General features: G+C 45.2%; 1 protein-coding gene across 1 annotated transcript; it reads right to left on the bottom strand.

Annotated features, from left to right (window-relative positions):
- Positions 1–20,628: 20,628 nt before the first annotated feature.
- LOC130202987 (myelin transcription factor 1-like protein) lies at positions 20,629–45,128 on the bottom strand. The gene is given in 8 exon segments (XM_056428885.1): positions 20,629–20,663; positions 21,299–21,430; positions 24,363–24,806; positions 25,621–26,322; positions 29,990–30,453; positions 35,580–35,642; positions 44,979–45,050; positions 45,118–45,128. Coding segments are annotated over 8 exon segments (1,923 nt in total).
- Positions 45,129–69,983: the final 24,855 nt, after the last annotated feature.

Raw genomic sequence — 69,983 nt, 5'->3', positions numbered from 1 at the left:
GTCACATGACATCTATTGTTCACCTGGTCACATGACATCTATTGTTCATCTGGTCTCATGACATCTATTGTTCATCTAGTCACATGGCATCTATTGTTCATCTGGTCACATGACATCTATTGTTCATCAGGTCACATGACATCTATTGTTCATCTGGTCACATGACATCTATTGTTCATCTGGTCACATGACATCTATTGTTCATCTGGTCACATGACATCTATTGATCATCTGGTCACATGACATCTATTGTTCATCTAGTCACATGACATCTATTGTTCATCTGGTCTCATGACATCTATTGTTCATCTGGTCACATGACATATATTGTTCATCTAGTCACATGACATCTATTGTTCATCTGGTCTCATGACATCTATTGTTCACCTGGTCACATGACATCTATTGTTCATCTGGTCTCATGACATCTATTGTTCACCTGGTCACATGACATCTATTGTTCATCTGGTCACATGACATATATTGTTCATCTGGTCACATGACATCTATTGTTCATCTAGTCACATGACATCTATTGTTCATCTGGTCACATGACATATATTGTTCATCTAGTCACATGACATCTATTGTTCATCTGGTCTCATGACATCTATTGTTCACCTGGTCACATGACATCTATTGTTCATCTGGTCTCATGACATCTATTGTTCACCTGGTCACATGACATCTATTGTTCATCTGGTCACATGACATCTATTGTTCATCTGGTCACATGACATCTATTGTTCATCTGGTCACATGACATCTATTGTTCATCTGGTCACATGACATCTATTGTTCATCTGGTCACATGACATCTATTGTTCACCTGGTCACATGACATCTATTGTTCATCTGGTCACATGACATATATTGTTCATCTGGTCACATGACATCTATTGTTCACCTGGTCACATGACATCTATTGTTCATCTGGTCTCATGACATATATTGTTCATCTGGTCACATGACATCTATTGTTCACCTGGTCACATGACATCTATTGTTCATCTGGTCTCATGACATCTATTGTTCATCTGGTCACATGACATCTATTGTTCACCTGGTCACATGACATCTATTGTTCATCTGGTCTCATGACATCTATTGTTCATCTGGTCACATGACATCTATTGTTCATCTGGTCACATGACATCTATTGTTCATCTAGTCACATGACATCTATTGTTCATCTGGTCTCATGACATCTATTGTTCATCTGGTCACATGACATCTATTGTTCATCTGGTCTCATGACATCTATTGTTCATCTGGTCACATGACATCTATTGTTCATCTGGTCACATGACATCTATTGTTCATCTGGTCACATGACATCTATTGTTCTTCTGGTCACATGACATCTATTGTTCATCTAGTCACATGACATCTATTGTTCATCTGGTCACATGACATCTATTGTTCATCTAGTCACATGACATCTATTGTTCACCATCACGACATCTATTGTTCATCTAGTCACATGACATCTATTGTTCATCTGGTCACATGACATCTATTGTTCTTCTGGTCACATTACATCTATTGTTCATCTAGTCACATGACATCTATTGTTCATCTGGTCACATGACATCTATTGTTCATCTGGTCACATGACATCTATTGTTCTTCTGGTCTCATGACATCTATTGTTCATCTGGTCACATGACATCTATTGTTCATCTGGTCACATGACATCTTTTGTTCATCTGGTCTCATGACATCTATTGTTCATCTGGTCACATTGTCTATTGTTCACCTGGTCACATGACATCTATTGTTCATCTTGTCATATGACATCTATTGTTCGCCTGGTCACATGACACCTATTGTACATCTGGTCACAAGATATCATTGTTGATCTGGTCACATGACATCTGTAGTTCACCTGGTCACATGACATCCAAAGCTCATCTGGTGACATGACATATTGATCATCTAGTCACATGACATCCATTATTCATCTGGTCACATGACATCTATTGTTCATCTGGTCACATGACATCTATTGTTCATCAGGTCACATGACATCTATTGTTCATCTGGTCACATGACATCTATTGTTCACCTGGTCACATGACATCTATTGTTCACCTGGTCACATGACATCTATTGTTCATCTAGTCACATGACATCTATTGTTCATCTGGTCATGCAGCATCTCATCTGTCACATGACATCTATTGTTCACCTGGTCACATGACATCTATTGTTCACCTGGTCACATGACATCTATTGTTCATCTGGTCACATGACATCTATTATTCAGCTGGTCACATGACATCGCTGTCTACCTGGTCCCAAGGACATCTATTGTTCATCTGTCACATGACATCTATTGTTCATCTGGTCACATGACATCTATTGTTCATCTGTCACATGACATCTATTGTTCATCTGGTCACATGGACATCTATTGTTCATCTGGTCACACATATCTATTGTTCATCTGGTCACATGACACTATTGTTCATCTAGTCACATGACATCTATTGTCTATCTGGTCACATGGACATCTATTGTCTATCTAGTCACATGACATCTATTGTTCCTGGTCACATGACATCTACTGTTCATCTGGTCAGATGACATCTATTGTTCATCTAGTAACATGACTTCTATTGTCTATCTGGTCACATGACATCTATTGTACACCTGGTCCCATGACATCTATTGTTCATCTAGTCACATGACATCTATTGTTCATCTGGTCACATGACATCTATTGTTCATCTGGTCACATGACATCTAGTGTTCATCTAGTCACATGACATCTATTGTTCACCTGGTCACATGACATCTATTGTTCATCTGGTCACATGACATCTATTGTTCATCTAGTCACATGACATCTATTGTTCATCTGGTCACATGACATCTATTGTTCATCTAGTCACATGAAATCTATTGTTCATCTGGTCACATGACATCTATTGTTCATCTGGTCTCATGACATCTATTGTTCATCTGGTCACATGACATCTATTGTTCATCTGGTCACATGTCATCTATTGTTCATCTGGTCACATGACATCTATTGTTCTTCTGGTCAAATTACATCTATTGTTCATCTAGTCACATGACATCTATTGTTCATCTGGTCACATGACATCTATTGTTCTTCTGGTCACATTACATCTATTGTTCATCTAGTCACATGACATCTATTGTTCATCTGGTCACATGACATCTATTGTTCATCTGGTCACATGACATCTATTGTTCATCTGGTCACATTGACATCTGGCTGTTCATCTAGTCACATGACATCGGTTGGTTCATCTGGTCACATGACATCTATTGTTCATCCAGATCTGCAGGCATCCTGTTTATTCATCTGGTCATGACATCTATTTGCCTCTGGTCTGCAGCATATTGTTCATCTAGATCGCAACATCTATTATTCATCTGGTCACACCAGCATCTATTATTCATCTGGTCACATGACATCTATTGTTCATCTGGTCACATGACATCTATTGTTCATCTGGTCACATGACACTCCATGTTCATCTGGTCTCATGACGTGATATCTATTGTTCATCTGTCACATGACATCTATTGATCATCTGGTCACATGACTCCTGCCAAGTTCATCTGGTCACATGACATCTATTGTTCATCTAGTCGCTACGAGTCTATTGTTCATCTGGTCAGCATGACACTATTGTTCATTCAGTCACATGACATCTGGCTGTTCATCTGGTCACATGACACTATTAGTTCACCTGGTCACATGACATCTATTGTTCATCTGGTCACATGACATCTATTGTTCACTTGGTCAGCGATGATATCTATTGTTCATCTAGTCACATGACATCTGTCGTTCATCTAGTCACATGACATCTATTGTTCATCTGGTCACATGACATCTATTGTTCACCTAGTCACATGTCATCTATTGGTTCATCTGGTCACATGGACATTTGTTGTTCATCTAGTCACAAGGACATCTATTGTTCATCTAGTCACATGACATCTATTGTTCATTCAGTCACATGACACTACGCCCATCAGGGTCATACATGACATCTATTGTTCATCTGTCACATGAGATCTGTTGTTCATCTAGTCACATGACATCTATTGTTCATCAGGTCACATGACATCTATTGTTCATCTGGTCACATGACATCTATTCATCTTGTCACATTACATCTATTGTTCATCTGGTCACACATTAATTCATTGCTCATCTGTCACATGACATCTATTGTTCATCTAGTCACATGACATCTATTGTTCACCGGTCACATGACATCTATTGATCATCTGGTCACATGACATCTATTGTTCATCTGGGTCACATGACATCTATTGTTCATCTGGTCACATGACATCTATTGTCCATCTGGTCACATTACATCTATTGTTCACCTGGCTACATGACACATCTATTGTTCATCTGTCACATGACATTCATTATTCATCTGTCATGACATATATTGTCTACCTGGTCACATGACCTCTATTATTCATCTGGTCACATGACATCTATTGGTTCATCTGGTCACATGACATCTGTTCATCTGGTCACATGTCATCTATTGTTCATCTGGTCACATGACATATACTGTTCTTCTGGTCACATGACATTTGGCTGTTCATCAGGTCACATGGGACATCTATTGTTCATCTGGTCTCATGACATCTATTGTTCATCTGGTCTCAAGGGACATCCATTGTTCACCTGGTCACATGACATCTATTGTTCATCTAGTCACATGACATCTATTGATCATCTGGTCACATGACCCTAATATCATCTGGTCACATGACATCTATTGTTCATCTGGTCACATGAATCTATTGTTCATCTAGTCATGACATCTATTGTTCATCTGGTCACCTGACATCGGCTGTTCATCTAGTCATGACATCTATTGTTCATCTGGTCACATGACATCTATGTTCACCTGGTCACATGACACTATTGGTTCATCCAATAAGCATTATCTATTGTTCACCTGGTTCATGACATCTATTGTTCATCTAGTCACATGACATCTATTATTCATCTAGTCACATGACATCTATTGTTCATCTGGTCACATGACATCTATTGTTCACCTAGTCACATGACATCTATTGGTTCATCTGGTCAAGGCCAGACATCTATTGTTCATCTGGTCACATTACATCTATTGTTCACCTGGTCACATGACATCTATTGTTCATCTGGTCACATGACATCTATTGTTCACCTGGTCACATGACATCTATTGTTCATCTGGTCACGTGATATTTTATTGTTGATCTGTCACATGACATCTATTGTTCACCTGGTCACATGACATCTATTGTTCATCCGTCATATGACATATATTGTTCATCTGCTCACATGACATCTATTGTTCATTCCACGTTATTGACATCTATTGTTCATCTGGTCACATGACATCTATTGTTCACCCAATAAGCGGACACTATTGTTCATCTGGTCACATGACATCTATTGTTCACCTGGTCACATGACATCTATTGATCATCTGTCACATGACATCTATTGTTCACCTGGTCACATGACATTCTTATTAGAAATTATCTGGCTCGCTGACATCTATTGTTCATCTGGTCAAGCTACGGACACTATTGTTCATCTGGTCTCATGACATCTATTGTTCATCTGGTCACATGACATCTATTAACTATTCAGTCTCACACATCTATTGTTCATCTGTCACATGACATCTATTGTTCATCTGGTCTCATGACACCATGTTCATCTGGTCACATGACATATATTGTTCATCTAGTCACATGACACCTATTGTTCATCTGGTGACCAGACATCTATTGTTCATCTGTCTCATGACATCTATTGTTCATCTGGTCAGTTATGACATCTATTGTTCATCTGGTCACAGCGGACATCTATTGTTCATCTGGTCACATGACATCTATTGTCTATCTGGTCACATGACATCTATTGTTCTGGTCTCATGACATCTATTGTTCACCTGGTCACATGACATCTATTGTCTACTCAAGCCATGACATCTTTTTGTTCATCTTTGGTCTCATGACATCTATTGTTCATCTGGTCAGCATGACATCTTTTTGTTCATCTGGTCCTCTGCTATGACATCTATTGTTCATCTGGTCACATGACATCTATTGTTTATCTGATCATATGACATATATTGTTTATCTTTTCACATGTCATTTATTGTTCATCTAGTCACATGACATCTATTGTTCATCTGGTCACATGACATCTATTGTTCATCTGGCCTACGACATCTTTTGTTCATCTGGTCTCATGACATCTATTGTCTATCTGTCACATGACATCTATTGTTTATCTGGTCTCATGACATTCCATTATGTCCATCTGGTCACATGACATCATTGTTCAGCTCAGTCACATGACATCTATTAATTCATTCGGTTCCACATCTATTGTTCACCTGGTCATGACATCTTTATTGTTCATCTGGTCACATGACACTATTGTTCATCTGTCACACACATCTATTGTTCATCTGGTCTCTTGACATCTATTGTTCATCTAGTCACATGACATCTATTATCTGGTCACATGACCCTATTGTTCATCCATCACACGATCTATTGTTCATCTGGTCACATGACATCTATTGTTCATTCAGTCACATGACATCTATTGTTCATCTGGGTCACATTAGACATCTATTGTTCATCTAGTCACATGACATCTATTGTTCATCTGGTCACATTACATCGCCACATCTGGTCGCTACGACATCTATTGTTCACCTGGTCACATGACATCTATTGTTCATCTAGTCACATGACATCTATTGTCTATCTGTCACATGACATCTATTGTTCTCTGGTCACATTACATCTATTGTTCATCTAGTCACATGGGACATACATTGTTCATCTGTCACATGACATATATTGTTCATCTGGCTGCTACGTCATCTATTGTTCATCTGGTCACATTACACTACGTTCTTCTGTCACATGACATTCTATTGTTCATTCAGTCACATGACATCTATTGTTCATCTGGTCACATGACATCTATTGTTCATTCCAGTCACATGAAATCTATTTCATCTGGTCAGTTACGCTGATGTCTATTGTTCATCTGGTCTCATGACATCTATTGTTCATCTGGTCACATGACATCTGTATTGTTCATTCGGTCAGCATGTCACCCATTGTCTATCTGGTCACATGACATCTACACAGTTCATCTGGTCACATGACATCATTATTCATCTGGTCACATGACATCTTGGTTGTTCTTTCAATACATTACATCTATTGTTCATCTAGTCACATGACATCTATTATTCATCTGGTCACATGACATCTATTGTTCTTCTGGTCACATTACATATTGCTCATCTAGTCACATGACATATGACATCTATTATTCATCTGGTCACGGCATCTATTGTTCATCTGGTCTGTGACATCTATTGTTCATCTGGATACATGACATCTATTGTTCATCAGGTGCATCCATTGTTCATCTGGTCACATGACATCTATTGTTCATCTGGTCACATGACATCTATTGTTCATCTGGTCACAGCGTCATCTATTGTTCATCTGGTCACATGACATCTATTGTTCATCTGGTCACATGACATCTATTGTTCATCTGGTCACATGACATCTATTGTTCATCTGGTCACATGACATCTATTGTCTATCTGGCTACATGACATCTATTATGTTCATCTGGTCACATGACATCTATTGTTCATCTGGCCGCTACGACATCTATTGTCTATCTAACGCATGACATCTATTGTTCATCTAGTCACATGACATCTATTGTCTATCTGGTCACATGACATCTATTGTTCATCCAGTAACATGACATCTATTGTTCCTCTATCATATTAGACATCTATTGTTCATCTGGTCACATGACATCTATTGTCTATCTGGTCATGACATCTATTGTTCATCTGGTCACATGACATCTATTGTTCACCTGTCCCACGACATCTATTGTTCATCTTACTACATGACATCTATTAATTCATCTTGGTCATTGACATCTATTGTTCATCTGGGTCACATGACACTCCATTGTTCATCTGGTCACATGACATCTATTGTTCATCTGGTCACATGACATCTATTGTTCATCTGGCTCACGATATCTATTGTTCATCTGGTCGCTACGACATCATTATTGTTCATCTAATACATGACATCTATTGTTCATCTGTCACATGACATCTATTGGTTCATCTGGTCACATGACATCTATTAGTTCATTCCAGTCATGACATCTATTGTTCATTCAGTCACATGACATCTATTGTTCACCTGTCACATGACACGGTATTGTCCATCTGGTCTCATGACACCTATTGTTCATCTGGTCACATGACATCTATTGTTCATCTTGTCACATGACATCTATTGTTCATCTGGTCACATGACATCTATTATTCACCTGTCGCATGACATCTATTGTTCATCTGGTCACATTACATCATCTAATTCATCTAGTCTCATGACATCCTATTTATGTTCATCTGGTCACATGACATCCTAATGTTGTCTTGTCATGACATCTGTTCATCAATTTTATGAGCATCCTATTGTTCACCTAGTCATGACATCTATTATTCCGTAGATACATTACATCTATTATTCATCTGGTCACATGACATCTATTGTTCATCTGATACATGACATCTATTGTTATCTAGATGCATGACATCTATTATTTCATCTAATTTTGTAAATCTGTGTTCATCTGGTCCTGACATCTATTGTTCTGTCTGGTCTCATGACATCTATTGTTCATCTGGTCACGCAGCATATAATGTTCATCTGGTCATGTCATCTATTGTTCATCTGGTCTGACATCTATTGTTCTTCTGGTCCAAATTACATCTATTACCATCGGTCACACGGCATCTATTGTTCATCTGGTCATGACATCTATTGTTCTTCTGATTACATTACATCTGTTGTTCATCTGGTCACATGACATCTATTGTCTAGTCATGACATCTATTGTTCATCTGGTCACGCAGCATCTATTGTTCACCTGGTCCACATGACATCTATTGTTCATCTGGTCATGACATCTATTGTTCATCAGTGCATGACATCTGTTCATCTGGTCGCAGCATCTATTATTGTTCATCTGGTCTCGCGGCATCCCATTCATCTGGTACGCAGCATATATTGTTCATCTGATACATGTCATCTATTATTAAAAATCTGGTCCATGACATCTATTGTTCTTCTGGTCACGCAGCATCTATTGTTCATCTAGTCACATGACATCTATTGTTCATCTGGTCACATTGTCTATTATTCATCTAGTCCTGACATCTATTGTTCACCTGGTCACATGACATCTATTTCATCTAGTCACATGACATCTATTATTAATCTGGTCACACCCAGCATCTATTGTTCTTCTGGTCACATTACATCTATTGTTCATCTAGTCACATGACATCTATTGTTCATCTGGTCCATGACATATATTGTTCATCTGGTCACATGATTCATTGCTCACCTGGTCACATGACATTCATTGTTCATCTAGTCACACACATCTATTGTTCATCTGGTCACATGACATCTATTGTTCTTCTGGTCACATTACATCTATTGTTCATCTAGTCACACACATCTATTGTTCACCACCATTGACATATATTGTTCATCTGGTCACATGACATCTATTGTTCATCTGGTCACATGACATATATGTTCATCTGGTCACATGTCATCTATTGTTCATCTGGTCACATGACATCTATTGTTCTTCGGTCACATGACATCTATTGTCTATCTGATCATGACATCTATTGTTCATCTGGTCACATGTATATATTTTGATGGTTTACGGACGGTCGCCGGTGTGCTGGTGCGCCGGCGTTTTGTTGTGTTCGTTTTAGTACTGTTTTCTGTTAGATTCCATTTCTTCACCAGAGAAGAGCTCTTAACACTAGAACAACTCCAGCGGATTTACTTCCAACGCTTTTTAACTTGTGGAGTTACTGACATTTTGTAAAAGCAAACACCGACGGTGAGACGCCGGGCGGAGAGGGAACGCTTCAGGGGCGCGTACTGCTACGAAACGGGATCTCGTGACAGCGCTGCTCGGGCATATTTCTTCCAACGCTCCGCCACTGTGCAACAAACTGACGAACTCCAGCTGCTGGTGGAGACAGACTTCCTCAATCCTCCGCTCTGTGCTTCACGAATCATGGCTAAGTGGATCGACACTATTCCTGCGTGCTCCAGCTCTCGCTGGCTTCCAGCTGTTCCGAGCGGACTGGGTCACGGAGCTTCCTCCGGAAAAAAAGGTGGAGGAATCTGCTTCTACCTCAACAAAGGCTGGCGCCACGACGTAACGGTCATTCTACAGCACTGTTCGGCCGGACTAAATCTTTATCATTCACTGCAAAACCCTTCTACTCCCCACGCGGAGTTCGCTTTCATTCATCCTGGCTGATTATGTCACTGCAGGGAACGAACGAGGCATCTATTGTTCATCTAGTCACATGACATCTGTTCATTCACATGACACATCTATTGTTCATCTAGTCAGCATGAAATTATTGTCTGGTCTGAATACATGACATCTATTATTGTTCATCTGTCTCATGACATTCATTGTTCATCTGGTCACATGACATATGTTCATCTGGTCGCTACGTCTATTGTCTATCTGGTCACATGGACATCTATTGTTCTCTGGTCAAATTACATCTATGTTCATCTAGTCACATGACATCTATTGTTCATTCATCACATGACATCTATTGTCTTTCTGGTCACATTACACTCATTGTTCATCTAGTCACATGACATCTATTGTTCATCTAAATACATGACATCTATTGTTCATCTGGTCACATGACATCTATTGTTCACCTGGTCACATGACATCTATTGTTCATTCGTCACATGACATCTGGTTGTTCATCTGGTCATATGACATCTATTGTTCATTCATCACATGACATCTATTGTTCATCTGGTCTCATGACATCTATTGTTCATCTGGTCACATGACAGCATATTGTTCAACTGGTCACATGTCATCTATTGTTCATCTGGTCACATGACATCTATTGTTCTTCTGGTCAGCATGACATCTATTGTTCATTCTAGTCACATGACATCTATTGTTCATCTGGCTGCCATTATATCTATTGTTCATCTGGTCACATGACACTATTAAGTTCACCTGGTCACATGACATCTATTGTTCATTCTGGGTCACATGACATCTATTGTCTTTCACCTGGTCACATGACATCTATTGTCTTTCTGGTCACATTACATCTATTGTTCATCTAGTCACATGACATCTATTGTTCATCTGGTCACATGACATATATTGTTCATCTGGTCAGCTACGGACATCTATTGTTCATCTGGTCACATGACTTGTATCTGGTCACATGACATATATATTGTTCATCTGAGTCACATATCATCTTGTTCATCTGATTTTATGACATCCTTGTTCTTCACGGGTCACATAACATCTATTGTTCTGTCAGTCTCATGACATCTATTATTCATGGTCACATGTATATATTTGATGAGACGGTCGCCTCGGTATTGTTAGTCGCGCGATGTTTTTATTTGTGTTCGTTTTAAATTTTGTTTTCTGCTGATTCCCAGAGCTCTTTCACCAGAAGAGCTCTTGAACATCGAGGAACAACTCCAGCGGATTTACTTCCAACGTTTTAACTTCTGGGTTACTGGACATTTTTTGTAAAGGTGTATACATAGCCTGGTGAACGCCGGCCCGGAGAAACGCTCAGGGCGCTTATGCGGCTGAGCGGGATCTCGTACAGCGCTGCGGGCACATTTCTCTCAACGTCATTTCACTGTGCAACAAACTGGGTTGAACTCCAGCTGCTGAGTGGGAGAGACGAGACTTCTCTCATCACTCCGTTCGCCTTCCCGGAATCATGGCTAGAGTGGATCACGATACCAGATTCTGCGCTCCAGCTCGCTATTTCCAGCTGTTCCGGCGGACCCGGGTCACGGGCTCTCGGGAAAAAAAAAAGGGTGGAGATCTGCTTCTACCTCAACAACGGCTGGTGCAGGCGTACGGTGATTCTACAGCACTGTTATGGGACCTGGAATCTTTTATCATTCACTGCAAACCCTTCCTCCCCGCGTGGGTTCGCTTCCATTCATCCTGGCGGGTTTGGCCGCGCGAAGAGCGTGAGCGAGGCACGCAGCGGACCGCCGAACAGATACGGTGTGTGGAGCGGACCTTCCGGACTTCTTTAGTTATTGGCTTTACGGGGATTTTAACAAAGGAAACCTCAGCCACTTAACTCCCTAAATATAGACAGTAAATTAAATGCCCTACCAGAGAGAAGAGCATTCTGGACCACTCACACAACAATCAGCAGGGGCCCATCACGCCCGTCCTATCACGCCGCCCCCGAGCTGCACTGGGAAACTCCTGACCCACGCCATGGTTCATCTGATTCCCTCATACAGGCAGAGACTAGCCTGCAAAGCTCTACCAAACCTGTGGTGAGGAAGTTCGCTGAACAAGAAGTGGACCAGTGAGGCTCTGGAGATCTATCTACAGCGGTTTTTGGACGGCGGCTTGGACTGACTGGGATGGCTGACGGGATGTTCTTCCAGGACTACTACCAACAGCCTGGATGAGTACACTATTGGTGAGGCTGGCAAACTTCCTACATCAGCTTCTGTGAGGACAGCTGTATTCCATCCAGCTCCCAGGGTGAGTTATAACAACGACAAACCCTGGGTCTCACAAAGCGAGCTTCAGGAAGCTGGGACTGCAGAAGGACCAGGCATTCAGGAGTGGGGGGACAAGGACCTGTACACAGAGTCCAAATACAGGTTTAGCACGAGGCGGTGAGAGAGATGCTAACGATTGTACTCTTGAGAAACTGCACAGCAGCTCTCAGCAAACGACTCTGCTTCTGTCTGAGAGGGAGAGGGGCTCAGGCAGATCACCAACTACAAGCCCAAATCACCCCACTCCATGAACACAATGTGCTTCTGGACGAGCGGGCGAATCAGAGTTCACTGCTGCTTTGAAAGACAATGGGAGCAGTCCTGAGACAACTCCCCACAGCCCCGCAACCAACAGACCATCAGCCACAGACCATCAGCCCACCCTCCCCAGCCCATCAGGGGGCTCACACCTCTGGGCTTCCATCACCGAGCACCCTCCATCGTCTCCAGCGACGCCGCTGGTCTCTTGAGAGAGCCGCCAACAGGCCACTTCGTCATCGCCAGAGAGCCGTCAACAGGCTGTTCGCCATCCTGAGAGCCAACAGGTTAAAGCAGAACCCCTCCTGGCTTAAAAGAAGCAGCGCGGTGAGCCCCTGACTGCCTCTCTCCCTCCACCCTGAAGAAGCACTGTGCTGACCAGCTGTCTCGGTGTTCACCGACATCTTCAACACCTCCTGGAGACATGCCATACGTTCCAGCCTGCTTCAAGGCCTCCACCATCATCCCCCGTCCCCAAAACCCAAGATCACAGGACTCAATGACCACACTGAGGCCCTGCTGCTCACGCCTGACCTCTGTGGTCATGAAGTCCTTTCAACGCTTGGTCCTGTCACACCTCAAGACCATCACCGACCCACTCCTGGGACCCCTGCAGTTGCCTAGCCTACAGAGCCAACAATAGGTCTGCAGACGATGCAGCCAACATGGCCCCTTCACTACATCCCAGCATCTGGACTCCCGAGGAACCTACGCCAGGATCCTGTTTGTGACCCCAGCTTGCTTTTCAATACTTAATTTCTATCCTGGCCCTGCAAAGACGATCCGTCCTGCTGCAGTGTCTGACTCCACCTGCCCAGTGGATCACAGACTTCCTGACCGACAGGAAGCAGCACGGGAGGCTGGGGAAACATGCGTGAGGCTGGGGGACCACCAAAGCACAGGTTCCCAAGGCTGTACCTTCCTGCTGTTCTCCTGCATCAACAGCTGCACCTCCAGTCACTCAGGTCCGTCAAGCCCTAAAACCGCGGATGACACCACCTCATTGACCATCTCTGGTGGGGACGAGACCGCCACAGGTGGAGACTGACAGGGCCGTGACCTGGTGCAGAACAACCTGGAGCTCAACGCCTGAAGACAGTGTGGAGATGGTTGTGATTTCAGGAGAATGGAGCCCCACCCGCCCTCTCATCTGTGACTCCCGACGCTGTGGAGTCCTACCGCTCCCTGGGCTCCATCATCCCCAGGACCTCAAGTGGGAGCCGAACATCGCTCCATCTCCAAGAACCTCCAGCAGAGGATGTTCTTCCTGAGGCAGCTGAGGAAATTAACCTGCCAGGGAAGATGAGGGTACAGTTCTACACGGGCCATCGCTGAGTCCATATCATCTGCTCCTCCATCACTGCCTGGCACCCTGCAGCCACAGCTAAAGACAAGCGAGGCTGCAGAGCCTCCGCCGCCGAGAGGGTTATCGGCGAGCTGCTGCGGCATGTCCAGGTCCTGTTCACTTCCAGGTCACTGAAGGGCCAAAGATTTGTCGCCACCCTCCCACCCTGGACACTCCCTGTTCGAGTCCCTCCTCGGGAGGAGGCTGCGTCCATCCTCCTGGTCCTCACCCGGCCATAACTGCAGTTTTTTCCCGCCGGCGGCTCGCCTATGAGGGACCCCGGACCGACTGACTGTCACCCCCAGGACTACGGGACTGACTTCCACCTTCCTCTCTCCTCCTTCTTCCCTTCCTTCCTCTTCCTCCTCCTCCTCTTCCTCCCACCTCCTCCTCTCCTTCTTCTTCCCCTCCCTCCTCCGTCACTTTAACATGCACTTCGTCACTCAAAACACACCTTCAACTAAGCACACACCCAAACACTCTCACATTTATTGTTTGTTTTCCGCCGCATTGATTGTTTGTTGTTTGTCATGTCCAAATGTTGCACCTTCCACCAAAAAAAATCGTTGTTGTTTGAAACAACATTCGGCAATAAACCTGTTTCTGATTCTGATTCTGATTCTGATGACATATATTATTCATCTGGTCACATGACATCTATTGTTCATCTGGTCACATGACATCTATTGTTCACCTGGTCACATGACATCTATTGTTCATCTGGTCACATGACATCTATTGTTCATCTGGTCACATGACATCTATTGATCATCTGGTCACATGACATCTATTGTTCATCTGGTCACATGACATCTATTGTTCATCTGGTCTCATGACATCTATTGTTCATCTGGTCACATGGCATCTATTGTTCATCTGGTCACATGACATCTATTGTTCATCTGGTCACATGACATCTATTGTTCACCTGGTCACATGGCATCTATTGTTCATCTGGTCACATGACATCTATTGTTCACCTGGTCTCATGACATCTATTGTTCACCTGGTCTCATGACATCTATTGTTCATCTGGTCACATGACATCTATTGTTCATCTAGTCTCATGACATCTATTGTTCATCTGGTCACATGACATCTATTCTTCATCTAGTCACATGACATCTATTGTTCATCTGGTCACATGACATCTATTGTTCATCTGGTCACATGACATCTATTGTTCATCTGGTCACATGACATCTATTGTTCATCTGGTCACATGACATCTATTGTTCACCTGGTCACATGACATCTATTGTTCATCTGGTCACATGACATCTATTGTTCATCTGGTCACATGACATCTATTGTTCATCTGGTCACATGACCTTGGCTCTCCTGAAGGGTTATTGAGGTCAAGGGTCAGATAAATGTAATTGAATCTCTTCTAAATATGAAATAAAGTCTCAATATTAGTAAAACGTATCTGTTTGTTTATCTCCTGAATCATGAATGGAGTTGTTTACGAATCTCTGATATTGTTTGTTTTTTCTACTGGGAATTCTTCACAGAAGAAGAAGACAAATTGCCTCAAAAGAAAATCCCGTTTGTATGAAAGTGAAACGAGCTGCTTCTCCTCCGTCTGCCACTCGGGGCGATTCCTCCTCCTCCTCCTCCTCCTCCTCCCACACGGGAGGAAGGTGTTAAACACACACACACACACACCGAGAGGAGCGTGTGAGCGCGGTGTGACAGATCACAGTGCTGTGAAGGCGTTTCCATGGCGACTGCTAGACATGAAAGCTGCGCGAGCGGGTAGCTAACGGTTAGCCGCGTTAGCTCGCTAGTGCTTTGTTTCCTCTCCCAGCGGAGCTGTGCTACATAACACGCCCTGCAGCCACGTCGGAGAGAGAGAGTGTGTGTGTGTGGGAGTGTGTGTGTGTGTGTGTGTGTGTTAGTGAGTGTGGGAGTGTGTGTGTGTGAGTATGTGTGTGTGAGTGTGTGTATGTGTGTGTGTGCTTTTCTGCCTGCCAGCACACGTGCGCTGCTGTCTGTGGGCTAATTGGTGAGGGGCTTTGTGTCTGTGTGTGTGTGGGTTTTCTGTGTGCATGTGTGTGTGTGTGTGTGTGTTTGCATGTGTGTGTGTGTTGGCTGTGTGTGTGTGTGTTTGTTGCCTGCTTCTGTGTGTGTATGTGTGTGTGTGTTGGCTGTGTGTGTGTGTGTGTTTGCTGTGTGTGTGTGTGTGTTTGCTGTGTGTGTGTTGGCTGTGTGTGTGTTTGCTGTGTGCATGTGTGTGTGTTGGCTGTGTGTGTGTGTGTGTGTGTGTGTGTTTGCTGTGTGCATGTGTGTGTGTGTTTGTTGCCTGCTTCTGTATGTGTATGTCTGGGTTGGCTGTGTGTGTGTGTGTGTGTGTTTGCTGTGTGTGTGTGTTGGCTGTGTGTGTGTGTGTTTGCTGTGTGTGTGTGTGTTCTCAGTAAGCTCCGCCTCCTAAACTGCTGATGTGAACCTCCAGCCCAGGGGTGGCCAACCCGCGGCTCGCGAGCCTCATGCGGCTCTTTGCCTGGTGTCATGCGGCTCTTACGTTCATATCTAAGTTTGTGTTTTTTTGTATGTGCGTGTTCGCTTCGCTTGAGTTCAATACGGTATTTTTCGTCAAACGCGCATGCGTGAGATGAAAAAGACGCAAAGTTTCCCAGTAGGGCACGGGTCTCAAACTCGTGGGCCAAACGCGGAAAGACCACATCCGAATGTCGAGCGGGCCGTTCTCACGGTGGGTTACGCGAATGAAAGTGTCCGAAAATCAAACACTGCACTTACGCCATGAACGCGCATTATGGGCAGCTGGATGTCCCGCACTATGGCTAAAGTAGTTTACGGTGACGCTTTCTCCAGCCGCCCTCAATTCAGCGGACACGGTGTAAGAGCAGCGTTGGAGAACCGCATCCGAATGTCGAACACTCTCTTGGCTAAGGTGGTTTATTGGTGGGCGTTTGATTACTCCAGCCCCCCATAATGCGGCATTCATGGCGCAAGTGCACCGTTCGATTTTCGGACACCTGTTCTGATTGACACCATGTGAAGGAATTGCTCGAGTGGCAACAACGGAATTAAGCCAGATTTGAAGAGGATTGTTCAAGGCAAGGAATCCCATAAGTCCCACTAAGCAACATGCATAGTAAAAGAAAACGCTATTGTAAATTATTCTATTTTTGTTTGTGGACTTGGTTGAACTGAGATAATGTGTGTTTGTGTGTGTGTGTGTGTGAGACAGTGTACACAATGTTCATTGTTGAACATGACAGACATGTTGTCTTAGTACTGTAGGAGTCCATTTCTGTCATTATCATGTTGGTGTGTGACATTTACAACAAATCTGGCTGATCAGAGGTGTGTGTGTGTGCGCGCACACATATGTGTATGATGTGGCTCTTTGCGGTGACACAGTAAAAAATGTGGCTCTTAGTCTCTGACTGGTTGGCCACCCCTGCTGCCTCTCTTCGTCCTTCACCTGCGTCAGGGTGGAGGCCACGAGACTTCCTGTTGGCGGCTCGGCCTTGACCTCTGACCTCTGACCTCTGACCTCCCTGGTCAGTAAGTAATTAGACTTTGACCTGAGCTGAATTATGTTTAACATGTTTAATGTTTAATGTCCACCAGCAGCCCGAGGCCTCCAGACGCCGTCCAGCACACCAACACACACACCTGGAGCACACACACACACACAGCTGCAACACACACACACCTGGAGCACACACACACACACAGCTGCAACACACACACACCTGGAGCACACACACACACAGCTGCAACACACACACACCTGGAGCACACACACACACAGCTGCAACACACACACACCTGGAGCACACACACACACAGCTGCAACACACACACACCTGGAGCACACACACACACAGCTGCAACACACACACACCTGGAGCACACACACACACAGCTGCAACACACACACACCTGGAGCACACACACACACACACCTGGAGCACACACACCTGCAACACACACACACACACACCTGCCACACACACACACCTGAGCACACACACACACAGCTGCAACACACACACCCTGAGGACACACACACACAGCTGCAACACACACACCTGGAGCACACACACACACAGCTGCAACACACACACACCTGAGCACACACACATAGCTGCAACACACACACACCTGGAGCACACACACACAGCTGCAACACACACACACCTGGAGCACACACACACAGCTGCAACACACACACCTGAGCACACACACACACACCTGGAGCACACACACCTGCAACACACACACACACCTGGCGCACACACACGGTTGAAAGATGAGCATGAGACGCGTGAGACAGATATTCACCGTTGTGACCGACTCCAGGGTGAGAGGATGGTGTGGACGAGAGGAAACACACACACACACACACACACACACACACACACAAGGACACCGTTAAAACTCCGTTTCACAAGTTTCACACACAAGAGAAACACAACCGTGTCTCTGTGTGTGGAAAGGAGGGGGGGATGGGGGGGGGGGACACAACAACTCTCATCTGCATTAGATTGTCCATGAGATGACCTGGAGGCGGGGTCACATGGAGGCGGGGTCACGTGGAGGTGGGGTCATATGGAGGCAGGGACACGTGGAGGCGGGGTCATATGGAGGCGGGTTTATATGGAGGTGGGGTCACGTGGAGGCGGGGTCATATGGAGGCGGGGTCACGTGGAGGCGGGGTCACATGGAGGTGGGGTCACGTGGAGGCGGGGTTATATGGAGGCGGGGTCACGTGGAGGCAGGGTCATATGGAGGCGGGGTCACGTGGAGGCAGGGTCATATGGAGGCGGGGTCATATGGAGGTGGGGTCACATGGAGGCGGGGTTATATGGAGGCGGGGTCACGTGGAGGCGGGGTCATGTGGAGGTGGGGTCACGTGGAGGCGGGGTTATATGGAGGCGGGGTCATGCTGGTGGTGCAGGTGGTGGAGGGACGGCGTGACACTCGTCGACTGTGTTCTTATTTTCCGGATTCTTTCCAGCGTATTTGAACGTTTCGTTTCTTTTCATCTCTAAAAACAATCAAAACAACGGATTTAAAACACATCGTGATGATAAAGCTCTGAAACAGGAAGTGATGTCACTGGTGTCCTGATCACGTTAATAAAGTTTAACTTCTGGGGAATTTACTTTGTTTGGTTTTATTTGTCACATAAATATAAATCATGATAGTTACTTTAAATATCAGTACTTGTTCAAATGCAGCTGATAAAAAATATATTACATATATATATATATGTAATAAAAATATTTATCCAAATATTTTTTTTTTTAAATGTATCAAGAATGTGTATATGTATATACATCTAAATGTATTTAAAAATATATATTTGGATAAATATATTTTTTAAGACATTTTACAATTTATTTATTTTATACATTTGATATATATATATAAAATCTAAATCTTTTATACATACAAAATGTATCAAAGATTTTTTTATATATTTTGATATATATATAGAAATCTAAAATATATATATATATTTTTTGATGTATTAAAATATATTTAAACAATTGCTATTGTTGTATTTCTTGGTTTGAATCATGTGTCATTATTAAAGTATTCGGGGTGTTCTCCTTCCTCTCGAGTCCTGCGTCTCCTCCAGGGAGCGAGATGGAAGCAGCTCTGGGTCTCATGCAGCCGGAGGAGCAGCGAGCTGATTGGTTCATGCGTCAGCGCCACGGAAACCAGACGTCAGGCAGGTGTGATGAGGACGGAGGAAAGGAAAGGAAAGGAGGACACGATAACGATGACCAAAGGAAAGGAGGACACGATAACTAAAGGAAAACAACTTTTCAGATCAGTTTGTGCAGAAACCACGAAAGTCCTCTTTAGTCCTCTTTAGTTCTCTATAGTCCTCTTTAGTTCTCTAGAGTCCTCTTTAGTTCTCTAGAGTCCTCTTTGGTCCTCTTTAGTTCTCTCTAGTCCTCTTTAGTTCTCTTTAGTCCTCTAAAGTCCTCTTTAGTTCTCGTTAGTCCTCTTTGGTCCTCTTTAGTTCTCTCTCGTCCTCTTTAGTCCTCTTTAGTTCTCTCTAGTCCTCTTTAGTTCTCTTTAGTCCTCTAAAGTCCTCTTTAGTTCTCGTTAGTCCTCTTTGGTCCTCTTTAGTTCTCTCTAGTCCTCTTTAGTCCTCTTTGGTCCTCTTTAGTTCTCTCTAGTCCTGTTTAGTTCTCTTTAGTTCTCTTTAGTCCTCTTTAGTTCTCTTTAGTCCTCTAAAGTCCTCTTTAGTTCTCGTTAGTCCTCTTTAGTTCTCGTTAGTCCTCTTTAGTTCTCGTTAGTCCTCTTTAGTTCTCGTTAGTCCTCTTTAGTCCGGGTCTGTCTGAAACCAGGAGAACCACAACACAGAGACAAGGACCCGTGTGGCCTTCATGCTCGACGTGGACATGCCGCCGCTACTCAACGCCAACAAGTCATTTCACGTCATTCTTTAAGTCTTATTCCCTAAATAAATGTTAGATGATCCCAAAAGTCCGATAGCATCCAGAGGTCCTTCAGGAAGTGATGTCATCCGGAGGTCCTTCAGGAAGTGATGTCATCCGGAGGTGACCAGGACATTCACCTCCGGAAGGAGACCGAAGAGGTTTTATTTATCATTATATTTATATTAATTTAACGTTAATTTACCTTCGAGAAATGATCGACTGGAAGTGAATGACTTGTTGTGTTTGAAGCCGTGTGTGTGTGTGTGTGTATGTGAGTGTGTGAGTGTGTGAGTGTGTGTGTGTGTGTGTGAGTGTGTGTGAGTGTGTGTGTGTGTGAGTGTGTGTGTGTGAGTGTGAGTGTGTGAGCGTGTGTGAGTGTGTGTGTGAGTGTGCGTGTGTGTGAGTGTGTGTGAGTGTGTGTGAGTGTGTGTGTGTGTGGGTGTGTGTGTGTGTGAGTGTGTGTGTGTGAGTGGGTGTGTGAGTGTGTGAGTGTGTGTGTGAGTGACGTAAACATCCAGGCACTAGGACCTACTCTCAGGCGGGACCCGGTCAGCCAGGGGGCCCCCGGCACGCTGCCGGTGGCTGGTACAACAGACCCCGTGACGCGGCTGGTCGCAGCCCGGCGTCGGACACTTGCTCTCCTTCTTCTCCCCCCGGGACGAGTCTGGAGAGGACGGGGGACGGAACACAGAAACAAGATGTGTGTGTGTGTGTGTGTGTGTGTGTGTGGCCTCAAGATGAAGTCGAGGTCTACGATGGTTCAGGGAATCACACGTGAGGAGTTGGTCCGCGACGAGGAAGAGGCCGCCCTCTGAGACGCAGTTTGTGGAATATTTCTCTCATTTGGCACGATGCCAGTCACCAACGCGGCCGCTAGCGTAGCTCGCTAACTTAGCTAGCTCGCTAACTTAGCGACGGTCCAGATGTGACGATACCTGACGTGTTTTTATTCTCGTCAGCCTGGAGAAAGGAAACGAGTTTGTCTCGTCTCTGTGGCGAGGTCGACCTCGTAGGAAACCCTCGGCGTCGCGGCGTCAGAGCGCCGCCACTGAAGCTGCCTTCAGCTGCGCGCAGTCGGCCATTTCATATTTACACTTCATAAGGACTTGTGCGAAATGTGATTTTAAAAGGCCGAACATGTTACGTGTGTATATGTGTGTATTACATGTGTGTATTACTTGTGTGTATTTCATGGCACATATGAAGCGAGAGAGAAGTGGAGGAGCAGGACTCTTCAGGCCATCCTCACACGTGATAGGTCGAAAGTGACATCGCCGTACACGAGGTTGTCTTGTGATTGTCTTCATTCTGATATTTTACTCTGAAGGTACAACTTTTGTCTGGGAGTTTTTTTCCATTTTTTATATTAATTTAGCAATTAATTTGATAAATATAAGTGTGAGTTTAATGGAAAACACCAAACTGTCTGGTGAACCTAAACTTTCGTCTCCTGCGGCTCCTGAAATAAAAAATAAATAAAGTGTTTGGCGTTGCCGATGTTGTGGATTTGAGGATCATATTTATCCAAATATTTCTTTTTTTTTAAATGTATCAAGAATTTTGATATGTATATATATTAATATTTATATATATATATATACATATATATATATATACATCGAAATGTATCAAAAATGTAATAATAAAATATTTGAATAAAATATTTTTTAATTCATTCATTTTTTAAAATTAATATATTTGGATATATATATATCCAAATATATTAATTTAGAAAAAAATTATGAATTAGAAAATATTTTATTCAAATATATTTTCCTCAAATAATGAAAATAATTTTTTTGGTTGAAATTTCATTTATATATATATATATATAAATGAAATATCACTAAAAAAAAAGTTTGTCATTATTTGAGGATCAGCCGCCGCCTCGTCGTCCTCTGCGCTAACGAATGCCGATGGGGGGGGGGGGTTTAGAGAAAGTAGGCCGCGGCTAGCGTCCTGCAGACATCGTCATTACTCATGTCCGACCGGCCGTCTGAGGGCTGTTTTAACAACATAAGCTGCTGTCAGACGGAAACCGAGCGTCTTAAAGAAAAGAAACGGCGTCGCTCCCCGGCGCCCGTTAACGCCCCGCCGGCCGTGAGCGACGGAGGGATTCACAGCGGAGAGCCGAGGGGTCAGAGAGGTCGTTAAAGTTCTACAGTTATGAGGGTTGTTATCCGGCCACGGCTGATCGCCGGTGGCTGCTGCAGTGCGGAGAGTTACAACGAGAGCTAAACGCCCTCCTCGCTGACCTGGGGTCAGATCGAGAGGTCGGCCGTGTTTTCCTGCTAATTGTTCCTCTTTGCATCACGCGTGACGCGTGATGCAAAGAGGAACAATTAGCAGGAAAACACGATTAAAATGCGGTTAAAATGTAAAATATCTGAATACAGTTTATGACTTACTGGTATTGCAACACATTTCTTTTAGCTACACACGCACACACACACACACACACGACTGGCTGAACTCAATCTGCCTCTGGGCGTCCAGCCGTCGTCGAGGTAAAAATAGTCCTGGCATAAAAATAAAAAAAGGAAGAAAAAAAACCTCCCAGACAAAAGTTTTACCTTCAGAGTAAAATATCAGAACGGAGACAAAATGTTCACCGAGCGACTCGGTTAGAAGTTTGGAGTCACGAGACAATCTGGTGTTTTACATGAAAACTCAAACTTTTATTCATCAATAGACTGAGGAGGTTATAAATAATGATGCTTATAGTAAGTATTAATGTAGTTCTTCTTGTGGCTCAAAGGAAGGCCAGTTTTAGAGCTTCTCTCACCAGCATAACTGTTTTCAGCTGCGCTCACATCAAAAGGGCTTAAAGGGTTTTCTACCCCTCCGCTCGTCTTCTAAGGCGATAACACAATGTACCATGAGAACACTGGAGATGGGCCTCTACACACTATGTAGAGACTAAACACCAGAGAATAGTCATCTCCACATTAAATATGGGGAAAGTATTTATGATTCATGTAATGTTATCTTCATTGATAAAAGCCGTGCTTTACTTTGAACAATAAGGACATTTCTACGTGACTCCAGACTTTTGAACGGTCGTGTACGGCGATGTCACTTTCGACCTATCACGTGTGAGGATGGCCTGAAGAGTCCTGCTCCTCCACTTCTCTCTCGCTTCATATGTGCCATGAAATACACACAAGTAATACACACATGTAATACACACATGTAATACACACATATACACACGTAACATGTTCGGCCTTTTAAAATCACATTTCGCACAAGTCCTTATGAAGTGTAAATATGAAATGGCCGACTGCGCGCAGCTGAAGGCAGCTTCAGTGGCGGCGCTCTGACGCCGCGACGCCGAGGGTTTCCTACGAGGTCGACCTCGCCACAGAGACGAGACGAGCTCGTTTCCTTTCTCCAGGCTGACGAGAATAAAAACACGTCAGGTATCGTCACATCTGGACCGTCGCTAAGTTAGCGAGCTAGCTAAGTTAGCGAGCTAGCTAAGTTAGCGAGCTAGCTAAGTTAGCGAGCTATCAGGGCATTCCTACCTGACCCCAGCCTTCTGAAGGTCGTGTAACTGATATCTCGACGTGTGTAAGTCGGTTTTCCCCGCTCACCTTTGGGGTAGTACGCCCTCTTCAGCCCGTCGTGGTGCATCCTGGACTTGCGCTCCTCGCCGGCGCAGCTCAGCCGGGAGCCGTGCTCGCCGTGGCCCCGGTGGTGGTGGTGGTGGTTGTCCCGGCGGGGCGGCGGGTGCTCCGGGGCCACGCGGTCCCTCGTGACCTTGGCCCTCTCCGACTCCATGGCGATGGCCTTCTCCAGCAGCGACAGGTTCCCCTTGGCCATGTCGAAGGTCTCGTCCGAGCGGTCGGACGCCACCGACGTGGTGTCCTCGTCGCCCTCCTGGCTGCAGCTGGTGGGGTAGCCCCGCGACGCCGCCGGGCTCAGCTGCTCCTCCAGCTTCATCAGGTTCACCATGTCGGAGTAGCTGCGCTCCAGAGAGCGCTGCTCCTCCTGGGCGCTCTGCTGGCAGCTGTCGTACCTGAGGCAGAGCGGGGAAGCTTAGCGCCGCCGCCGAAACCTTCACTTTCACTATTCACACCAACAACGCCACTCCTCGGGACTCTGGCAGAGATTTCTTGAATCCTGAATAAAACCTCGCCCCCCAGATTGTCATGTGGCGAGAGCATCTTCTCCACAGATGGCATCTCCCAGCATGCACAGAGGCGTTTATTGCATTATTCTCCGAAAACACCGGAGGGCGTACAAAGAAAACTGGACTGTGAAGAATCAGAAAGACAAAGACTGGAGACGGCAAAATGCCAGAAAACAAACTCCTCGATCACGAGGAGAGATGCTTAATATCTGTAAATTAATATCTCGCCTTCATGGAGTTATTATTGTCTTTAACGTTAAGTATTGAATGCGTTATAAACAAAAGAAGGTTGGTCTAAAATATCCACTGACGTGAAGAGATTTCAGACCACTGCTTTATGGTCTCTGCTTCTATACAACCAGAGGAGTCGCCCCCTGGTGGTCAGGAGAGAGAATGCAGCTTTAACATGTGAAGCATAGACTTCTATACAACCAGAGGAGTCACCCCCTGGTGGTCAGGAGAGAGAACGCAGCTTTAACACATGAAGCATAGACTTCTATACAACCAGAGGAGTTGCCCTCTGGTGGTCAGGAGAGAGAATGCAGCTTTAACACATGAAGCATTGACTTCTATACAACCAGAGGAGTCGCCCTCTGGTGGTCAGGAGAGAGAATGCAGCTTTAACACATGAAGCATTGACTTCTATACAACCAGAGGAGTCGCCCCCTGGTGGTCAGGTGAGTGATTTCTAGTTTTAAAGCAGTTGACTGTGACATCACGCGGTCCATTGGGTCGTTCTGCTCATACGGGTCATGCCTTTGATGTGCCGTACCTGTTGAGGTGGTGCGCCCCCTGGTGGTCCGTTGGCATCTGCAGCTGGTGGTGCAGCGCGTGGAGCGCCGGGTGGTCGCACGCCTGCGTCTCGCTGAGTTTGCGAGCCAGATCGAAGCACTGGTTCCTCAGGCACTCCAGGCTGCTGAGGCACACCTCCTCCTCGCTCTCCCCCGCCCGGCCCCTCCCCCCCCCGCCGGCCCGCCCGTTGGCGTGGGCGATGTCGTCCAGCATGGCGCCCTCCGGGTAGCCGTCCTCGGGCAGCATGGCGCCGTGTCCCTGCGCCAGGAGCTTCAGGGAGTCCACCGTCTCGCGGACCACGTCGCTGTCCAGGTCCACGCTCAGCCCGCCCTTCCGGCGTCCGCGGCGCCCGCCGCCGCCGTACTCCTCGTCATCCTCGTCCTCGTCCTCGCCGCCGCTGTTGGACGAGTTGCTGTTCATCTCGGACTCGGTCATGGCCTGGTAGGCGGCGTCGTCGGCGATCTTCCCCAGGTTGAGCAGCGACTTGGCGACCAGCTCGTCGTAGTTCTCGCAGTCCTCTCCGGCGACGCCCACGCCGATGGCGCCGTGGGCGTGGTTGTTGTTGTTGTTGTTGTCCTTCTGGATCGGAAGGAGCTTCGATTGTCCGCCGGGTTTGTAGTGAATCTCGACTGGAGAGAGAGAAACACAACGCTCAGACGTCCGCACGCAAAACAACTTCACATGAAGGAACACAAAGGATTCATCTGAATAACGATCTGAAACACCCTCACGCTGAAACACCCTCAGACTGAAACACCCTCACACTGAAACACCCTCAGGCTGAAACACCCTCACACTGAAACACCCTCACCCTGAAACACCCTTAGACTGAAACACCCTCACACTGAAACACCCTCACCCTGAAACACCCTCACACTGAAACACCCTCACCCTGAAACACCCTTACACTGAAACACCCTCACACTGAAACACCCTCACCCTGAAACACCCTCAGACTGAAACACCCTCACCCTGAAACACCCTTAGACTGAAACACCCTCACACTGAAACACCCTCACCCTGAAACACCCTCAGACTGAAACACCCTCACGCTGAAACACCCTCAGACTGAAACACCCTCACACTGAAACACCCTCACACTGAAACACCCTCACACTGAAACACCCTCACCCTGAAACACCCTCAGACTGAAACACCCTCACACTGAAACACCCTCACACTGAAACACCCTCACCCTGAAACACCCTCACACTGAAACACCCTCACCCTGAAACACCCTCAGACTGAAACACCCTCACACTGAAACACCCTCACCCTGAAACACCCTTACACTGAAACACCCTCACACTGAAACACCCTCACCCTGAAACACCCTCAGACTGAAACACCCTCACCCTGAAACACCCTTAGACTGAAACACCCTCACACTGAAACACCCTCACCCTGAAACACCCTCAGACTGAAACACCCTCACGCTGAAACACCCTCAGACTGAAACACCCTCACACTGAAACACCCTCAGGCTGAAACACCCTCACACTGAAACACCCTCACCCTGAAACACCCTTAGACTGAAACACCCTCACACTGAAACACCCTCAGACTGAAACACCCTCACACTGAAACACCCTCACCCTGAAACACCCTTACACTGAAACACCCTCACCCTGAAACACCCTCACACTGAAACACCCTCACACTGAAATACCCTCACACTGAAACACCCTCAGACTGAAACACCCTCACACTGAAACACCCTCACCCTGAAACACCCTCAGGCTGAAACACCCTCAGACTGAAACACCCTCAGGCTGAAACAACTTCACACTGAAACACCCTCACCCCGAAACACCCTCAGGCTGAAACACCCCCACACTGAAACACCCTCACACTGAAACACCCACACACTGAAACACCCTCACACTGAAAAAAAAGAAATGGAAAAAAACACCCTCACACTGAAACACCCTCAGGCTGAAACACCCTCACCCTGAAACACCCTTAGACTGAAACACCCTCACACTGAAACACCCTCACCCTGAAACACCCTCAGACTGAAACACCCTCACACTGAAACACCCTCACCCTGAAACACCCTCACACTGAAACACCCTCACCCTGAAACAGCCTCAGACTGAAACACCCTCACCCTGAAACACCCTCACACTGAAACACCCTCACCCTGAAACACCCTCACACTGAAACACCCTCAGACTGAAACACCCTCACACTGAAACACCCTCACCCTGAAACACCCTCACACTGAAACACCCTCACCCTGAAACACCCCCAGACTGAAACACCCTCACCCTGAAACACCCTCAGACTGAAACACCCTCACCCTGAAACACCCTCAGACTGAAACACCCTCACCCTGAAACACCCTCACACTGAAACACCCTCACACTGAAATACCCTCACACTGAAACACCCAACCCTGAAACACCCTCAGGCTGAAACACCCTCAGACTGAAACACCCTCAGGCTGAAACACCTTCACACTGAAACACCCTCACCCTGAACCACCCTCAGACTGAAACACCTTCACACTGAAACACCCTCAGGCTGAAATACCCTCAGACTGAAACACCCTCACACTGAAACACCCTCAGGCTGAAACACCCTCACACTGAAACACCCTCACCCTGAAACACCCTCACACTGAAACACCCTCAGACTGAAACACCCTCACACTGAAACACCCTCAGGCTGAAACACCCTCAGACTGAAACTGGAGCTTCTCCTCCTCCCGGCCGATGAGCTCCTCCTCTGTTTACTCTCGTGAACGACAGAGCGGCGCTAAGCGAAGCGCTCGCTATGGATGATGGGTGACGGAGAACGGGCGAATGAGAGCAGAGGAGACGGGAAGAGGGGAGGAGGGGAGGAGGAGAGGAGGGGAGGAGAGGAGGGGAGGAGGAGAGCTGGGGAGGAGGGGCTCCGATACGGGATGCCATAAATATTCTCGGGAGGAAAAGTCGAGGCGGAGAGAGAGAGGGAGAGAGAGAGAGAAAGAGAGATAGAGCGTGTCACGCGTCCGCCAAGACCAGGAGGCAAATGGGGACGGGGAGGAGGAGGAGGAGGAGGAGGAGGAGGAGGAAGGGTGGGAGTTAATAACTCAGCAGAGCTCCTATACCGATTATTCGTGAAGCGCTGTCAGAAGCGATTGAGGACAAGAGGGAGGAAGGGAGGGAGGGAGGGAGGGAGCGCAGAGCATCTGGTCGACCACGGCTCATAGACTCTCCTCTCTCCTCTCTCCTCTCTCCGTGTTCCCTCTCCTTTCTCCTCTCTTTTCTCTCCTAAACCAGGAGTTAGGCCACTAAACAAGGAGTTAGGCCACTAAACCAGGAGTTAGGCCACTAAACAAGCAGTTAGGCCACTAAACAAGGAGTTAGGCCACTCAACAAGGTGTTAGGCCACTAAACCAGGAGTTAGGCCACTAAACCAGGAGTTAGGCCACTAAACAAGGAGTTAGGCCACTAAACAAGGAGTTAGGCCACTAAACCAGGATGTAGGCCACTAAACCAGGAGTTAGGCCACTAAACAAGGAGTTAGGCCACTAAACCAGGAGTTAGGTCACTAAACCAGGAGTTAGGCCACTAAACAAGGAGTTAGGCCACTAAACCAGGAGTTAGGTCACTAAACCAGGAGTTAGGCCACTAAACCAGGAGTTAGGCCACTAAACAAGGAGTTAGGCCACTAAACAAGGAGTTAGGTCACTAAACCAGGAGTTAGGCCACTAAACCAGGAGTTAGGTCACTAAACCAGGAGTTAGGCCACTAAACCAGGAGTTAGGCCACTAAACAAGGAGTTAGGCCAATAAACCAGGAGTTAGGTCACTAAACCAGGAGTTAGGCCACTAAACCAGGAGTTAGGTCACTAAACAAGGAGTTAGGCCACTAAACAAGGAGTTAGGTCACTAAACAAGGAGTTAGGCCACTAAACAAGGAGTTAGGCCACTAAACAAGGAGTTAGGTCACTAAACCAGGAGTTAGGCCACTAAACAAGGAGTTAGGTCACTAAACCAGGAGTTAGGCCACTAAACAAGGAGTTAGGTCACTAAACCAGGAGTTAGGTCACTAAACCAGGAGTTAGGCCACTAAACAAGGAGTTAGGTCACTAAACCAGGAGTTAGGTCACTAAACCAGGAGTTAGGTCACTAAACAAGGAGTTAGGCCACTAAACAAGGAGTTAGGCCACTAAACAAGGAGTTAGGCCACTAAACAAGGAGTTAGGCCACTAAACCAGGAGTTAGGCCACTAAACAAGGAGTTAGGCCACTAAACAAGGAGTTAGGCCACTAAACAAGGAGACATTTAAGTGAGTAATGTTAACTCACCACGCTGACGATGCTGCTCCTCCTCTTCGTCATCCTCATCGTCCTCCTCGTCGTCACCATCCTCCACTTCTTCCTCCTCCTCATACATCCCCTCCTCCTCGTCCTCCTCCTCCTCCTCCTCTTCCTCCACCCGCCGTCTTTTCATTGTCGCGCCCGTTCGCTCCTCCTCCTCCTCCTCCTCCCCCTGCTCCTCGTCGTCCTCCGAGAACTCGTCCTCCACGTCCCCATCTTCGTCGCCTTCCCTCTCCGTCTCCTCGTCCTCCTCCTCGTCCTCCTCCGCTACCTCCCCTCGCTCCTTCCCTCCCGCCGCCACCTTCGCGGCGGCTCCGTTCCCGTAGCGGTTGTGGGCGGCGGCCTCCGGCGGCCCCTCCCCCGCGGCGCCGGAGGGCCTCCTCTTGTTGGCCGGCTCCGGCGGTTGTTTCTCCAGAGCCTTCCTCTTCTTGGCGAGCGGGCAGCCGTAGACGCTGCGGGGACACCACGCACGCCGTCAGCGGCCATCTCGGTTTCTCTCCTCGCGTGCTACTTGACCTCCGCGACCTCCGCGAGGAGGAGTAGGAGCCGCCTCACGCCGCTCTGCTATGAACCCGAATGTCTTCCTTCTGATCATTAACTGCAACAGAGAAGCGCCTCATATTCCACCGTGCCTTGTTTCCTCTCCTCTGATTGGTCGGTGGAGGCTGTAACTGGGAGGAGCCATGCCTCCTCTCTTGCGCAATTTAATTTATAATGCTTGCAAATAAATTGGTGTCGTTTCTGATTAAAACACTTAACCATATATATTTTATGACCCCTAAATACTTTCACGAGTACATAAAGCCGATAACCGTCGAGATCAACAAACAGTATGAAAGTAAAAACAATAGAAATGTCTGACTTTGATGTTTCTATTTTTAGCCTTTAACTTTAACAACATTAACCGACCGAAATGTAATAAATTAAATGTCTTTCTGTTGTTTTAAAGATCAAAGAGAAAAGCTTGTCTGCACATAAATAGTGAAAAAGGTCAAAATGTATTGTTATAATCTGGAGGGAAGACCAGGACCAGGACTGGGACCAGGACCAGGAGCGGGACCAGGAGCTGGACCGGGACCAGGACCAGGACCAGAACCAGGACCAGGACCAGGACCGGGACCAGGACCAGGACCGGGACCAGGACCAGGACCGGGACCAGGACCAGGACCAGGACCAGGACCAGGACCGGGACCAGGACCAGGACCAGGACCAGTGCCAGGACCAGGACTCCCTCTGATGTGGTCCAAGTGTTAAGACCCTGGAGTGGATGAGGAGGAGAATCAGCCTCAAAAAAATAAAATCACCCAAAGCTTATTCAACCAGGGCCTCAATTACGCAAATCCCATAATAGTCATTAACTGTTGGAGGAATTCTGTTTTAATTGCTCTAAAACAGCAAGCACAATTATACACGGCTATAATGAGGATTTTAGGAAATCAATTAAGTCTATTTCCATATGAAAGAGATTGCTTCGTGTTCCTGAGGAGGCGACGCTGAGAACGCGGCGTGGCACGGAATAAATAAAAATAACATTTAGTCGTTACAACAATTACTTTTTTCTTTTAGTGCCAATTATTATCATCCTGGTTCTGAGCTGCCTCCACATGGATCACCAGTCGCCTCCAGAACATTCCTGAGAGGAACTCAACTGTACAGTGAAGCTCCTATTTTCACGTTTACAGGAGCCACAAAGTCTTGTTTTGGTAAAAAAAAAGTAGTAGAAAGTAGTCGTGGATCATGTTACGACGATAAGGCCCAAAATGCCGAGCTCCCCGGTGTTGTGTGGACTTTTGTTTTTCCAAAGCCAGATAAAAAGAGAAGATAAAGCCAATAAACAGACTAAAGTTACCTTAATTACAGGATTATCATCTTCACATTTGTAGAAAAACAGATGCTTTCAGAGAATTTGACTTAAGTGGCTGCAAATGCCGGAGGCCCTCACATTGAGCCCTGTGGAACGCCACCACTCGGAAAACAGAGACAAACAAGACGGTCCGCTTTGAGAGAACTCTGTTTGTGGACGTGCTGCTCTTTGTATTGTTTGGTAGGAATATGATTTCAGTTAGAAAAAAGGCAAAAAAGTCTGAGGTGTTCAGTGTCGCCTCAGTAAATATCAATTAAAAAGGAAATAAAAGGGGGGAAATGTATTTGTTTACATTATATTAATAAGAAAATGTGTTCATAAAAAGACAGATATAACATTTCCTATAATCTAATCAATTACATTAATGTGTTCGCTGTTTAGTAATCCAGAAATAAAGACAGATTAATCATTTGGAATTGGAGAGAGAGAGAGAGAGAGAGAGAGAGAGAGTGAGAGAGAGAGAGAGATAGTGAGAGAGAGAGAGAGAGAGAGAGGAGAGAGAGAGAGAGAGAGAGAGAGAGAGAGAGAGAGAGAGAGAGAGAGAGAGAGTGAGAGAGAGAGAGAGATAGTGAGAGAGAGAGAGGGAGAGAGAGATAGTGAGAGAGAGAGAGAGAGAGAGAGAGAGAGAGAGAGAGAGAGAGGGAGAGAGAGATAGTGAGAGAGAGAGAGAGAGAGAGAGAGAGAGAGAGAGAGAGAGAGAGTGAGAGAGGGAGAGATAGTGAGAGAGAGAGAGAGAGAGAGAGAGAGTGAGAGAGAGAGAGAGAGAGAGATAGTGAGAGAGAGAGAGAGAGAGAGAGAGAGAGAGAGAGTGAGAGAGTGAGAGAGAGATAGTGAGAGAGAGGGAGAGAGAGTGAGAGAGAGAGAGAGAGGGAGAGAGAGTGAGAGAGAGAGAGAGTGAGAGAGAGAGAGAGAGGGAGAGAGAGTGAGAGAGAGAGAGAGTGAGAGAGAGAGTGAGAGAGAGAGAGAGAGAGAAGAAACGGTGGTTACATCATTTTCATTCACCACATAACACCACGTCGTACGCTCCATCAAGATAACGCACACACACAGACACACACACACAGACACACACATCTCCTCGAATGAACCCTCCATCTTTACCTTATAGCTTGTCTGTGTCTGTGTGTGTGTGTGTGTGTGTGTGTGTGTGTGTGTGTGTGTGTGTGTGTGTGTGTGTGTGTGTGTGTGTGTGTGTGTGTGTGTGTGTGTGTGTGTGTGTGCGTGTGACCTCAGCCACCTTGCTGTCTCCCGCCAATTAAAATTCTCGTGGTAATTAAAGCAGATCAGAAACGAGGGAATGCTGCAGACAAGGGCGAGAGACTATGCATGGTAATTATGTGGAGCGAGAGAGAGAGAGCGATGTGAGGGGGTGGGGGGGGGGGTCACATGTCACATTTTCTCCCCAGACTAAAGTGATCCGCTGCAGCCTCACTCAGCAGAGGGGATCACTCACCGGATCGACTCGTCTTGTCTGCCTTATATTTGAGGACGAGGACGTGTGTCCTGATTGGTCGACAGCAGACGTCGTGTCGTCAGCCAGTGACGCTCGTTTGTTGTGTTTCTGTTCGCCTCTATAAGTGCTTTGTTCGCCCAATTTAACCTCCGACACCTGGACGTCCACGACTGTCTCAACAAGGACAGCCCATTGTCTCTCTAGGCGCTCTATTGTCAATAATGACCTCTATGAGGACACCTGCAGTCCATTATCGTGTTTATATAAAGTCCATTTATGTCTCTACATTGACACTTGGAGTCTATTACTGTCTTTCCTATGATATATAGTGCATTATTGTTTTATGAGGACACCTGGAGTGCATTATTGTCTCTTAAAGTTCCATACTATCACCAAACCGATGCCACAAATAGAGGCTGTGTTTAAAATACACTTTTAGTGTGTGGTAAAGGGTGAAGCATCAGCCCTGTTGCTATGGTTACCTGCAGTTTAATATACCTTGAGCTCTCATTTAGACTGCGCTCGAGGCTGACACCTGTCAGCCAATCAGAAACGGGTGTTTTCTAATCAATGTTTTTTCTTTTCTAATCAGGGTGGACCACTGAAGTGAAACGTTCAATTCATCCAATTCTGATCAACTTCATTCCACTTCTTCAGTCATGAAAAGAGGAATTTAAATTAGTAACTCAGACGGCAGAAGAATATTTAAATATTATCAAGTTTTTTTTTAAATGAGCAGAGTGAAGCGACATAAATATCAGCTGCAGTGTGATAGAGGGGGGGGGGGGGTATATAAGACATTGGGTGGTGGCAGTGAGACAAATAGAGGGGGGGGGGGTACGGGGGGGGGGGGTGTGGGCGACACGATGTTCACATCCTATAGTAGCGGTTGCCATGGGAGACAGGCTGCATCCCTCCTGGTCCTCATACTGCAGCATCCGCACGGTGCTGTCGCCATGGTGACATCCTCCAGAGAGAGAGAGAGGGAAGGGGACGGGGGGATGAAAGAGAGAGAGAGAGAGAAAGAGATGGTGGATGAGGGGGAATGAAAGAGTGAGAGAGAAACAAAGAGAGGGTGGAAGAGAGAGACAGAGCGAAAGAGAGAGAGACAAAGAAAGGTAGGAGAGGAAGAGACCCCCCCCCCCTCCCCCATGCGCAGCACGCACTGTGTCTCCAGAAGTCATGGATCCCAGCAGGGTGACGATGTGACGGAGCCTCGTGTGGGAGCCAATCACAGCGCTCCTCCTAGTGTGGGAGCCAATCACAGCGCTCCTCCTAGTGTGGGAGCCAATCACAGCGCTCCTCCTAGTGTGGGAGCCAATCACAGCGCTCCTCCTCGTCAGCAGATTCCTGAACTGATCCTCCAGGTTTATCTTCCACGTTTAAAAAGACGGTCTGACATCTCCAGACCGTCTGATTGGTTTTGGATCGTGACGTGAGCTCGTTATGAGAAGACGACTCGTGTGAAGCCCCGACCAGCCAGCCAATCACACACAGTTGTTTTATTGTTGTTATTGTTCTATGTTTGTTTTTGTTTATGTTGTTATTGTTTTATGTTTGTTATTGTTTTATGTATATTATGGTCTGTTAAGGGATGACAGATGATAATTAGCTGTGTAGCGACAATCTGGTCCAGAGCATAATAATAATGTCAAATTTTTTTTAAATTAAAAATAATAATTAAATCCTATTATATTTTGACAATTTGATTATACTGTATGTTCTGTATATTTATCTTGTGAGTTCCACATAAAAACATCCACAACTAGAACGGGCACTCGGTAGAGCGCATACCTTCGCAGATCACAAGATTGGGCATTGAATTATGAACATGTTGGCATTAGTTGCATGGCAATTGGATAAAAAATGACCGTGCTATGGTAAAAAGAAGATTTTGACCTATCCATGACCTTTACCTTGACCTTTGACCCGATTGATCCCAAAATCTAATCAAATGGTCCCCGGATAATAACCAATCATCCCACCAAATTTCATGCGATTCAAGAAGATGTTGACCTTTTCATGACCTTGACCTTTGTCCCGATCGATCCCAAAATCTAATCAAATGGTCCCCGGATAATAACCAATCATCCCACCAAATTTCATGCGATTCGGTTTAAAACTTTTTTTGTTATGCGAATAACACGCATACAAATAAATAAATAAATACACGGCGATCAAATCATAACATTCCGCATTTTCAATGCAAAGGTAATGATTTATGTTTGACTTGATTGCGCAACATGCCGGGGGAATCGTACCTGCGGTGTCGGGCGTACTTCCCGCTGACGTGACCGCTGCCATCGCAGCCCGGAGTGGGACAGCTGGGGAGGAAACACACGCTGGTCAGGAAGCAGGAAGTAGGAAGCAGGAAGTAGGAAGCAGGAAGTAGGACGTAGGAAGTAGAAATACTACCACATGTGAATCTGTCGGTGTTTCTGGATTATTTAGTATTATTTATTAATGAAAGTGTCAAATATCAGAAAACCAGGAGAGAAAAGTTTTATTTTCTAACGGAAGTTCGGTCCCAAAAAGAAAAAGTTCCGCGTACACGAAACCAATCGGTTGCATTTCGTTACGATTTTTAATTTCTAAACTAATTGAAGTTTTGGATTATTATTTAAAGATTATATAAATATGCCCACGCCTGAAAACATGAATATAAACTATATTCACGAGGCAGATTGTTTTAATGAATACAAACAACGCTCATAACGATCGTATTTAAATAATCTCCCGTTGCGTGTCACGAACTCTTATCATGTCCATGTTATTGCATTGAGTTTAATATGCATTAATATTATTATGTATTAATTAATATATATTGTCGAGGGCCTGAACACAACACAGTCATTCAGGTTTAAGGGTTTTGTTTTTGTTTTTCCGTGTAAGATTTGGAGCTCTGAGTCACTCTGCAGACCGGCCAACACACACACACACGACCTCTGACCCCCCCCTCACACACACACACACACACACACACACAAACAGCTCCACCCGACGTCACCTGATCTCGACACCCTGTTCACTGGAAAAATAAAATGAGAACTGCACCGTGATAAAAAAAAGGTGAAGATTTGACATCACGTGTGCAGAGAGAGGAGGAGGAGGAGGTGAGGAAGATAAGAGAAAGAAGGCATGGACATGAAAGTGAGAGGAAGAGGGGAAATAACGGCAACTAGGAAGAAGAGGAGGAGCAGGAGGATGAAGAAGAAGGAGATGAAGCTGCGAGAATGAGGATGAATACATGATGAGAGAAAGGGAGAGAGAGACAAAAAAAAGGAGGAACATGGGAAGGGAGTTAAAATGAGAAAGGGAGAAAGAGAAAGAGAGTGAGAGACAAGGAAACAGGAGGAAGAGGAGGGACAGAAAAAAACGGGATGAGGAGAGAGAAAGGAGGAAGAGCAGAGGGAGTAAAAAATATAACGAGGAGAGAGAGAGGAGGAAAAAAGAGGATGAGGAGGAGAGGAAGTTCAACCATAATGAGGAGAGAGAGGAAGAAGAACAGGAGGTAGAGGAGAGAAAGAGAAGGGGAGAGAGGATGAAGAAGAGGAGGAGGAAAACATAATGAGGAGAGAGAGGAGGTAGAAGAACAGGGGGAAGAGGAGAGGGAGCAAAAACTTGATGTGAAGGAAAGAGAGGAGGAAAAAGGAGGAAGAGGAGGCGGTTCGTTCAAGGTGAGGCAGCTCATCAATCAGTGTTGGAGCGGAGACTGATCGTGTTGTGGTATTGATCGCAGCTCTGTGTGTGTGTGTGTGTGTGTGTGTGTGTGTGTGTGTGCTCACCAATCATGCTTAAAATTCCCAAGATGCATCAGTGCAACCGTAACCTCAATAAGCTGTTGCTTTTATCCTTTTTCTTTCAGCTTGTTTGTTTTCTCCGTGGAGAGAAACTTGTTTCCAAAGCAACTGAATGTTTCCCTCAGTAAGTTTCACGCCTTTAAACAAAGGTACTGTGTCTTTAAGTCAACACGACTTTAAACAAAGGTACTGTGTCTTTAAGTCAACACGACTTTAAACAAAGGTACTGTGTCTTTAAGTCAACACGCCTTTAAATATACGTACTGTGTCTTTAAGTCAACACACCTTTAAATATACGTACTGTGTCTTTAAGTCAACACACCTTTAAATATACGTACTGTGTCTTTAAGTCAACACGCCTTTAAATATACGTACTGTGTCTTTAAGTCAACACACCTTTAAATATACGTACTGTGTCTTTAAGTCAACACACCTTTAAATATACGTACTGTGTCTTTAAGTCAACACACCTTTAAATATACGTACTGTGTCTTTAAGTCAACACGCCTTTAAACAAAGGTACTGTGTCTTTAAGTCAACACGCCTTTAAACAAAGGTACTGTGTCTTTAAGTCAACACGCCTTTAAATATACGTACTGTGTCTTTAAGTCAACACACCTTTAAATATACGTACTGTGTCTTTAAGTCAAAACACCTTTAAATATACGTACTGTGTCTTTAAGTCAACACACCTTTAAATATACGTACTGTGTCTTTAGTCAACACACCTTTAAATATACGTACTGTGTCTTTAAGTCAACACGCCTTTAAACAAAGGTAATGTGTCTTTAAGTCAACACACCTTTAAACATACGTACTGTGTCTTTAAGTCAACACACCTTTAAATATACGTACTGTGTCTTTAAGTCAACACGCCTTTAAATATACGTACTGTGTCTTTAAGTCAACACGCCTTTAAACATACGTACTGTGTCTTTCAGTCAACACGCCTTTAAACATACGTACTGTGTCTTTAAGTCAACACGCCTTTAAACATACGTACTGTGTCTTTAAGTCAACACGCCTTTAAACATACGTACTGTGTCTTTAAGTCAACACACCTTTAAACATACGTACTGTGTCTTTAAGTCAACACACCTTTAAATATACGTACTGTGTCTTTAAGTCAACACGCCTTTAAACATACGTACTGTGTCTTTAAGTCAACACGCCTTTAAACATACGTACTGTGTCTTTAAGTCAACACGCCTTTAAATATACGTACTGTGTCTTTAAGTCAACACGCCTTTAAATATACGTACTGTGTCTTTAAGTCAACACGCCTTTAAACATACGTACTGTGTCTTTAAGTCAACACGCCTTTAAACATACGTACTGTGTCTTTAAGTCAACACGCCTTTAAATATACGTACTGTGTCTTTAAGTCAACACGCCTTTAAACATACGTACTGTGTCTTTAAGTCAACACGCCTTTAAACATACGTACTGTGTCTTTAAGTCAACACGCCTTTAAACATACGTACTGTGTCTTTAAGTCAACACGCCTTTAAACATACGTACTGTGTCTTTAAGTCAACACGCCTTTAAACATCGGTACTGTGTCTTTAAGCCAACCCGCCTTTAAACATACGTACTGTGTCTTTAAGTCAACACGCCTTTAAACATACGTACTGTGTCTTTAAGTCAACACGCCTTTAAACATACGTACTGTGTCTTTAAGTCAACACGCCTTTAAACAAAGGTACTGTGTCTTTCAGTCAACACGCCTTTAAACATACGTACTGTGTCTTTAAGTCAACACGCCTTTAAACATACGTACTGTGTCTTTAAGTCAACACGCCTTTAAACATCGTGCTGTGTCTTTAAGTCAACACGCCTTTAAACATACGTACTGTGTCTTTAAGTCAACACGCCTTTAAACATACGTACTGTGTCTTTAAGTCAACACGCCTTTAAACATACGTACTGTGTCTTTAAGTCAACACACCTTTAAACATACGTACTGTGTCTTTAAGTCAACACACCTTTAAACATATACTGTGTCTTTAAGTCAACACACCTTTAAACATACGTACTGTGTCTTTAAGTCAACACACCTTTAAACATACGTACTGTGTCTTTAAGTCAACACACCTTTAAACATACGTACTGTGTCTTTAAGTCAACACGCCTTTAAACATACGTACTGTGTCTTTAAGTCAACACACCTTTAAACATACGTACTGTGTCTTTAAGTCAACACGCCTTTAAACATACGTACTGTGTCTTTAAGTCAACACACCTTTAAACATACGTACTGTGTCTTTAAGTCAACACACCTTTAAACATACGTACTGTGTCTTTAAGTCAACACGCCTTTAAACATACGTACTGTGTCTTTAAGTCAACACACCTTTAAACATACGTACTGTGTCTTTAAGTCAACACACCTTTAAACATACGTACTGTGTCTTTAAGTCAACACACCTTTAAACATACGTACTGTGTCTTTAAGTCAACACACCTTTAAACATACGTACTGTGTCTTTAAGTCAACACGCCTTTAAACATACGTACTGTGTCTTTAAGTCAACACACCTTTAAACATACGTACTGTGTCTTTAAGTCAACACACCTTTAAACATACGTACTGTGTCTTTAAGTCAACACACCTTTAAACATACGTACTGTGTCTTTAAGTCAACACACCTTTAAACATACGTACTGTGTCTTTAAGTCAACACGCCTTTAAACATACGTACTGTGTCTTTAAGTCAACACACCTTTAAACATACGTACTGTGTCTTTAAGTCAACACGCCTTTAAACATCGTACTGTGTCTTTAAGTCAACACACCTTTAAACATACGTACTGTGTCTTTAAGTCAACACGCCTTTAAACATATGTACTGTGTCTTTAAGTCAACACACCTTTAAACATACGTACTGTGTCTTTAAGTCAACACACCTTTAAACATACGTACTGTGTCTTTAAGTCAACACACCTTTAAACATACGTACTGTGTCTTTAAGTCAACACACCTTTAAACATACGTACTGTGTCTTTAAGTCAACACGCCTTTAAACATACGTACTGTGTCTTTAAGTCAACACACCTTTAAACATACGTACTGTGTCTTTAAGTCAACACACCTTTAAACATACGTACTGTGTCTTTAAGTCAACACGCCTTCAAACATCGTACTGTGTCTTTAAGTCAACACACCTTTAAACATACGTACTGTGTCTTTAAGTCAACACACCTTTAAACATACGTACTGTGTCTTTAAGTCAACACGCCTTTAAACATACGTACTGTGTCTTTAAGTCAACACACCTTTAAACATACGTACTGTGTCTTTAAGTCAACACGCCTTTAAACATACGTACTGTGTCTTTAAGTCAACACACCTTTAAACATACGTACTGTGTCTTTAAGTCAACACACCTTTAAACATACGTACTGTGTCTTTAAGTCAACACGCCTTTAAACATACGTACTGTGTCTTTAAGTCAACACACCTTTAAACATACGTACTGTGTCTTTAAGTCAACACACCTTTAAACATACGTACTGTGTCTTTAAGTCAACACACCTTTAAACATACGTACTGTGTCTTTAAGTCAACACACCTTTAAACATACGTACTGTGTCTTTAAGTCAACACACCTTTAAACATACGTACTGTGTCTTAAGTCAACACACCTTTAAACATACGTACTGTGTCTTTAAGTCAACACACCTTTAAACATACGTACTGTGTCTTTAAGTCAACACGCCTTTAAACATACGTACTGTGTCTTTAAGTCAACACACCTTTAAACATACGTACTGTGTCTTTAAGTCAACACACCTTTAAACATACGTACTGTGTCTTTAAGTCAACACACCTTTAAACATACGTACTGTGTCTTTAAGTCAACACACCTTTAAACATACGTACTGTGTCTTTAAGTCAACACACCTTTAAACATACGTACTGTGTCTTTAAGTCAACACACCTTTAAACATACGTACTGTGTCTTTAAGTCAACACACCTTTAAACATACGTACTGTGTCTTTAAGTCAACACACCTTTAAACATACGTACTGTGTCTTTAAGTCAACACACCTTTAAACATACGTACTGTGTCTTTAAGTCAACACGCCTTTAAACATACGTTACTGTGTCTTTAAGCCTACACACCCTTAAACAATCGTACTGTGTCTTTAAGTCAACACACCTTTAAACATACGTACTGTGTCTTTAAGACAACACACCTTTAAACATCGTACTGTGTCTTTAAGTCAACACGCCTTTAAACATACGTACTGTGTCTTTAAGTCAACACACCTTTAAACATACGTACTGTGTCTTTAAGTCAACACGCCTTTAAACATACGTACTGTGTCTTTAAGTCAACACACCTTTAAACATACGTACTGTGTCTTTAAGTCAACACACCTTTAAACATACGTACTGTGTCTTTAAGTCAACACACCTTTAAACATACGTACTGTGTCTTTAAGTCAACACGCCTTTAAACATACGTACTGTGTCTTTAAGTCAACACACCTTTAAACATACGTACTGTGTCTTTAAGTCAACACACCTTTAAACATACGTACTGTGTCTTTAAGTCAACACGCCTTTAAACATACGTACTGTGTCTTTAAGTCAACACGCCTTTAAACATACGTACTGTGTCTTTAAGTCAACACACCTTTAAACATACGTACTGTGTCTTTAAGTCAACACACCTTTAAACATACGTACTGTGTCTTTAAGTCAACACGCCTTTAAACATACGTACTGTGTCTTTAAGTCAACACACCTTTAAACATACATACTGTGTCTTTAAGTCAACACACCTTTAAATATACGTACTGTGTCTTTAAGTCAACACGCCTTTAAACATACGTACTGTGTCTTTAAGTCAACACACCTTTAAACATACGTACTGTGTCTTTAAGTCAACACACCTTTAAACATACGTACTGTGTCTTTAAGTCAACACACCTTTAAACATACGTACTGTGTCTTTAAGTCAACACGCCTTTAAACATACGTACTGTGTCTTTAAGTCAACACACCTTTAAACATACGTACTGTGTCTTTAAGTCAACACACCTTTAAACATACGTACTGTGTCTTTAAGTCAACACACCTTTAAACATACGTACTGTGTCTTTAAGTCAACACACCTTTAAACATACGTACTGTGTCTTTAAGTCAACACACCTTTAAACATACGTACTGTGTCTTTAAGTCAACACACCTTTAAACATACGTACTGTGTCTTTAAGTCAACACGCCTTTAAACATACGTACTGTGTCTTTAAGTCAACACACCTTTAAACATACGTACTGTGTCTTTAAGTCAACACACCTTTAAACATACGTACTGTGTCTTTAAGTCAACACACCTTTAAACATACGTACTGTGTCTTTAAGTCAACACGCCTTTAAACATACGTACTGTGTCTTTAAGTCAACACACCTTTAAACATACGTACTGTGTCTTTAAGTCAACACGCCTTTAAACATACGTACTGTGTCTTTAAGTCAACACGCCTTTAAACATACGTACTGTGTCTTTAAGTCAACACACCTTTAAACATACGTACTGTGTCTTTAAGTCAACACGCCTTTAAACATACGTACTGTGTCTTTAAGTCAACACACCTTTAAACATACGTACTGTGTCTTTAAGTCAACACACCTTTAAACATACGTACTGTGTCTTTAAGTCAACACGCCTTTAAACATACGTACTGTGTCTTTAAGTCAACACACCTTTAAACATACGTACTGTGTCTTTAAGTCAACACACCTTTAAACATACGTACTGTGTCTTTAAGTCAACACACCTTTAAACATACGTACTGTGTCTTTAAGTCAACACGCCTTTAAACATACGTACTGTGTCTTTAAGTCAACACACCTTTAAACATACGTACTGTGTCTTTAAGTCAACACACCTTTAAACATACGTACTGTGTCTTTAAGTCAACACACCTTTAAACATACGTACTGTGTCTTTAAGTCAACACACCTTTAAACATACGTACTGTGTCTTTAAGTCAACACGCCTTTAAATATACGTACTGTGTCTTTAAGTCAACACACCTTTAAACATACGTACTGTGTCTTTAAGTCAACACACCTTTAAACATACGTACTGTGTCTTTAAGTCAACACACCTTTAAACATACGTACTGTGTCTTTAAGTCAACACACCTTTAAACATACGTACTGTGTCTTTAAGTCAACACCTTTAAACATACGTACTGTGTCTTTAAGTCAACACACCTTTAAACATACGTACTGTGTCTTTAAGTCAACACACCTTTAAACATACGTACTGTGTCTTTAAGTCAACACACCTTTAAACATACGTACTGTGTCTTTAAGTCAACACACCTTTAAACATACGTACTGTGTCTTTAAGTCAACACACCTTTAAACATACGTACTGTGTCTTTAAGTCAACATGCCTTTAAACATACGTACTGTGTCTTTAAGTCAACACACCTTTAAACATACGTACTGTGTCTTTAAGTCAACACGCCTTTAAATATACGTACTGTGTCTTTAAGTCAACACGCCTTTAAACATACGTACTGTGTCTTTAAGTCAACACACCTTTAAACATACGTACTGTGTCTTTAAGTCAACACGCCTTTAAACATACGTACTGTGTCTTTAAGTCAACACGCCTTTAAACATACGTACTGTGTCTTTAAGTCAACACACCTTTAAACATACGTACTGTGTCTTTAAGTCAACACGCCTTTAAACATACGTACTGTGTCTTTAAGTCAACACACCTTTAAACATACGTACTGTGTCTTTAAGTCAACACGCCTTTAAACATACGTACTGTGTCTTTAAGTCAACACGCCTTTAAACATACGTACTGTGTCTTTAAGTCAACACGCCTTTAAATATACGTACTGTGTCTTTCAGTCGAATGAAATGATGATGAAAAAAATAAGTTTCATGTTTTTAGAAAGCAGCTTTAGAATATTTTAAGTCGAGAATAAAAATAGTTTCAAAGAAGTGAACATTAGAACTTCACGGAGTTCCTGCTTCTGTTTATAATCTTTTGTTCTCTTCTTCTTCTACTAATTTATACGTGTTCATCTCTGCAGATTAGCCCCCCCCCCCCCCCACTGCCGAGGTTTCCTCCGCTCGAGGCGGCCATCTTGTTTGCAGTGAGGCGCTGACCCGAGTTCAACCGTAATCTGCTGTCAGTTTAACTAAATGAGATGAAGTGAAGCAGGAGCACACACACACACATGTACACACACATACACACACACACATGTACATGTACACACACACACACACACACACATGTACACACACACACACACACACACACATGTACACACACACACACACACACATGTACACACACACACATATGTACACACACACACACACACATGTACACACACACACACACACACATGTACACACACATGTACACACACACATACACACACACACACACATGTACACACACACACACACACACACACACATGTACACACACACACACACACACACACAGGTCGCGGTGATCTTGAGAAACATTTCTTCCCATGCTGGGTCCTTATGGCTTCTGGCCTGTTTACTTTATGGAATACTTTAAAAGTGTTCATAAAATTCTACAAAATAAAATATGTATTGAATCACATGGTGGAATTTAACCTCCTGTGAAGGTTTGAAGGTACTTTAGCGAGTTGCTAGCTTACGATTTACTATTTTTGCTCGAAAATAACAATTAATGACTTCTATTTGTTTGTATCTGTTTGTTATATTTTTGGAAAATGTTAGAAAGTTAAACTCGTTGTTTCCTTGACACACTGAGGGATGTGAATTAATTAGACGATGAATCCCCCCCCCCCCCCCCCGGCGTGTGTTTTCCTACCTGAACAACTCCTGAGTCACGGCTTCCACGGCGGCTTCAGACGGAGACACAACAAAGAGAATCACGTCATCGCTTCAAGTCAAGTGAAGTTTGTGAAGGAACTCTGAGTCTCCACTTCCTGTTGTTCACCGTGTTTTACACGATGCACATCGGCACCAACGACGCATGTGTTCCTCCGTCAGTGCTGTGAGAGCATCGTCATCGATACTGCTGAAGCCAACGGGCTCCTTCCAGAGAAACTATTGGAGACCCAGCAAGCTTGGTCCCGCCCTCCTGTGCTGTGATTGGCCAGTACTACCTGTGCTGTGATTGGCCGGTACTCGTTGCCTCAACGGTACGGCCCGTTATGCTAGGAGACAAGTTAAAACGGGATATTTTCTTCAACCTAAAAGCCAAAATAGATTTCTTGCAACAACAAGAATCTCCTTTGTGCGCTCAATTTCTGCAACCAGTGTAGCATGAAAGCATGGTGGGATTATCGAACTAGCCAGCGAGCTAACTAGCACTGGAATGAGTGAAATTGAATAACAATGTTTCATCCACACAAGGGGAAGCATGTTGCTGTATCGCCGTGTAGCATGAAGCATGGTGGAACGAGCTAAGATGCTAAATGCGCTCATTCATGAATACGATTCGTTCATATTTCTATGCAGCCTGTGCTCTTGTCGCTGGGTAGAAAAGCACATGACAATCCCTCAAATAATCTGCACAGTAGAGCGGGATTGGGCGGGAAATAAATACACAACGCTGGTCTAAAAGCTTGAACGTACAATGTTAGCATGTGGTGTAGCGTATTCACATTGAGAGAACACAGGAGAGCAGACAGCAGGATGAACGGCTCATACCTCGGACTCCTTTGGATCGCGTGCGATGCCGTTTTTTAACCACATTCACCTCCATCTGAGGAGGAAAAAGGGCAAAAACTGTTGAGTTTCTTTATCGATGCTCAAATAATTAAAAAACAAAAAAAGAGTTGTAAAAGTGTAACGTTACCTGGTCACAGCTCAGTGTGGCCCCGTCCTGCAGCGGAAGAGTCTTTCAAACCAAAACACAGTTTCAGAGGCCGTCTTCCAGAGTCATGATCTGCAAAAACAATAGAAACGCACCTTTAAAGATACGTACTGTGTCTTTAAGTCGAGCACACCTTAAAATATACGTAATGTGTCTTTAAGTAAACAAGCCTTTAAATGTACGTACTGTGTCTTTAAATCCAGCACACCTTTAAACATATGTACTGTGTCTTAAAGTCGAGCACACCTTAAAATATACGTAATGTGTCTTTAAGTAAACAAGCCTTTAAACGTACGTACTGTGTCTTTAAATCCAGCACACCTTTAAACATATGTACTGTGTCTTAAAGTCGAGCACACCTTTAAACGTACGTACTGTGTCTTTAAGTTAAACAAGCCTTTAAACATACGTACTGTGTCTTTAAGTCAAGCACACCTTTAAACGTACGTACTGTGTCTTTAAATCGAGCACGCCTTTAAACATATGTACTGTGTCTTTAAGTCAACACACCTTTAAACGTACGTACTGTGTCTTTAAGTCGAGCACGCCTTTAAACGTACGTACTGTGTCTTTAAGTTAAACAAGCCTTTAAACGTATGTACTGTGTCTTTAAGTTAAACAAGCCTTTAAACATACGTACTGTGTCTTTAAGTCGAGCACGCCTTTAAACGTACGTACTGTGTCTTTAAGTTAAACAAGCCTTTAAATGTACGTACTGTGTCTTTAAGTTAAACAAGCCTTTAAACGTATGTACTGTGTCTTTAAGTTAAACAAGCCTTTAAACGTACGTACTGTGTCTTTAAGTCGAGCACGCCTTTAAATGTATGTACTGTGTCTTTAAGTTAAACAAGCCTTTAAACGTACGTACTGTGTCTTTAAGTTAAACAAGCCTTTAAACGTACGTACTGTGTCTTTAAGTTAAACAAGCCTTTAAACGTACGTACTGTGTCTTTAAGTTAAACAAGCCTTTAAACGCGTACTGTGTCTTTAAGTTAAACAGCCTTTAAACGTACGTACTGTGTCTTTAAGTTAAACAAGCCTTTAAACGTACGTACTGTGTCTTTAAGTTAAACAAGCCTTTAAACGTACGTACTGTGTCTTTAAGTTAAACAAGCCTTTAAACGTACGTACTGTGTCTTTAAGTTTATAAAGTGAGAACACGTTGGGTCGTCAGGGCATTTATGGAAAATGAGGACTTATTTTCGGGAAGTCGGGACACTTTGTCCAATATTCATTAAAGTCCATGGGAGTCCTCTCAAGTTTAAAAAAAATTACAATTCCATGTGTTCATGTGTGTGTGTGTGTGTGTGTGTGTGTGTGTGTGTGTGTGTGTGTGTGTGTGTGTGTGTGTGTGTGTGTGTGTGTGTGTGTGCATAGCTAATAATGTACAACACTATATTTCGTAGGGTAATTCTTTCAGTTTGGATGTTATGGCAGACTAACCTGAATTATTGAAGCGAAACATAAAAGAACTGGCTTGAGTTTTCGTGTGTTTGTGTGTGTGTGTGTGCGTGTGTGTGCGTGCGTGTGTGCGTGTGTGTCACAGTGTCCTATATGGCTGGATCGGCGCTGTGTGAAGAGGAGCTTCCTGCTGCTTAGTATTCAATCCGACACTCTGCCTCTCTGGTACAATATGATGCAGAGCTCCCTATACTGAGGCGCGCACACACACACACACACACACACACACACACACACACACACACACACACACACACACACACACACACACACACACACACACACACATGTAGACCCACAGAGCAGCACAGAGCCTCGCCTCCTTTGCCGTAGACGTAAGGTACACCATGTACCGGTGTGATTTCTCTCTGAAGACCTCGCCCGGTGGCTGCAGCGCCCCCTGCTGGTCGAGGCCAGCGCTTATTTTCCTATTATTGCTCCAGCCGAGTGTTTAATAAACACACGATGAGCTCAGGAGTCCATTATTTTATATATCAAAAAAGTCTATTAGAGATTAGATACCTTTCTGTAGCTAGTGGCTAACGTTGACAGACACCTGCCAGCCAATCAGAAACAAGCATTTAAAAATGTGTGATGACAGGCTTTGGGGAAATTAAAAGTACATTATGAACAAATTAAATAATATTATTTCCTCCATGTGAGACTTCCTGATGATTAACCAACACAATCTATGATGTGATTTAATACATTTAAATATCTGAAAAATACAAAGTTGAATCCTCCTGCGTGGCTCGGGAACATGATGTTTAAATATGCAGAGCATTTCAAGAAGAGCTGCTCGGAGAATTTCTTTATGAATTAAAAATGTAAACGACGTCGCGCTGCAGAGATGCGTGGGGATCGCTTTCCGTTATCTTCGGCTCGTTCATCTGGTTTTGGAAGTTTCGCTTGAGAAAAGATGAGCAGCCATTTAAAACACATCGAGACAGAGGAGAGGCCGCGGGGCGACCTCTGAGACACACACACACACACACACACGCACACACGCACACACACACGCACACACACACACACGCACATGCACACACACACACACACACGCACACACACACGCACACACACGCACACACACGCACACACACGCACATGCACACACACACGCACACACGCACACGCACACACACACGCACACACACACGCACACACACGCACACACACGCACACACACACACGCACACACAGACGGCCAGGTGAGGCGTGTTATTGTGGTTTACACTTCAAGTCAGGCCACGAATTATTAGATCAAAAGAAATGAACTCCATCCAAAAATGATCCAGATTCAGAGACAACACACACACACATACACACACAAACACACATACACACACACATAACGAGACACACATACACACACACATACACACACAAACACACACAGAGAGAGACACACATACACACACATTCACACACAGAGAGAGACACACATACACACACATACACACACATAGAGAGACACACATACACACACATACATACACAGAGAGAGACACACATACACACACATACACATACACACACAAACACACATACACACACATAACGAGACACACATACACACATAGAGAGACACACATACATACACACACATAGAGAGACACACATACACACACAAACACACACAAACACACATACACACACATAACGAGACACACATATATACACACATACATATACACACACATAATGAGACACATATACACACACATACACACATACACACATAGATACACACACACATACACACACATACACACACACATAGAGAGACACACATACACACACAAACACACACACATAGAGAGACACACATACACACACAAACACACACACATAGAGAGACACACATACACACACACAAAGAGAGACACACATACACACACATACACACACATACACACACACATAACGAGACACACATACACACATACACATACACACACACACACATTCACACAAACACACACACATAAAGACACACACATAACGAGACACACATACACACACATACACACATACACACATACACACATACACACACATACCTGGAGTACCATTCTGTCGACCATTCTGGCTACCGCGGGAGTTTACAGCAGTCACCGTAACTGCTGTGTACATTCCGCCTCAAGCTAACACGGACATAGCGCTGAAGGAACTCTACGGGGCGATCAGCGAGCAGGAGTCGGCACACCCCGAGGCTGCTTTCATTGTGGCGGGGGACTTCAACAAAGCGAACCTGAAGAAAGTTCTCCCGAAGTTCTACCAACACATAACAAGCAACACGCGGGGGGAGCGGATTCTCGACCACTGCTACACTCCTTCCGGGATGGATACAAAGCCCTCCTCCGCCCACCGCTCGCAAATCGGACCACCGCTCCATCCAACTACTCCCCGCCTACAGGCAGAGGCTGAAGCAGCAACCAATCGCTGTGAAGGAAGTGCAACGCTGGTCGGACCAATCGGAGTCTATGCTACAGGACTGTTTTGAACGTGCTGACTGGGATATGTTCAGGGTCGCGTCGGACAACAACGTCAGTGAGTACGCGTCCTCAGTCACCGGGTTCATCAAGAAATGCATAGATGACGTTGTTCCTACCAAGTCGGTTCGGATTTATCCTAACCAGAAACCGTGGATAAATGGCGATGTTCGCGCTGCACTCCGCACGCGTAACACCGCCTTTGAATCCGGGAATATGGCGGAATACAAAAGAGCCCGCTACGACCTCCGTAAGACCATCGGCTCTGCCAAGCGGGAGTTCAGGAACAAGGTGGAGGAAAAGCTCAAGAGCCATGACGTGAGAGGTGTGTGGAAGGGGCTACAGACAATCACGGACTTCAGAGGGAGAACCAGCGGTGAAGAGAACTCCTCTACGTCCCTCCCAGGCGAGCTAAATACATTCTTTGCTCGGTTCGACGTGAACGGCAGCGCCGCCCGAAGGCAGCGCTGCCGAGGAGACCAGCCTGCTGATCATCTCAGAGGCTGACGTGCGCAGAGCCTTCAAGCGGGTGGACATCCGGAAGGCGGCAGGTCCCGACCACATCCCGGGCGCGCCTCAGAGCATGTGCAGACCAGCTGGCAGGAGTCTTCGCAGACATCTTCAACCTCTCCCTGTCCCAGGCTGTTGTTCCTGAGAGCTTCAAGATGTCCACCATTGTGCCTGTCCCCAAACACCCCAAGGTAACCTGCCTGAATGACTGGAGACCCGTAGCCCTCACCTCGATTGTCAGTAAATGCTTGAGAGGTTGGTCAAGGACTTCATTTGTTCCATGTTGCCTGCCACGCTGGACCCATGGCAATTTGCATATCGTCAAAACAGATCCACCGACGACGCAATTGCCATGGCACTTCACACCGCCCTTTCCCACCTGGAGGAGGAACTGTTGTGTGCGAATGCTGGTTGTGGACTACAGCTCAGCGTTCAACACTATTGTTCCCGCCAAGCTCGACACCAAGCTCAGAGGTCTAGGCCTGCACTCTACCATGTGCAGCTGGATACTGGACTTCCTGTGGGCCGCCGCCAGGTGGTGAGGATGGGCAGTACCACCTCAGAGCCGCTGACCCTCAACACGGGAGCCCCTCAGGGATGCGTGTTGAGCCCTCTCCTCTACTCCTGTACACCCACGACTGCACGGCCATGTACTGCTCCAACGTCACCATCTAGTTTGCTGACGACACAACAGTGTTGGGGCTGATCACCGCCGACGACGAGACAGCCTACAGGGAGGAGGTTGGATCACTGGTACAGTGGTGCCAGGAGAACAGCCTCGTCCTCAACGTCAAGAAGACCAAGGAGCTGATCGTGGACTACAGGAAGCGGAGAGGAGAGCACAGCCCCATCTCCATAGACGGAGTTGCAGTAGAGAGGGTCAGCAGCTTCAAGTTCCTCGGCGTGCACATCTCCGAGGACCTCACATGGACCACGCACACCACTCACGTGGTGAAAAGGGCCCAACAACGCCTGTATTTCCTTAGGCGACTGAGGAAATTCAACATGGCCCCCTGCATCCTCAGATCATTCTACACCAGTACCATCGAGAGTGTTCTGACAGGTTGCATCACCGTCTGGTACGGAACTGCACCGCCCTGGAGCGAGGGCACTACAGAGGGTGGTGCGGTCGGCACAGTAGATCGTGGGAGGTGAGCTTCCCTGCCTCCGGGACATATACTCCAAGCGGTGCGTGGCCAGGCCAAACGGATGATGAAAGACAATAACCACCCCGGCCACAAACTGTTCACCCTTCTACCGTCAGGCAGGCGATACCGCAGTATCAAGTGCCGCACAAACAGACTGAGGGACAGCTTCTTCAGTCAGGCCATCAGGCTGCTGAACAAGGACTGAGACCCTCATTAACACCATACACCAGAACATATTCTGGGAATATCTATGGCCATGGTGTATATTTTATTACATTGTTTTATATATATATATATGGTATATATATATTGTATGTATATACATATATATATATATATATTGTCTCAAAAAAGTGTATATTCTATTACATTGTTTTATATATATATTGTTAATACTTTCTTCTTCTTTTTTGTGGATATCGTATAGTTTATTCTCATTCTTATTCTTTTTTTAGTCTGCTACTGCTGTCGGGTGTTTTGCACATAAGAATTTCACAAACCGATTATACTTGTATAAAAGGGGATGTGACAATAAAAACTTGAAACTTGAAACTTGAAACTTGAAACATAGAGAGACACACATACACACACACATACACATACACACATACACACACATACACACACACATAACGAGACGCACATATGATGGCGCGGCTGTGTCCAGACGCCGTCGTGGTAGCTCCGCGGAGATTGTGCGCTCTTTTAGTTTTTGTGTTTATTTTTAATATTTTCTTTGCCACAAACACATCGGCAATAACAGCATACGAACGCAGCACACTTTTGGACATAAACTTTTGCGCAAAACAAGGGTTTTTGTCCACTTTTTCCATCGATCCAGCGTGGCCGGCAGAGATCGTACGAGCGAACCACAACAACAACAGTGGAGCCGCTAGTACGGGGAGACGACGAAAACATCGAGGGAAACGGAGCGGAATTCAGAACAGACTGAGAGTTCAAGCCCACCGTCCACCTCTGCCCAGCATCCTTCTTGCTAACGTCCAGTCTCTGGAAAATAAGATGGATGATGTTAGGGCAAGGATCAGATTCCAATGGGACATGAGGGACTGTAACATCTTTTGTCTGACGGAAACATGGCTGACCCCGCTGGTGCCGGATCGAGTCATATGCCCAACCGAGTCCTTCTCTGTTTTCCGTGCAGACAGAACGGAAGAGTCTGGTAAATCTAAGGGTGGAGGGGTCTGCTTCATGACTAACAACAAGTGGTGCAACCCCAAGGACATTAAGACTCTTTCTCGTTCCTGCTCGCCGAACCTGGAACATCTGACGATCTCATGCCGTCCATTCTACCTTCCCGGGAGTTCAGCTCGGTCATCACCACAGCCGTCTACATACCACCACAAGCGGACACCGACGTAGCACTATCGGACCTACATGATGTGTTATGTCGGCATCAGAACAAGTATCCCGACGTTGCTATGGTGGTGGCTGGGGACTTTAATAGGGCAAACCTAAAAAAAGTCTTGCCGAACTTTCACCAGCACATTACCTGTGCTACCAGAGGAAAGAACGTTGGACCACTGCTATACGCCATTCAAGAGAGGCTACAAGGCTGTCTCTCTCCCTCCGTTCGCAAATCGGACCATGCCGCCATTTTTCTGCTACCGGAGTACCAACAAAAGATTGCGGAAGCGGTAGTGACGAGGGACGAAGCGGTGGTCTGACCAATCAGAGGCTGAGCTACAGGACGCTCTGCGTGTCGTCGACTGGGACATGATCCAATCCAGTTCCAGTGACGTCCAGCGAGTTTATGGACGTAGCAATGAGCCTCATAGCAACGCTTAGCGGACACCATCGTCCCCACGGTAAAAGTTAGGGTCTTTCCTAACCAAAAGCCGTGGGTTGATAGATCCATCCGTGAAGCTGTGAACGCCTGCATTGCTGCCTATAACTCCGGTCTTGTATCCGCAACATGGACGAGTACAAGGCAGCGGTCTATGGACTGAGGAGGGCGGTGAAGGAGGCCAAGAGGAGGTACCGAGACAGAGTGGAATCACAGATGGAGCAGCGCGACACCAGGCGCCTATGGCAGGGGCTACGGACTATCACAGACTACCAGAGCAGACCCGCGCAATGGTGAGTGCCGACGCATCCCTAGCGGACGACCTGAACTCATTTTATGCACGGTTTGAGGCTAGCAACAACAGCGCTAGCTCGCCGGCTAACAACAACACCGTTAAGCGTAGCCGAGGTGAGTTCTACCGCTGGGGATGAACACACACTCTCTGTGACCGAGCACAGTGTGAGGAGGGCTCTGTTGAGGGTGAACACCAGGAAAGCTGCAGGTCCAGATGGCATATCTGGGCGAGTACTGAAGACCTGTGCTAACCAGCTAGCTCCAGTGTTCACCACAATATTCAACCTCTCCTGGCTGAGTCCGTGGTCCCCGCCTGCTTCAAGAGATCCACTATTGTCCCTGTGCCCAAGAATGCTTCTCCAGCATGTATGAATGACTACCGACCGGTGGCCCTCACCTCGGTGGTCATGAAATGCTTTGAGAGGCTGATAAAGGACTACATCTGCGCCTTCCTCCCTTCCTCCATGGACCCGCTGCAGTTTGCTTATCGCCCAAACAGATCCACGGATGATGCTGTCTCCCAGGTACTGCACACCACACTCTCTCATCTGGACAGCCAGAAGGGGGGCTATGTGAGACTGCTGTTCATTGATTATAGTTCAGCTTTCAACACCATAGTCCCTCCAGACTGGCCGGCAAGCTGATTGAGCTGGGACTGAACACCCCTGTGTGCTTGGATCCTGGACTTCCTGACCGCCAGGCCACAGGTGGTCAGGGTGGGCAGACACACCTCCAACCCCCTCACCCTGAACACAGGATCCCCCCAGGGTTGCGTCCTCAGGCCCCTACTGTACTCCCTGTACACACATGACTGTGTGGCCAGGTTCAGCTCCAACACCATCATCAAGTTTGCGGATGACACAGTGGTGGTGGGCCTGATCTCCGACAACGACGAGAAGGCCTACCTGGAGGAAGTTGCTGATCTGTCACTCTGGTGCCAGGACAACAGCCTCCTCATGAATGTCACCAAAACTAAGGAGCTGATTGTGGACTTCAGGAGGGTACAACAACAGAGGACGTACTCACCACTGGGGATTAACGGGACTACTGTGGAGAGGGTGAGCGGTATAAATACCTGGGAGTCCACATCACCGAGGATCTGACATGGTCAACAAACACAGACACTCTGGTGAGAAAGGCAAGGCAGCGCCTCTACCACCTCAGGCAGCTGAGGAAATTTAAAGTTTCCCAGAGGATCCTTCAGTCCTTCTACTCTGGAGCTGTAGAGAGCGTCCTGACAGGAAGCATCACAGCCTGGTTTGGCAACTGCTCCGCTCAGGACAGGAAGGCTCTGCAGAGAGTAGTGCGTTCGGCTGAGCGCACTATTGGAACTACACTCCCCACCCTGCAGGACTTGTACACCAGGAGGTGCAGAACCAGAGCCGGCAGGATCATGAAGGATCCTCACCACCCCAACAACAGACTGTTTCAGCTGCTGCGGTCAGGCAGGCGCCTCCGTAGTCACGCTGCAAGAACAGAGAGACTGAGACGGAGTTTCTTTCCTCAGGCCATCAGGACTGTGAACTCCGACCTCACCAGGACCCCCACATAGACCCACACAACTGCCTCTTAGGCACACACACACACACACACACACACACACTTACTGTAAATATTGTGTTGTTTTTTATTGTAAATAGTGTGTACTTGTTGCCCTTGCACATTCCTGCTGAGCATTGCCACTTTCATTTCACTGCACACCCTGTGTGTGTATGTGACAAATAAAACATCTTGAATCTTGAATCTTGAATCTTGAACATACACACACACATACACATACACACACATACACACACACAGCCAGGTAAAGTGTGTTTTATCAAACCCAACAAACAGGAACACCTGGTGTGTGAAGTGAGACAAACCAAACACAGAGGGGGGGGGGGAGAGCGAGAGGGGCGAGAGAGAGGGGGAGGGGAGAGAGAGAGAGAGGTTGGGGAGAGGGAGAAAGAGAGAGGGAGGGTCAAGATGCAGAGCTGCTTCAGGTATGATTGTTCGCCTCTCTCTCTCTCTCTCTCTCTCTGTCTCTCTCTATGTCTCTCTGTCTGTCTCTCTCTCTCTGTCTCTCTCTGTCTCTCTCTCTCTCTCTCTCTCTCTCTCTGTCTCTCTGTCTCTCTCTCTCTGTCTCTCTCTCTCTCTCTCTCTGTCTCTCTCTCTCTCTCTAATTATCTCTCTCTCTGTCTGTGTCTCTTTACTTCTTTTGGGTCTTTTCAAAATAAAGTTCCAGTCCTGTTATTCCTGTGTTTCTCGTTGTCTCTCGTTGTTTTAGCGTGGCGCCCCCTGCTGGTCAGAGGAGCTCCGGTGCCGATGTTCTGCAGGTCCAGTCGGTCCCGTTGGTCCTGAACACCATCCCCCACTCCTGGTTTCCATGGAGACTGGACCAATGGGGTGATTAGCCGCATCAATTAACCTCCCGACCAATCACAGAGCGCCGCCGCTGACGGGTGGTCTGCAGCCAATAGCAACGGAGGAAAATATGATGTCCTCTTTTTACGAGTTTAGTTTTTAGAAGTTTAGGCTTTACTGGCCGTAATGAACCGGAGGGGTCTGGACCCCCCAGCCCCCCCCAGCCCACCTCCCCAGACCTCCACAGCCCGCTCTTTTTATCGTCTTTGCAGGAGCTAATAATTTTAAGTTAAATTATTTCATTTTACTTAATCAATAACATAAAAGCGTGTCGAAACCTGGACCTCCACGAGCGACTTGAGATTTGAAGTAATATTGTTTTTCTTTAACTTAAACTGTACTCTTCACTATACGCTGAACTAACTCATTCGTTAGTTGCCTAGCAACAATATTGAAAGAAAAAAAATGTAAACGTCAAATCGTTATTACTGCAGTGCAGCGGGAAATATATGTTAAAAGATGTGTTAAAGTGTGAGTTAGCCGCCACCGATTGGCCCCTCCCTCCTCCTTTAGCCACCTGTGTTGACCAATCACAGCAGAGCAAAAGGGGGAGGGGGCGGGGCTCCGTGTGATTGACAGGTGGATGTGTGAAGCTTTAATGATCCGTGACAACAGAGCCTCAATCGTTACTCCTGGAAGATTAGAGAGAGTGTCTGTGTGTGTGTGTGTGTGTGTGTGTGTGTGTGTGTGTGTGTGTGTGTGTGTGTGTGTGTGTGTGTGTGTGTGTGTGTGTGTGTGTGATGTGTGTATGTGTATGTGTGTGTGTGTATGTGTGTGTGTATGTGTGTGTGTGTGTGTATGTGTATGTGTGTGTGTGTATGTGTGTATGTGTGTGTGTGTGTGTGTGTGTATGTGTGTGAGTATGTGTGTATGTGCGTGTGTGTGTGTGTGTGTGTGTGTGTGAGTATGTGAGTATGTGTGTATGTGCGTGTGTATGTGCGTGTGTGTGTATGTGTGTATGTGCATGTGTGTGTGTGTGTGTATGTGCGTGCGTGTGTGTGTGAGTATGTGTGTATGTGTGTGAGTATGTGTGTATGTGTGTGTGTGTGTATGTGTGTGTGTGTGTATGTGTGTGTGTGTGTATGTGTGTATGTGTGTGTGTGTGTGTGTGTGTGTGTGTGTGTGTGTGTGTATTTGTCCTCTTTTATCACCAGAAACCTGAAACAAGTGATGATATTTGACTCAAGGTTTTCTTTTTGGGTGCAGACACACACACACACACACACACACACACACACACTCACACACACTCACTCGCACACACACAAACAGGATACTGAGTGAGCCGAGGTCAAAGGTCAGAAGAGCAAATTAAAAACAGTTGTTGGTTAATCACAGCTCTGAATCGCCATTCACGTGAAGGATTTCACTCACACACACACACACACACACTCACACACACACACACACACACACACACACACACACACACACACTTCATGAAGAACAGGATCTACCCGATGAATCATGAGATGTGTGTGTGTGTTTTACATTGTGAGTCATTCGGAGCTCCAGAATAGAACGAGGATGATGCCTTCTACTGTGAGTGTGTGTGTGTGTGTGTGTGTGTGTGTGTGTGTGTGTGTGTGTGTGTGTGTGTGTGTGTGAGTGTGTGTGTGTGTGTGTGTGTGAGTGTGTGTGTGTGTGTGTGTGAGTGTGTGTGTGTGTGTGTGTGTGTGTGTGTGTGTGTGTGTGTGTGTGTGTGTGTGTGTGTGTGTGTGTGGTGTGTGTGTGTGTGTGAGTGTGTGTGTGTGTGTGTGAGTGTGTGTGTGTGTGTGTGTGTGTGAGTGTGTGTGTGTGTGTGTGTGTGTGTGTGTGTGAGTGTGTGTGTGTGTGTGTGTGTGTGTGTGTGTGTGTGTGTGTGTGTGTGTGTGTGTGTGTGTGTGTGTGTGTGTGAGTGTGTGTGTGTTTTCACTCCATTGATCAGAATAAGTTAATCAGATTGATGGATGCCTTGGCAGCAGCTCAGATTTAATAAACCAAGGACAGACACACAACAGACAGACACACAACAGACACACAACAGACAGACACACAACAGACAGACACACAACCGACGCCCCGGTCACCTGGACTCATCCTGACATTCTTCATTTCTACAAACCACAAACATGTTGAACATCAACTTTATGAAATCAAATGAAAAGTCATAAACACAACAACACACTGCAAGACTACACAACAACACACTGCAAGACTACACAACAACACACTGCAACAACGTAACACTGTCAGGCAACAATGAGCAACCACACAGCGCTACAATGTAACACGACGTAACACAATGTAACAACAACACACAACAACGTAACAATAACACACAACAACAACACACAATGTAACAACAACACACAAGAACGTAACAATAACACACAACATCGAACCACAATGTAACAACAACACACACCAACGTAACCATAACACACAACATCGTAACACAATGTAACAACAACACACAACAACGTAACCATAACACACAACAACGTAACACAATGTAACAACAACACACAACACGTAACAATAACACACAACAACGTAACACAATGTAACAACAACACACAACAACGTAACAACACCACACAACAACGTAACACAATGTAACAACAACACACAACAACGTAACACAATGTAACAACAACACACAACAACGTAACAACAACACACAACAATGTAACACAACATAACAACACACAACAATGTAACACATCGTAACACAACGTAACAACAACACACAACAACGTAACACAATGTAACAACAACACACAACAACGTAACACAATGTAACAACAACACACAACAATGTAACACATCGTAACACAACGTAACAACAACACACAACAACGTAACACATCGTAATACAACATAACAACAACACACAACAATGTAACTACAACACACAACAACGTAACACAATGTAACACAATGTAACAATGCACTGCAACAACGACCTAACGCAACAACGCACGTCTAACGTAACAAAGTAACTTTAAACCTTCTGATCTTCACGCTGTAGACGCTGTAACACTCACCGTGTCTCGGAGGTTTAATCGCTGTAAAAACATTTAATGTGTCTGTTTCTAGAAATGTTCAACATGTCAAATATTCACTTCCCCTGTCCACTGAGGATGAGGTCATCCGATGAGGTCATCATATGAGGTCATCATATGAGGTCATCAGATGAGGTCATCATATGAGGTCATCATATGAGGGCATCCGATGAGGTCATCATATGAGGTCATCCGATGAGGTCATCAGACAAGGTCATCATATGAGGTCATCCGATGAGGTCATCATATGAGGTCATCATATGAGGTCATCCGATGAGGTCATCATATGAGGTCATCATATGAGGTCATCTGATGAGGTCATCAGACAAGGTCATCATATGAGGTCATTAGATGAGGTCATCCGATGAGGTCATCATATGAGGTCATCATATGAGGTCATCAGATGAGGTCATCATATGAGGTCATCATATGAGGTCATCCGATGAGGTCATCATATGAGGTCATCATATGAGGTCATCATATGAGGTCATCCGATGAGGTCATCATATGAGGTCATCATATGAGGTCATCCGATGAGGTCATCATATGAGGTCATCATATGAGGTCATCATATGAGGTCATCCGATGAGGTCATCATATGAGGGCATCCGATGAGGTCATCATATGAGGTCATCCGATGAGGTCATCAGACAAGGTCATCATATGAGGTCATCAGATGAGGTCATCCGATGAGGTCATCATATGAGGTCATCATTTGAGGTCATCATATGAGGTCATCCGATGAGGTCATCAGACAAGGCCATCATATGAGGTCATCAGATGAGGTCATCATTTGAAGTCATCATATGAGGTCATCAGATGAGGTCATCCGATGAGGTCATCATATGAGGTCATCATATGAGGTCATCCGATGAGGTCATCATATGAGGTCATCATATGAGGTCATCAGATGAGGTCATCATATGAGGTCATCATATGAGGTCATCCGATGAGGTCATCAGATGAGGTCATCCAATGAGGTCATGAGATGAGGTCATCCGATGAGGTCATCCAATGAGGTCATTAGATGAAGTCATCATATGAGGTCATCAGATGAGGTCATCCAATGAGGTCATTAGATGAGGTCATCGTATGAGGTCATCCGATGTGGTCATCAGATGAGGTCATCAGATGAGGTCATCATATGAGGTCGTCCGATGTTTGTGAGCGTTTCCCAGCGACTCGACCCCACCAGCTGAGCCTCCGTCAATACGCCGCTACGTTAAAGAAGATAATAAATATATAATAATAAATACAAAAGTCTTGGAAATGAAGTTTGGAAGTTACATAAAGAACAAGTCGACGTTTTGGTTGTGATAAGTACGAAAGTCTTATTATTTAAGTCCAGAAGTTACGTGACCTCAGCGGTTGCAATGGGTCCATGCAGCGGCTCTAATTGGACCGGTACGGGTTCTTCATCTCCCCGGAGGAGAGCCAACGCAGAGCAGGTCAAAGGTCAGAGGTCACCGAGCCAGTATTCAAATGACCTCTCAATGACGATATAACGCCGACATCGACATGTTTGGTATCCGAACCATCTGAGGAGCCTGAGACGACTAACGAGCCAGAAGAACTCCTCATCTTCCTCTTCCTCTTCCTCATCCGACACGCTTCAAACCTCCAAGCGTCAGAACTTTGTATTTCCTCCGTGATCCGGCTGACCAACAAACCTGAAACCAACTCCTCCAATAAATGACCGACGTGGTTCAGAACCCACGGACTCAGAGCCGACGTGGTGCGGTCACATCTTCTGGGTTATAATGAGTTATAATCAGGACGAGAGAAGTTAAATGTAAAGTGAACTCCAGACCCAAGTTACGGTACATAGGAACTCTTGGCAGCACGCCGTGGGACGGGAAAAAAAAGGAATGAAGACGTTTTAGTTTGACCTCTGAACCCGACATGAAGAGTCAGTATTATAATAATAATCTACCCAGCAGGACTGGACTGTCGTCGTGGTGACGGAGGATTTATTCTGCCTTTCCAAACACATGCTGACAATATTTTTACATGAAAGATTGTATTTTTATTGTTGTAATTTGTTGTTATTATCGTCCTTCAAAGAGTTTTTTATATATGTATATTTTTAACTTTTTGCCTTATTTTTTAAATCAAATCTTTGTATTTATGTTCTTACAAACCTGTGGAAGTGTTCCCCTACAGAATGAGGCATTCTGGGAAAGTAAATAAACATTGTCTTATATTTCCATGTTTGCTTCTAGACAGTCAAGTTTAAAAACAGGTAACTTACTCATTTAATTCAGTTTATCACACCGTAAACTACACGCTGCTCGTTTAATTACGACTAGACACTATTCTGTTGTAAAGGTGTAATTAATTAACTTCTGCGTGATGCGCGCGCACTAACGGCGAATCACGAACCGGGAGCAGAGGACAGAGGCTCATAAACGGAGCCGCGGCAGACTCACTAATGAGCAGCACCCTGTAGGAATACACGTCCTCCTCCTCCTCCTCCTCCTCCTCCTCCTCCTCCTATAGCTGCACCATACAGAACAATACCGCCTCCCGCGCGGCGCCCTGCGGGCTCGTTACCGACTCATCACGCGCTCTTATTAAATATGATCACCGGCCTCGGAGTCATAACGCCGAGGACCCGGAGGAGCCCGGCGCTGAGACACGCGCACCCACAGCACCCAGAGGTGCCGTGAGGTCACGACTCTCCGAGGGACGCCGCGTGCATATTAAAGCTCACGCAGACCGCGGGACTGCGCGCCGCATCACGCACGGAACCGCACACACACACAGGGACGGCACCATGAGGGAAGCGACACAGTGTAGAGTTATCATACAGCAGACAGTCCCTGAAGAGGCGTGTGCACACACACACACACACATGACAGCAGCGTGTCAACACGCCGGAGCGGAGGACACGCTGCATGAACACGGAGGACAGCGGAGGATGCGCACTTCAAAACAAGGCGCAACAATGTAGGAGCATTATTATATTAATAAGAAGTATTATTATTATTATTATTGTTATTATTATTATTATTATCACGTGGTACGTTATAGAAGGAAAGAACAAGGAAAATAAAACGTACTGGAATGGCGAAGATGGAGACTCCTCTCGATCTCTGTCTCCTTCCTCCTCTCCTCTTCCTCTCCGGTCGGAAAGTCTGCAGCCTCCGTCTCTCTCTTCTCTCTCTCTCTCTCTCTCTCTCTCTCTCTCTCTTGTCGCCGTGCCTTCACTGGATGGAGGAGGAGAAGGAGGGGTGTCGGGGGTGGGGGGGGAGCTAGACAGACAGACAGGAGGGAGAAGAGGATGATGATGGTGGCGATGATGAAGATGGTGGAGGGAGAATCAGACACTGCAGCAGCAGAAGAAGGAGACCACGGCGGGTGTACCTCTCTCTCTCTCTCTCTCTCTCTCGTTCTTTCCTCCTCTTCCTTTTTCCTCTTTTTTAAAATACATTTTTTTTTCTCGGGGACGCGCACGCAAATCTCGGCGGCGCGCCCGATGGAGAGCCAGCGGCGGCGGGGCGCGTTCGTGCAGCTCTCGGAGGACCGCCATGCACACTCTACCACACACCCCTCTCTCTCTCTCTCTCTGAATTAATTCCAAGCCTGTAGGTGTGTGCGTGTGTGTGTATGTGTGTGTATTTGTGTGTCTGTGCGTGTGTGTGTGCGTGTGTGTGTGTGTATGTGTGTGTATTTGTGTGTGTGTCTGTGTGTGTCTCTGTGTGTGTGTGTGTGTGTGTGTATGTGTGTGTGTCTGTGTGTGTGTGTCTGTGTGTGTATGTGTGTATTTGTGTGTCTGTGTGTGTGTGTGTGTGTGTGTGTATGTGTGTGTATTTGTGTGTGTGTCTCTGTGTGTGTGTGTCTGTGTGTGTGTCTGTGTGTGTGTGTGTGTGTGTGTGTGTGTCTGTGTGTGCGTGTGTGTATGTGTGTATTTGTGTGTGTTTGTGTGTGTCTCTCTGTGTGTGTGTGTCTGTGTGTGTGTCTGTGTGTATGTGTGTGTATTTGTGTGTATGTGTGTGTGTGTGTGTGTATGTGTGTGTGTATGTATTTGTGTGTGTGTGTGTGTCTCTGTGTGTGTGTGTGTGTCTGTGTGTGTCTCTGTGTGTGTGTGTGTGTCTGTGTGTGTGTCTGTGTGTGTGTGTGTGTGTGTGTGTGTGCGTGCGTGTGCGGCCCTGCAGTCAGTCTCTGGGTGTTGACCAGATCACACACACAGACACACACACACTCACACACAGACACACACAGACACACACACACAGACACACACAAACACTCTCACACACACACACAGACAAAAGTCTCTATAGGCGTTGGAATGCATCAGTGTGTAATTTCCTTTGTTCGCTCTGTGTAGACTGAAACTTTATTGGTCTCATCACTCGTGTGAAGCGCATTACGACATCTTCATCTCCCACAGATTAATAATCATTAATAATGAGATTAATTAAAGAAGCTTAAGGTTTGTTTGTTAAACTCTTTTATTATGTAACGTTAGACCTCCAGCAGTCAGAGAGAAACTATAAGAACATCAAGAGGAACCGTTAGTGAGAAGCAGAGGCGAGACTCCTCTGGTTGTATAGAAGTCTATGTGTTAGAGCTGCATTCTCTCTCCTGACCACCAGGGGGCGACTCCTCTGGTTGTATAGAAGTCTATGCTTCATGTGTTAAAGCTGCATTCTCTCTCCTGACCACCAGGGGGCTCCTCTGGTTGTATAGAAGTCTATATAGTGACTCTACTTCTCTTGATGTATTCCCTCAGTAAACATTGTAAACATGAGTTTATGTCTCAGTCTCTAGTTTCAAGTCTTCTTCTATACAGCATGATGTCATCAATGATACTTCATGGTCTGTAGAGTCAGACCATGAAGCAGGGGACGCTTTAGGGGCGGGGCTACAGGTGATTGACAGCTCTCTTCATCCCTCCTCCTCAGTCTATATACGGTCACTTCCTGTCTAACTTCCCCCTCTCCTTCAACGACTTGGTTATTATGGTAACCGTGACAACGAAGGTAATTATAACCCTCATGATAAACCTTGTGGAGACATGTGACCACGATGATGTCATTAAAACATTCTGTAGCTCCACGCGCAACACAATTTAATATTCAACTGATCACAACTATTTGTTTCAAATTAAAATTGATAAAAAATAAAAATCCCAGAGTTAATATTTGAGAATATTGTTTTGCAGCTTGAAAAATGGGATTTAAAAGTTTAATTAGATTTCCTCACGACGTCTTTGAGGGTCAATCAAAGGTCAAATGACGTCTGTCCTCTCACATCAGATCACAGCGGGAACACTGTCCTCCCTCCTCCCTCCTTGATCCCTTCTTCATATTTCCCTCCAGTTTTCAGTGTTTCTCCTCTTCATCCTCTTCATCCTCCAGTCCTTCCTCTTTCTCCTCGTCCTCACCCTTCTTCTCCTTCCACTCCTCTCTGCCATATCTTCTTCTTCTTCTGTCTCCTTCCCTCTGTCAGACCGGAGTGAACTGAGGACACGGAGAGAGAGAGAGAGAGAGAGAGAGAGCGAGAGGTAGAGAGAGAGAGAGGTAGAGAGAGACAGATAGGTAGAGAAAGGTAGAGAGAGAGAGAGGTAGAGAGAGTGGAAGAGATAGAGAAGTACGGAGGTAGAGCGAGCTTGGTTCGAACAGACTGACCCAGATAGACTTCTCTCTCTCTCTTCCTCTCTCTCCCCCCCCCTCTCTCTCTCTTTCTCTCTCCCCCCCTCTCTCTCTCTCTTTACTTTCTTGGAGGAGTTCAGTTTGAGACCCTCACGTCGCTCTTCAGTCATAAACTCGACATCGAAGACGAAGGTCGTGAAGAAGAGTCTCCTCGAGTTCCCGATCAGGAAACCGGCGTCTCTATTTACTCTTTCCCGTTTTTAGTTTTATCGAACGAAGAAAAATGTAAAACAATGCATCCAGTGTTCGTAAACGTCTGCCTCCGCTGGCCCCTGGTGGCGAGAGCGAGCGCTCCCCCGACAGGACAGCGTGAACGAGAAGTGCATCTTCAAAATGTTTATGTGTTTATTTGATCAGTGGCTTCATGAAGTCTTTTGCTTTATTGAATTCAATTCAATTCAATTCAGTTTATTTGTATAGCCCAATTTCACAAATTCCCCTCAGAGTGCTTTACAATCTGTACACATAGACATCCCTGACCTTTGACCTCACATCGGATCAGGAACAACTCCCAAATAACCCTTCAGGGGGGAAAAAAGGTAAGAAACCTTCAGGAGAGAACAGAGGAGGATCCCTCTCCAGGATGGACAGAACAATAGATGTAATGTGTACAGAAGGACAGATTTAGAGTTTAAATACATTCAATGAATATGACAGAGTGTATGAATAGTTCATAGTAGGCATATTCCACGATGGAGACCTCCACGATCCATCAGATGGAGGTAGAGAGGAGGAGTGGGCGGAGTCTCAACAGTGGGCGGAGTCTCAACAGGACAGTGGCGTGGTCGGTAGCAGGAATTCCACGACCCAGACCTCGATGATCCATCAGGCAGATAGGATCTATGCCGTCTCATAGGGTCCGATGACCCCATGAGACGTGAAGTCAAAAGGACTCCGGGGAGAAAGCAGAGTTAGTAACGTGTGATTGAGAGATGAAAATTCATCCTTAAGGAGAGAAAAAAAGAGGAGATAGGTACTCAGTGCATCCTAAACGTCCCCCAGCAGCTATAAGCCTATAGCAGCATATCAAGGGGCTGGACCAGGTGAACCTGATTCAGCCCTAACTATAAGCTCTGTCAAAGAGGAAGGTCTTAAGTCTACTCTTAAACGAGGTGACTGTGTCTGCCTCCCGGACTGAAGGTGGAAGCTGGTTCCATAAAGAGGAGCTTGATAACTAAAGGCTCTGGCTCCCATTCTACTTTTTAAGACTCTAGGAACTACAAGTAGTCCCGCATTTAGTGAGCGTAGCTCTCTAGTGGGGCAATATGGTACTACAAGCTCCTTAAGATATGATGGTGCATCACCAATCAAGGCTTTGTAGGTTAAGAGAAGAATTTTAAAAGTGATTCTTGATTTTACTGGGAGCCAGTGCAGAGCAGCTAGTGCAGGAGTGATGTGATCTCTTTTCTTAGTTTAGTGAGAACACGAGCTGCAGCATTCTGGATCAACTGGAGGGACCTAAGAGATTTATTAATTCTATGGAGGATTTAAATTCCTCCAAAGAAACAAAACACTAAGTCTTTTTAATTTAACTTTTTTTCGAGTCGTAAAGGAGCTCCAGGTTGTATTTTGGGTTTACTTTATTTCTCCTACTTCCTGTCTGAGCCCTCTGTCGGGAACGCCGTCTCTTTAAGAGATTCATGATCATCTCTTTTCTTCTTCTCTTGCATATGTTGTTTGTGCATTAACTAATAAAATAAAGTCACTTCCTGTCTCCAAAGTGGGCGTGGTCTACTCTATTTTTTCTACTTCACTCCAGAAGGAATATATTTATCTTATTTCACAGACACAACCGAAGCAGACGATGAGTTTAAAAGACGTGATATTGTTTAATTATCTATTAAACATATGAAGTAGTTAAAATGTGCTCCGCTCCCACCAGCTGTAACAATATAATATAATATAATAAATATAAACTTTATGTGAGGAGCATTCTGTCCAACGAGCACTTTTACTTTTCATTTATTATATTCAAGGAACTTTAAACCACGTATTGTGACCTCAGTCTGAATATCTTACGTTATCTTTGGAGTATATTTATGTATTTTAGTCGTTTTCTCAGCCTCCACCGAACTCCCTCCTCTCAGGCTCCGCCCCCTCCACCCCAGCTTTAACATTTGGTCTTTTTGAAATACTTCTGTTTGTTTATTTCTCATTAAAAAATAACATTATTGTCACTTTACCGTCGTTTATTTCACCCTCGCTCTCACCAGCTTTGAGCTACAGACATTTTGTTCCCCGTCTTTCTTCACTGAGTCACATTCTGGGGGCGGAGCTAAAGCATCCGGCGTTCCCTTTGTGCTCCCCGCCGGCGGCCTCGCTCTGTGAGAGTTCAGCCGGAGCTTCGGGTTTATTCGTGGAGCTCTTCTCCGACGAGGCCTCGCAGGCGACGTGAAAGGGATTCATTAAGTGTCCTAACCCTGAACCTGCGTGGCGATGCATTCAGGAACCTGAGAGTCTGTAGCTCCTCCCACGTCCTCAAGATAGACAGAAACAATATTTAATCACCTACATTTTACATGAGCGGCTCTGTTATGTGACAGAGAGACAAGAGAGGGCTTGTATGTAGAATTCCAGTTAATGCAAACTCACATTCTTCCGGCGGTAATTCCATCGGCGGCTTCTTTTTTTTGTTTTTTGGGACCGAACAACGTTGAGCGCCAATGAACTTCCTGCGGAATTTTCACATTAAAAGTCTTTTAGTCTTTGTGGGTAAAGGCTCGGGCGTCGGATTGTGGAAGTGCGATACACTGCAGTTCCCAACGTGTCCACTAGGGGCGCCAGCGGCGAGTCGACGCCCACATAGACTTCAATGGGAAAAAGAAATAAACACGTTTGTTTTTCTCTTAAATTATTAATGACTGTAAACTTTAAGCTAAATCACCGGTTTGAATTATATTACAACTTAAAAACATTTGGGTCTCGTCTTTCTAAAGATGTACTTTTTCCGCGAGAATCTCCGTGACACGACAGGAAGGCGACCTTTAATGTGACAGATCACAGGGACCTCAGCGAGTTTCAGGCCTCCGCAGGAAGCTTCTGATCTGATCCATTCACACACACACACACACACACACACACACACACACACACACACACACAGGCACACACACACACACACACACACACACATCCGTCATCCTCACACCGATCTAAGCGGGTTAGTCAGATTTCGTTCCTACCTGTTTATGTGAACCAACAGGCGCACGCCGCCGACTTCTCCGGGTGAATTCAGGGAGGCCCTCCCTCGCCCCCCCCTCTCTCTCTCTCCCTCCCTCCCTCTCTCTCTCTCTCCCTCCTTCTCTCTCTCTCTCTCTCTCCTCCCTCCCTCTCTCTCTCTCTCTCTCCTCCCTCCCTCTCTCTCTCTCTCCTCCTCTCCCTCTCCCTCTCTCTCCTCCCTCTCTCCCTCCTCTCTCCTCTCCCTCCCTCCTCCTCCTCTCTCTCTCTCCTCTCTCTCCTCTCTCTCTCTCTCCCTCCTCCTTCCTCCCTCCTCTCTCTCTCCTCTCTCTCTCTCTCCTCTCTCTCCTCCTCTCTCTCTCCTCTCTCTCTCCCTCCCTCCTCTCTCCTCTCTCTCTCTCTCTCCCTCCTCTCTCTCTCTCTCCTCCTCTCTCTCTCTCTCCTCCTCCCTCCTCTCTCTCTCCTCCTCCTCTCTCCCTCCCTCCTCTCTTTCTTTCTCTCCTCTCTCCTCCTCCTCCTCTCTCTCTCCTCCTCTCTCCTCCCTCCTCTCTTTCTTTCTCTCCTCTCTCTCTCCTCCCTCCTCCCTCTCTTTCTCTCCTCTCTCCTCCTCCCTCCTCCTCTCTCCTCCCTCCTCTCTCCTCCTCTCCTCTCCTCCTCCTCCTCCCTCCTCCCTCTCTCTCTCCTCCCTCTCTTTCTTTCTCTCCTCTCTCTCTCTCCCTCCTCCTCTCTCTCTCCTCCTCCTCTCTCTCTCTCTCCTCGCCCTCCCTCCCTCTCCCTCCCTCCCTCCCTCTCTCTCTCTATCGGGCTGCAGTGTGTAGGTGTGCAGCAGTGTGTGATGGTTTTCTCAGTGCAGCTCCACTGGGCTCAGTGGGAGAAAGTCAATGAGCCTGCAGGGGGCGTCTGGAGGGGAGATAAGACCAGTGAAAAAGATGGCCGAGCGCTTCCCCTCGCCGGCGTGCTGCTGCACTCTGCCCTGCTGCATCGATCCGGACGCAGAGACAGAAAAGCTGCAGCGGAGAAAGTGAAACGCAGACGATACCGTGACACGGAGTTTATTCTCACGTTAAACACTTTGTTAGCGACTGTTTTCTCTTTTTATTCACTTTTTATGCTCAGAATGGAACTTTTCTCACATTGGAGGAAGATTCTGTTTGTCCATTGTTTCTGTGCATCACAGTATCGCACTGGTCGCCTCTGGTTGTATAGAAGTCTATGCTTCATGTGTTAGAGCTGCATTCTCTCTCCTGACCACCAGGGGGCGACTCCTCTGGTTGTATAGAAGTCTATGCTTCATGTGTTAGAGCTGCATTCTCTCTCCTGACCACCAGGGGGCTCCTCTGGTTGTATAGAAGTCTATGCTCCATGTGTTAAAGCTGCATTCTCTCTCCTGACCACCAGGGGGCGACTCCTCTGGTTGTATAGAAGTCTATGCTCCATGTGTTAGAGCTGCATTCTCTCTCCTGACCACCAGGGGGCTCCTCTGGTTGTATAGAAGTCTATGCTCCATGTGTTAAAGCTGCATTCTCTCTCCTGACCACCAGGGGGCGACTCCTCTGGTTGTATAGAAGTCTATGCTTCATGTGTTAAAGCTGCATTCTCTCTCCTGACCACCAGGGGGCGACTCCTCTGGTTGTATAGAAGTCTATGCTTCATGTGTTAGAGCTGCATTATCTTCAGTCCTAAATCACTGCCGTCAACGACTGACAGGAAGTAGAAGAACAGATCGTCAAGAAACCACATGCACGTGTGTGTATGTGTGTGTGTGTATGTATGTGTCTGTGTGCACAGCAAAATCGAAAGTGTGGATTTAACTCGCATAGTGTTAAAAACAACACTTTGCTGGTGTTTATATAATCCACCCCGGCTCCGAGTTAAATTTACACTTTGCATAGTGTTAATATTTTAACTCATTAATAGTGTTAATATTTAACACCTATAGTGTTGTTAAAAGACACGCAAAAGTGTACTTTTAACACTAAATTGTTGTTGATT

This window comes from Pseudoliparis swirei, chromosome 12, assembly GCF_029220125.1.
Source record: "Pseudoliparis swirei isolate HS2019 ecotype Mariana Trench chromosome 12, NWPU_hadal_v1, whole genome shotgun sequence".
NCBI classification, from domain to species: domain Eukaryota; kingdom Metazoa; phylum Chordata; class Actinopteri; order Perciformes; family Liparidae; genus Pseudoliparis; species Pseudoliparis swirei.
The sequence above is the reverse complement of the archived record's forward strand: the minus strand, read 5'-3'. Positions and strand labels throughout refer to the sequence as shown.